Source organism: Dipodomys spectabilis, unplaced genomic scaffold (assembly GCF_019054845.1).
Source record: "Dipodomys spectabilis isolate Male_0828 unplaced genomic scaffold, ASM1905484v1 ptg000205l, whole genome shotgun sequence".
In the NCBI taxonomy this organism is placed as follows: domain Eukaryota; kingdom Metazoa; phylum Chordata; class Mammalia; order Rodentia; family Heteromyidae; genus Dipodomys; species Dipodomys spectabilis.
Genome location: NW_024870882.1, coordinates 2558523 through 2630611, shown reverse-complemented (window position 1 = coordinate 2630611; position 72089 = coordinate 2558523).

The following is a 72089-nucleotide window of genomic DNA, read 5'->3' as shown; positions in this document are numbered from 1 at the left end:
AATTGTAATACATATTAACGGAATGAAAAAGCAATGCCATCTTAAGAAATTCCCATTGCAACAAGACATTATGTCGAAAAAAGAACTTTACAACTTTGGCCGTGGGCGGGGATTGGTGGGCAGAGATGGTAAGGGGAAACAAAATAGGAGGCCAAAATGCTTGATAAGAAATGTACTCATTACCTTGCTCATGTAATTATAACCCCTCTGTACTGTATTTTCACACAAAAAAACTTATTATAAAAAACTTATATAAAAAAGAAAGTCATTTAGGGCTCTGGGAATGTGGTTTCATGGAACAGTTATTGCTTAGCATGCATGAAACCCTGGGTTCAATTACTCAGTACCACATAAACAGAAAAAGAAACACTGGAAGTGGTGTTTTGCCTCAAGTTATAGAGTGCTAGCCTTCATCAAAAAAAAAAAAAAAAAGAAGCTCAGGAACAGTTCCCTGGCCTTGAGTTCAAGCCCTAGTCCTGGCAAAAGAGTCATTTAACTAGGAAAAGCAAAATAAAGAACCCATGCTTGGAATATATAATTGCTCCTTCCAAATGATACCTATCAATAGTCCTTAATTCATGTACTTTACCTATATTAGAATACTGTGCTGAACAAAAAAAAACGTTGTGTTAATAGGTCATGGCAATTAATACCAGGGCTGTGCTTAGATATCAGTGAAGATTAATCCTGGAAATTCAAAGATTCCAGGCTCGTGAGTGGCCACTGCTAATCACAATCAGAAGGGTAGTATAAGTGAGATTTGAAAATCTTTTTGGTAAGCTATGGCACCAAAAAGGCAGAGGTTAATAGTTTTGACAGAAGGAATAACTCCAGATGGAAGGAATAAATGATAATAATAACTAAGTTATACCATAAACTGTTCTAGAGAACCATTTTTTGTTATTGAAGAACAAGTTATCAACTAGGCTTATGCCTCATTGCCCTTAGCATTCTAATAACTTAGGATAGTTTGTAATCTCTGTGTGATAAGTTGTATATCCTTCTATGCTGCTCTTTCATACCTGATCTCCTTTGCTTTCTACAAATCTGTCTTTCTCTATTTCTCTATGAACAATTTCTGATACTAAGTCCACATACGCAGACAACAGAGGATGCTAATGTAAGAGTCCCATAGCTCATGAGTCATTAATATAAGAACATGGAAAAGGAGGACATATTTATTGCTACCTCCATTTTATTGAAAAGCTGCAATGTCACATCATTTGATTCAAATTTTCATTCTTTGTCAACATAGTGTCATTAAGTGCACATAAATACAAATATGAGCTGGGTGCTGGTGACTCACACTTGTACTACTAGCTACTCAGGAGGTTGAAACCAGAGGATTGTGGTTCAAAACCAGCCTGGTCAGGAAAATCCATGAGAAACTTATCTTCAATTACCACCAGAAATCCGGAAGTGGTGCTGTAGCTAAAGTGGTAGAGCACTCAACTTGAGCTGAAGAGCTGAGGGTCAGCACCCAGGATCAGAGTTCAAGCCCCATGACCAACAGAAAAAGTTCCTCAAAAGGAACTACGAAGTCAATAGTAATCTTCTCAAGCAGAGAACATAATTCCAAAATAATTCAGTGCACCTACTTTTGCTGAGTGAAGTTATGGTTTCTTTGCTGAACATATTCTCTTCTTTTAAAAATGGTCGAATAATAGCTTTATAATAAACTTCATCTAACATGTCTTGGTTCAAAAGAGAAGTCCATACAGTTGATGTCACGTGGATTTATTACAATCTCAAAGCCAACAGGCAGGAGAATCTGTCAAACTCTTATCTGTAATTAAACACCAAAAAAGCCAGAAGTGGAGTATTGGCTCAAGCAGTAGAGTACTACTTATGGTGGCAGGAGGGCAGCAAAGACAACGGTTCAGGGACAGGGTCCAGACTCTGAGTTCAATCCCCAGAACCAGCACAAACTAAACAAACAAGCAAGCAAAAAAACCCCACATATTTCTTTGGGACCATCTTTAAAGCACTGGTTTGAAAAGTGGCTCCTTTTGCTGATCATACTCACTGGATTCTGCTTTTTGTAATCCTTATTGCTATGGTGAACTCAACAAGGCAATCATGTCAGGAGTGAAATATCTAGGCATAAGGTACCTTTAAAACTACATGTCTTTGTTTCTTTGCAGTAGAACACTTTTAAAACAACGTTATTTCCTTTTATCTATGTTGGCCTTCAAATGGCATATTGTTTCCTTTTGTAATACTCTCAACTAGAAATTTACAGACAAGTTTTATGTGAGTAAAGAACACACTCGAAAAAGTCAGGGACAGAGTTTCCTTCAAGTTTTGAATTTTTTTCTTGTACATTAAAACGAGAGCACAAATTAATTTGAACTTGTCATTTCTCTATGTTCAATTCCTCACTTGGAACCAGTTTCCACTTCCAGTAACAGTTCCTTTTAATTACTTCAAATAACAATCTATTGTACTGCTCCAGGTAAAATGAACGTTTTGTGGCTTCATTGAAATAGCACAAGTCCATCTTTGTACATGAGGTAACATGTGTTTCAGTAACAACGTAATCATGAGAAAATACGGAATTTAAATCACTTATAAAACATTATACATGTACATATGGCCACAAAAAATGATGTTAAGTGAAATGGACACCAAGATAGGATACAACTTGATTTTTCTTTATTGTTACCTAACAGGTACTATGTGATTTTTTTTGTTTCTCTTCTATTTTCAACCTCCACCGTATAACCACTGTTTTTACTGTATTTTATGTCAGTGATCTTCATCTTGCATATACCTTTTTCTAATGTGGGGAGGGGAAGGGAAATAACAAAATGCTGAAACAAGGATACAGTATGACCCATTGTAACAATGAGTTCTACAAGACACTATGTAGAAAATGAACTTTACCTTTGGGAAGGGAGTGGGATTTGAGGCGACAAGGAGGAAAGGGAAAGCAGGGGAATAACAAAAGAAGAGATAACAATGCTTGATAGATTATGTACTAATTAACTTACACATATAACTCTAACCCCTCTGTACAACATTTCTACAATAAAAAAACATGAAAAATCCATTATCCTGGAGTACATTAAGTTCAAATTTCCTACATGCTCTATAAATTAAGACCAATTTTAAGTGAGAAGAAGGTTCTCAGAAATATTTGTGTGTGTGTTGTGCATTATTTCACAAGTGTACATACGTTAACAGTAGGAGAAACAATATGAATAATAGGAGAAAAAGAAGTTCTGTGTTTAAGTATGGTTGTTCAATACAGTATAGAAGACTCTACAAATAAGACAAATTTGAAACAATAAAGCCAAGGCCAGTATGTAGATCTACGGGAGTGATATAGAGAAAACATTACTACTAAATGGAACATGAAGGATGATGCCACTCTGTTTCTCTACTAGCTCTAAATCATGGCCACTAATCATGCCAATTTGCAAAAAGTAGAATGGAAGACTAATTCTAGTTTCAAACCAAGTCAGATATAAGAGCTAGACTTAACTAGAAAAAAAATAGCCATGTTGAGAGAGCAGGAATTATTCTAGCAATGAACTGTTGGCTAAGTTCACATATCTTTTTTTATTTCTTTCCTTTTCTTTTCTTTTTTCTTTGGTATTTGTGGGGCTTGAAGTCTGGGCCTGGGCACTCTTCCTCTACTCTTCAGCTTAAGGCTAGCAGTCTACCACTTGATCCACAGTGCCACTTCCAGTTTTCTGGTTGTTAATTGGAGATAAGTGCTTCAGAAACTTTCCTACTTGTGCGGGATTTGAACTGCAATCCTCAGATCTCAGCCTCCTGAGTAGCTAGGATTATAGGTGTGAGCCACTGTCACCCGGCTTAAGATCACATTTTTAACAGTGTACACTCACTATATGTAATGTGTGTGTTCATCTATCTTTATATGAATTCTTAAGTTAATAATCTGGGCTACACTCACAAAACTGTTTCAAGTTTAAAAGTTGATACTCCTGGAAAGATAAAATCTAAGAATGTAAAGGATTCTGGGAAGTTCAGTTAACATCCAGCCTGGGAAAAAAAAGTATTTGCGACAATACCTAAACTTAACCAGCCTAAACCTGCATTGAGAGAATGACAGAAGTGATGGAATACTAGGTAAGAGCAAGACTGCTGAATAAGAGCTTGAGATTTTAGCATACATTCACGCAAGCAAGCACATACAAACAGAGGCACTTATATATGTAAACATACATATGAAACAACTCTCAGAATGTGTAGAAAAAGTTAGGAAATAATAGAAAATATGTCTTGAGTAAGACTAGAACAAGTGAAATATTTAATATTAGAAAGTCCTCAAGTGAACTTTCCCCAAAAAAGCTTGAGAATATTACAAAGGTAGGGACCAGAGATATTAAGAAATTCAAGTAATCATTATTAAAGGGATCAGATCCATGGAGGAATGAATCAGAGAACCCTGCAGGTGCATCTGAAAATGTTCTTATCCTGTGTCAAATGTTAGAACATCTTTGAAAATTGTGCATAAACAGTCAGAGCTGTCAGTCTAGTGGATAAATCATCGGAGAAGTTCAGAATTGCTAGCCTGTTTCTAGATTAAATAAACCAACAAACTATGGCAGGGAAATATAATACAAGCCTGGAATTCTAGCACTCAGACTAAGGCAGGAGATTAGAGAGTGGAATTACATAACGATACCTTTCCTGGACCAGGTAGTATAATTTTGTCTGAATAAAACAAGCCACACAACAAGAAAGGAATACACAGTTGGAAGTTTGGGCTAATTTTTTCAATATGTTTTGGTAAGTCAAGTTTCCTATTGAAATGCAGCTCATATATAATCTTCACTTGTGTTTTACATGCTCTCTTCATTACAGAACATTGCTAGATGCAAAATAGCTCATGATTCCCAATCAAAAATTTGAAAAGTGAGCATCATTCTGTTGGATTCCAAAGAAATGATGAAGGATTACAAAAGCTTAAGCCTGGAAAAATAGCAAAGTTCATCTAATGTGGAACTTTGTAGACGTGCCTGCATTAGAATTTAGATTTGAAATAAATGTTTTTGTTTGTAATTTCATATTCTCTAGGATACTACAAAATTGTATTCAAGTAGAAGATTTAATTTAGAAATTCACAAATTATTCTGGCATTCTATTTGCCTAGAATATTCTTTCAAGTGAGGTATAATTAGAAATTAGTTAATATAAAATTCCAATAGTTCATGTGTAAGATGATAATGTGAATAATCTACACAAAGTTGCCAACAAATGGATGCTATTAATTTATAAATTTAGAAAAATAGCAATTTTTTGAAACTTTGGTGTAACATAGTATGAAGAGAATAATTGTATGACATCTCTTTTCTTCTACCTATATATAACACAGGAATAAATTTCCTTATGTACCTCTTAATTACTCATACAATGAGGGAAAAGAGCTAGGTTTCGTGTTTGTTTTTATTTTGTTTTTGTTGTTTAGTTTATGCTAGGGCTTGTCCTCTGGGTCTGGGCACTGTCCCTGAGCCTGTTTTTGCTCAAGGCTACTGCTCTACCACTTGAACCTCAGTGCCACTTGTGTCTGGCTATTCCTTATTAGTTTTTGGAAATAAGAATCTAAGGAACCTTGCTACCTAGGTGGGTTTGAACCATAATCTTCAGATCTTAATATTCAGATATTCAGATCTCCTGAATATCTATGATAGATAAAATAATATATAATAAAATTAATATAAAATAATAATATAAATACTATTTGCAAGTGTTCTGATCTCAAGAATACAACTGGAGGGAAAATGATGCAGAAAAGTTTAGTGTAGTGTTCTTTGCACAATTGGGAGGGAATCACAGCAGAAGTGTAGTATTTTTTTTAACAATAGTGATAAGCTAGTCATGATGTGAATTCAGGCAATTTTAAGGTGAACCTTACAAGTTGCAAACCATTGGGCTAGGATGACTTTACAGCATAAAAACTTGGGACTGATTGTCATAGAAATAATAGCTTACTCTGATGAAACAAATGTTTAGTCTTCAGGAATTAATTATTATAGATAGGTCATAGTTTTATCTTCTACCAGAATGTGGCTATTTTTTCTATTGACTTTTAAATATGTAACATCTCATTGGAAATTTCATCTATTGCAGAATTAATTAAAATGCAAACAGATACTGTTTTAAATGTCTCTGGTATGGCATGATCAGAATTTGAAAATGATTAGTTAGTAGTCATCTGAATTTTGGAGAATACATATATTCTGTCCTCTTAACAATTATTCAGTATTAAAAGTTAGGAGTTTCGGTAGAATTAAACTGTTTTGTTTTAGTATGAGATAATGGTTTTTTCAACATAAAGGCAAGTATATTGTGAAGATATTGTATACTTTGGTAACATTCAAGTTGATGACCCTCTGATAAAGAAAGGGGGAATAGAATGGTACTTACTATATCAATACAGTGAAATTATATTTTATGTAGGTTATTTTTTAATTTAATTTTATTGTCAAGGTGATATATAGAAGGGGTTGCTGAAATTGTAAGATGGTGAATACATAACATGTCGAACTTTTTGCCCACTACCTCACTTTTCTCACAGTTTTCCTTCACCCCAATACCCTTCACAAGTTGTAATGTAAATTTCCATCATGTTGTCTTGTGAGCATTGGTATTACAGTGGTTTGTACTTTGTCCTTTGTCATGCCATGTTGTTGTTCCTCTTCCCTTCTCTAACTAAGATAAATATATATACAATGACACATGATACTGAAATCAAATACGACAGCGGACAAACCATAGGGGAAAACACAAAAGAAAAAAGAATCACAGAGTACATTAAAAACAAACACCACAAAGAAAACCTTTGTTTTCACATGTAGTTCATTTTGTTCATCATCATCGTATACATAGCTACTGAGCCATTCTGCTCATCTGCTAGGACTATCCTAGATATTTCCTACTTCATTCAAATTAGGGAGACCATGGAATCTTTTTCTTTGTGTCTTGTTTATTTTACTTAGTAAGATTTTTCCATTTCCATATGAATTGGAATTATAGAATTCCACAGTGGATATATATATATCACATCTTATCAATTAGTTCATCTACTGAGAGGCATATTGATTTAAAACACGATTGCATGTAAGTATGACTTAGGGTCGTTCAAAAATGACAGATGCCACCTCCCCAGATATTCTAAAATCATGATTTATATGAAGATAGGATTTCACGGTGGACCAAGTGTTGAGATATCTGGATGAGTCTAATGTATATCTTGCACTGAATTATGCAGGAAGGTATCCAATATCATATGGGTTAAAATGGTTGTGACAAAATATTCCCTTGGAAAAGATATAGGAGGCTGCCAGAAGTATGAAGTAGTTCAGATAATTTTGAAGGATTTAGAAATGCAACTCAAGTATGTCTCTTTAAATAATAATTATTTAATTGGAATGACAAAAGATGGGAAGGGGGAAGAAAATGCCTGAGAGCAGATCATTGTCCCAAGTTAGAGTATAAAAAGGTAATCTACAACTTCCCAGTTAAAAAGAGAGTAATATATTATGTCCCACTTAATTTAGGTACATGCAATTTACTTGGATTTTTCCTACTTTAACCCTCCAAAATAAGTGAAGTCTTATAAGAAAAATTATGTTATTTCCATTGCTTCAACCTGAACACTAACTGTAATGAGCCCTCTTTTTCTCACTTTGCACTTAGAAAATAGTCCCTAAGATGATGATGATGTGGCTGATTAGAGTCAGAGTTAGGGGCTTCTACTTGTACAATTATCCCAGAAGAGTTTAAAGCAGTTTTTCCCCAAGATATACAACTACATTTTCTTAAGCTGTACTTTGAACACACCCTCACACCTGAGCACATAATTTGAAATTATACTTCAGCATTTCCTTGGCACATTCTACTTTATGCCTTTCGCTTTTTTGCACATTCCTTTTGAGTTCATAGTTGCTCTATTTCCATTTCATCTGTACAAACTGCTAAGAACATTGTTCAACTACCACTTCTTGTTTGCACAAGACCAGTCTATGTATGAAAGTACTTTGTCCATATTAAGCAACAGGGTAGTACTCACTCTTTGAGGAGAAAAGTTCCACAGTGTAACCCTATGCCCACATTACAGGATGTAGAATTTAAAGCATTTTGAGAGAACAGTGATATTAGAATTGAAAGGCTCCTTAGGGAAATTTTCTTGAAGCTCATTAGTTTACTCAGGAGAAATATAAATATCTACAAAATTTGGAGCTAATTAGTAAGCATCCGAACTAACATTAGATCCTAGATGTTGTGTTAATACAAGTCACGATTGTATTATTGTTACATCTGAAACCTTCACAACTTGACAATGTGTATGAGAAAATGAAAGAAAGGCATTAAAGCAAAATGTCTTATCTTTTTAGGCATTCAGTCCTACTGGTGAGGGTCAAGTCTGAACTCTTCAATAAAAGCTTGAAGTTTATAAAAGCATTCCCTACATATAAGAATTTGTGTCAGGTTGATTGAAAGGGTTATTTCACCATGGAGATATCCCTAACAAGAACTAAAGTTAAATAGAGCATATGGCAGTTATGATGTGTCTATGGATAGTGGGGCATTTTCTATTCTAAAAAACAATCAATTCGAGGAGTCTTCAGTCACATCAGTAATGCTGTATGCTCAACCTAATACTTGGTGTTACATGTCCTACATTTATAATGAATAGGCTGATAAGACATCCAAACATATCTAAAGATATTTCAATATAATCCCAAACTGATGTGGATACATGGGCCACACATTGGAAATGTAGGACAAATTAGGCTTTTTTGTGCTGTAGTTCAATCTATAAACTCCTGACTAAACAAAGTCTTTAAAAATATTCACAGAATGCCTCTAAGTAAAGTTCATGACAGTTATATATGTATAATTCTTCTAAGGTCAGGATAAAGCATTGGTTCCCAACATTTAAAATCAACAGGATCTGTTGAATTTATGGATCCAGAATTTTATGGCTTCATATTCATATCCCAAAATTTTATCAATATGACTTTCACTAAAACAGTGTTCTTATTGAACTTTATGTCCCTTTACTTTTCAAATCTAAATAGCATATTTCTTTCAATATCTTCTTGCAAATTCCTTCCTTTACTTCTATAAACCTGTGCTTATTACTTTTTTATTTCCTTATTTATCTCTTTCTTCCAATCATGTCTACAGTGGTACCAACATGGCTCACACCTGTGTCAGAAATTTCCTTTTTTTTCCCCTTCAATAAGGCCCCCAATTTTATTATTCTTTTTCATATTCATGGTCGTGGATATTTTGATGATTTCTAAACAGACCCATCTTTGCATGTAAACTTTAGAACTATTAGATATTTTCCCCTAAATCCATCATTTCCACCTGTGGTCCTTATTACTAAGAGTAGCACTAACACATTTGCCAGCCAAACGTGTGGAAGTATATTAGATTTCTTCTTTCCCTTCTGCTCCCTCCCATTAGATAAGATGAATGATCAAGATTTTCTCAGTTTCTGTCCCTCAAATGATTTCTATTTTTTGGGTGGGTCCGGTCGTGGGGCGTGAACTTTGGGCCAGGGCTCTGTCCCTCAGTTCTTCAGCTCAAGACTAGCACTCTACCACTTGAGCCACAGCACCACTTCTGGCTTTTTTCTCTGTTCATGTGTTTCTGAGAAATCAAAACCAAGGCCTCATGCATGCAAAGCAAGCGCTCTACCACTGAGCCACCTTCCAAGCCCCCACTCAAATGATTACTATATACTAATTTTTATGCCCCTGACACCAGCCTGTTTCTTTTACTCAACACTGTTACCTAGTCCTAAAACAACCATTTCCAAAGTATACTTTTTCCCCATAGTCTTTTCATATTGGTTTTCTCCATCACCAAATTACTCTCTTTGTAAGCACACAGAGTGAAGAGCTCAGACACAAATTCTAGTATCATTATTTACTCACTACATTGACTGTTGGCCTTACATTTCTCATATACAAATGGATATAATCTACCAGAAATAATGAAGAATATGTGTGTTGACTTCTAGAGCAAGAAAAAAGAAAAGTGAAGAGTCCTTATATTTTCCACCTTACCTTACAAATAAGGAAAGAGTCAAATTCAGTTTGTTGGTCCAAAGTCACAAATTGTTTCCTGCAGAAATAAAAATAAATTTCACCTGCTGGCTCTAAGGTCTATGTCCTTTTAAGGTAACTACAGATACTATGTAAATAGTGGTTCTATGTAAATAGTGTCATGTTTTGTCAGATTTATTGAAGAACATTCCCTTAATATATCATTGGAAACATTGGTTATTGAATAGTATCTATATGAGAATGTTTTTGATCTAATCTCACTAAGCTGACATTTTAGTCCATCAAAATGTGGAAATAAATAATTTTATAAGAAAATAATACCACCAAGAAAAGTGTGTATACATTAGAGAGACTGCAGCAATAACATTAGGGTTTTTACTGTTGCTACCTCTTTATGTGATAGTATTTCTTGTTATTGAAACTCTCCTCTTATTATTTTTATTGTATGTAATCCAACGCTATTCATTACTATATATTCAATGTGGGAAATATAGCTTCAAAAATGTGTAAAGTTTTTTCCTTTTCAATCACAATATTGTCATTATCAGGGTACACTGTGGTCATCATCATTCTCATCAAAATTATCATTAGCATCATAAGTGCTAACTATTGAAACTCTGATATGTATCTATGATTTTGCGATCATTTGTCTTTTGATTAATAATTTTAATGTTCCCACTGTGCATGCAACCATATTAAAATTTTGAACAAATAAACAAAAAAAAATTAAACTGTAACAGATAGCTTGACTATGTGCTTATAACAAATTATAGAACAGATTTTTGAAGTATTGCAATTTCCTAACCAGTATGAATTAACTTCCTCTCCCCCCACCACTACACACAAATATTTAAGAGTTTGAACAGAATTATTTCAAGTAATATACTATAAATATTACTACAAAATCATGTGCACATCTAAAATTCCCTTAAAATTAATAAATGCTACATTCTATTGAAATATTAGTTATTTTATTCTAGGAAACCTTTGGAAAAATAGACTGTATGTCTTTGAAATAAAAAGGTAAAAAAATAGTAGCATAAAAAGTTTTAGAGGGAGTCTGTCTTCAGAAATATATTCGTATACATATATATATATATATATATTATGTGTAGAAAGACATACATTTTTAAAGATTATTTGTCATCAGAAATACATACATATATCGAAATTTATGTTTACAACTATGTACATTATAGTGAAACAAAAAACTTGAAATACAATGAAAATATAAAAAAATACATTAAACCAAGTGCCAGTGACTCACACCTATAATTCGAGCTATTCTAGGTAATGAGGTCTTAGAATTGTGTTCGAAACTAGCCCAGACAGAAAAGTACTTGTTAGATTCTTATCTCCAATTAACCACTAAAAACAGGAATTAGCTCTATGCCTCAAGTTGTAGAGTGCTGGCTTTGATCACAAAATTCCTTAGGGACAATGCCTAACCTTGCAAACAACATCAAGAACAACAACAATATATATCACATTAATTTCACAGAAGCATCTTTTTCCTGCTGTGAACATTTCTTAGAAACATGAATACATGCCCATGGAAAATGTTAGGTAAAAAGTATAGAATATTTACGTCTATGTTAAAGACATGACTATTTAGATTGTTTAAGATATTTAGGTAATTATTCGAAATTAAGAATAATGACAATATATTGGGACTGTCTTATTCTATTTTTGATAGTAATAAAATGATATTTGTAATTATTCTGTAAAATTACTCTTGCGTGGTATTTGAATTATAAGTGATAAATATTTTTAAATGATTTCCATAGGAAAGGATAATTTTAATGGTATTAATTCTTTTGTAATTTCAAAACAATTAAGAAAATTATTCCAAGGCTAGTTTGCTGTAAGACTATATTTGTTTTCTTGTTTTAGTTTTCATATGTTCGTAGAAATTAAAATTCCAAAAATTCAATGGATGTTGGCATTCAGGATCATCTTCATAGATACTAATATTGGAGTCGCTTAAGTGAAATTGTTTTATTTCATTTGTTTTTGTCACAAATAAATCAAGATGATTGTGTATTTTGTTTCTTTTCTCGTTATTGACTCTTATCCTGAGAATACTTTTTTTTGGGGGGGGGGTCCGGGCGTGGGACCTGAACTCTGGGTCTGGGCACTGTCCCTCAGCTCTTCAGCTCAAGTTTAGTGCTGTACCACTTGAGCCACAGCGCCACTTCCAGCTTTTTTCTTTTTGCTTATATGGTGCTGAGGAATCGAACCCAGGGCCTCGAGCATGCAACGCAAGCACTCTAACACTGAGCCACCTTCCCAGCCCGTGAGAATACTTTTTTTTCTAGAAAAGTAAAGAAAAGCAATTGGATTGAGCAAGTAACATATGGCTATCATAAAATGCAGATAAATAGATTTGTGTTTCCTATCATTTGCTAAAAGTTTCTTCCAGAAAAGGTTATCAATTATGTATAAGTGATGTAAAATTCCTAGATATTCCAGTTATCACATACATTTTTTGATTGGGTTATCTCTGCATAAACTCAAAAAACAGACAAAAAAACTCAAAATAAAGCGAAATCACATCTTTGTTTTAGAAGCTGTAGTTTACAAAGAATTTTTAGCCAACACCAAAAACATCTTTTTATGTGTTTTGCATTTTGAGTGAAGATTTTTTTTTTTTTTTGAGTCCGGTCTTGGGGCCTGAACTCTGGGCCTGGGCGCTGTCCCTCAGCTATTCAGCTCAAGACTAGCGCTCTACCACTTGTGCCACAGCGCCACTTCCAGCTTTTACTTTTTGCTTATGTCTTGCTGAGGAATCGAACCCATGGCCTCTGTCATACAAAGCAAGCGCTCTACCACTGAGCCAACTTCGCAGCCCCAGTGTTTGAAGAATTTTTATCTATAGTTTTATTTTTTGGCTGACATGAAATTCACATGCAATATATTATCTCCTTTCATTGTATACATTTTAGTGCTTTGGAAGTGAATTGTACGATCATAGGTTTTCCAAGCCTAATTTTCACAAACTTGCATTTCTTCAAATAGAAATGCCTTAAATTTTAGAACAGATATTAAAATAGATATAAAATTGAGTTACAGGAATTTGTCCTGCATACATCTTCTATAGGGTGTCTTTTCAAAATTTGTTTTGGGGAATTATTTCCAGGTTCTCACTCATACTGTCCAAGTGCACTGTCAATGAACTACATTCCCGGTCCATACAAGTTTTTTACTTCTCTTTAATACATACATAGAAGTGTAATGGCTAGAACATATACAATTTTCTTTGACCTTTTGAAGACTTGAAAACTTGCTTCCTAAAATGACTGCAGTATTACACAAATCATTCTGCTATGCGGAGTATATCAATTTCTCCACAAATGCATTACTATATTTTGTGTCATCTTTTTATATTATGGTCATACTAGTGAGTTTTCTTTTTCTTTTTTCTTGGATACTAAAGAGGAGCTTAATTTATATGCCCCTCCTATTGACTATTAATTTACATATGTTCTTTATAGAAATATTCTGTTGGGAAAAATTCATACAGAATTAGAAGATATAAAAGAACTTAAGATTCAGGATCATTGTAGCATTAAAATTGTAGCATTAACAAATATGTGCCCTCTATCTGTTGGAAATGTTTTCACTACTTTCATAGAATTAAGAAAGGTTATCAGTTGGTATTAGTTTATTCTTGCTTTTCTTTAGCCACTAATGCTTTCCATGTCAAATTTTTGGAAACTTTTACGATCCATTGTCATGAAATTTTACATTTATGTTTTGTAGGTTTTTACAACTCACATTTAGTTTGATAATCATTTTTAATTTTAATTTTTATTTTTATGAACATACTGTACAGAGGGGTTACAATTACATGGGCAAGAAAATGAGTACATTTCTTATCAAGCATTGCAGCCTCCTCCTTTGTTTAAGGTTCACATCCTTTCCCAGCCTCCCCCCGCCCCCACCAAATCTTCCCACACATACACCAAAGTTATAAAGTTCGTTTTCGTCCTTCTCATTGTTGCAATGGGTCCACCTGTAACCTTAAACGATTTGTTTCCCCCATCTCCTCCACAAATTATACCGACATCAAATATAGTGAAAGCAGGACTTATACCGTGGGGGAGGGACATACAAAGCAACAAAGAAATAATCTTATAAATGTGGTAGAAACAAATTCATGAAAGAAAAAAACATTTAAATACATATCTAAGGGTTCATTTTCCTAACATCACATTATCTGACCTTTTCTGCTTGACTAATACATATACTAGATATTGCAAATAAGGGAAAACATGGGACCTATGTTTCTTTGGGCTTGGCTTACTTCACTTAATATAATTTTTTCCAAGCCTTTCTATTTCCTACCAAATGGGGCAATGCCATTCATTCTGATGGAGACATAGAATTCCATTGTGTATATATACCATATTTTCTTGATCCATTCATTTACTGAGGGGCATCTGGGTAGGTTCCATATCTTAGCTATGGTAAATAATGCTGCAATAAACATAGTTGTGATGGTATATTTATGTGGTCTTGTTTGTAAACATTTGGGTAAATGCCCAAAAGTGGGATTGCTGGGTCATAGGGGAGCTCTATGTGAAGTCTTTCAGGAACTTCCATACTGCTATCCAAAGTGGTTGAACAAGTTTACACTCCCACCAAAAATGAAGTAAGGTTCCCTTCTGTCCACATCCCCTCCAGCAACTGTTGTTGTTCGAGTTCTTGATTATAGCCATTCTTACTGGGGTGAGGTGGTATCTCAATGTTGTTTTGATTTGCATTTCTTTTATGGCTAGGGAGGTTGAGCATTTCTTCATGTGTCTATTGGCCATCCTTCTTTCTTCTTCAGAGAAATTTCTCTTCAAGTCTTTAGCCCACTTATTTATTGGGCAGTTGTTTCTTTGAGGATTTGTTGTTGGGGGATTTAATTATTTGTGTTCCAAGTATATTTTAGATATGAGACCCTTTTCCGTTGAATGGTTAGTGAAGATCTTCTCCCAATCCGTGGGCTTTCTGTTGATCTTGCTAGCTATGTCCTTTGCCATGCAGAAGCTCTGCAACATCATGGAATCCCATTTGTCCAACCTTTCTTTGATTTGTTCTGTTTCCTGGTCTCTATTAAAAAAATTTCGGCTTGAGCCAAGGAGGCCTAGGGTTTCTCCTATTCCATCCTATACTGTTTTCAGAGTGTCTGCTTTGACTCCGAGGTCTTTGATCCATTTGGATTTGATTCTGGTGTAGGGTGATATATAAGGAACTAGCTTTAGTTTTCTACATGTAGTTAACCAATTTTGCTAGCACCATTTACTGAAGAGTCTGTCTTTCTTCCATTCTATTGTTTTAGCTCCCTTATCGAAGATTAGATGGTTATAGGTCTGTAGGTTTATTTCTGGGTTTTCAATTCCATTCCATTGGTCCTGAGGTCTGTTCTTATGCCAATACCAAGCTGTTTTGATTACTATGGCTTTAAGTAGAGTTTGAAATTTGGTATTGATATTCCTCCAGCAGTGTTCTTTCCATTGAGGAGCGTTTTTGCTATTCAGGGTCTTTTATTGTTCCATATGAATTTTTGGATTGCCTCTTCTATTTCCTTGAAGAATGAGGTTGGAATTTTGATAGGTATTGCGATGAATTTGTAGATAGCCTTGGGAAATATTGCCATTTTCACGATGTTAATCTTTCCAATCCAGAAGCATGGGAGGCTTTGCCATTTTTTTAGTTCTGTGTTGATTTCCTTTTTCAAGATTTTAAAGTTTTCATCATAGAGGTCCTTCACTTCTTTAGTTAAGTTAATTCCTAGGTATTTTATTTTTTGTGGGGCTATTACAAATGGAGTTGCTTTCCTAATTTCAGCCACACTTTTCTCATTGTTGGCATACAGAAAAGCCATTGATTTTTGGGGGTTAATTTTATAACCTGCTACTTTGCCAAAGTTTTGAATCAGCTTGAGTAATTTGGGAGTGGAGCCTATGGGATTCTTTAAATACAAGATCATGTCATCTGCAAAGAGGGAGAGATTTATTTCTTCTTTCCCTATTTGGATCCCCTTTATGTCTGCATCATGTGTTATTGCTGTAGCTAGGCATTCTAATACTAGATTGAAGAGAAGTGGAGAGAGTGGGCATCCTTTTCTTTTTCTTGGGTTAAGAGGAAATGGCTTTAGTTTTTCACCATTGAGTATAATGCTGGCTGTAGGTTTGTCATATACAGCCTTTATTGTATTGAAGAATGTTCCATGGATTCCTAATTTTTCCAAAACCTTCATCCTGAAGGGGTGTTGGATCTTGTCGAATGCTTTTTCTGCATCTATTGAAATAACCATGTGGTTCTTATTCTTGCTCCTGTTGATGTGATGAATAATATTAATTGATTTGCATATATTCAACCAGCTTTGCATCCCTGAAATGAATCCTGTTTGATCGCGGTGTATGATTTTTTGGATGAATTGTTGAAATCGATTGGCCAAAATTTTGTTGAGAAGTTTTGCATCAATATTCATCAAAGAAATGGGTCTATAGTGCTCTTTCTTTGATGATTCCCTGTCTGGCTTTGGGATGAGGGTTCAGATGGCTTCATAGAATGTGTTCGGTAGTGAACATTCTCTTTCAATTTCATTGAAGAGTTGGAGGAGTATTGGTGTGAGCTCTGCTTTGAAGACCTTGTAAAATTCCACTGTAAAACCATCTGGTCCTGGACTTTTCTTAGCTGGGAGGTCTCTTATTGCTGTTTCTATTTCAATGCTTGATATGAGCCTGTTAAGATGGTTTAACTCATGCATGGCAATATTTGCTAGGAAAAGGTCCATTTCTGTCAAGTTCTCAAAATTGTTAGTATAATGTTTTGAGAAGTATTCCCTTATAATGTTCTGAATCATGGTTGTTTCTGTGGTGATGTTTCCATTCTCATCTCTGAGTTTATTAATTTCGATGTGTTCTCTTCTTTTTCTGATAAGATTTGCTAAGGGTCTGTCAATTTTGTGAATTTTTTCGAAGAACCAACTCTTTGTTTTGTTGATTCTTTCTATAGTTTTTTTGGATTCTAATTCATTTAATTCTGATTTAATTTTGATTATTTCTTTCCGTCTACTGTATTGGGGTTTATCTTGTTGCTCTTTTTCAAGGAGGTTTAGATGTGTCATTAAATTGTTGGTTTCAGATCTCTCCAATTTGTTGATGTAGGAGCTCAGAGCTATAAACTTGCCTCTGAGCACTGCCTTTGTTGTGTCCCAGAGGAGCTGGTAATTTGTGTGCTAATTTTTGTTGAATAGCATGAACATTTGAATTTCCTTTCTAATCTCTTCCATTACCCACTCGTGATTCAGGAGTGTGTTGTTCAGCCTCTATGTGTTATTGGACATTCTTTGGTGGCTTTTGGTGTTGAATTATATTTCTCTTCACTTGTGGTCAGAGAGAATGCAAGGTATAACTTCAATATTTCTGAATTTAGACAAGTTTGCTTTGTGGCCTAAAATGTAGTCTATTTTAGAAAATGTTCCATGTGCTCCTGAGAAAAACGTGTATTCTGATGCTGCTGGGTGAAATATTCGGTAGATGTCTGTTAAATCTAGTTGATCTATGCAGCTGTTTAGATATACGGTTTCTCTGTTGAGTTTTTGCCGAGTTGATATATTTAGTGGGGAAAGTAGTGTTTCTTGGATAAATTTGTGTGCTCTGTTGTTTGACAAATAGATATTTAGAATTGTAATATCTTCCTGAAGGAGAGATCCCTTAATTTGTATGTAGCGACCTTCTTTATCTCTTCTCACAAATTTTAATTTGAAGTCTATTTTCTCTGATATTAGGATTGCAACTCCCGCTTGTTTATGGGGGCTGTTTGCTTGGTAGATTTTGTTCCAACCTTTAACATTGAAAATGTGTTTGTTTTTACTGGCAAGATGTGACTCCTGAAGGCAGAAGATAGAAGGATCTTGTTTTTTAATCCAACTAGATAGTCTATGTCACTTAATTGGCGAGCTAAATCCGTTAATGTTAAGAGATAGGACTGAGAGGTATTTGGGAGTTCCTGCCATGTTATCCACCTTCTTGGGGGTTACGAAAATTGGGTTCTTCCTATGGATCTTGCATTCTCAGTTTGGGTACAGTTAATTTGCCTTTGTTTTGGTCTTGTTGGTTTTCTATGTGTAGGACATCTTTAACAATCTTTTGTAGGGCTGGTTTGGTGGAGATGTATTGTTTCAATTTTTCTTTGCTATGGAAGGTTTTTATTTGGCCTTCATTTATGAAGGAGAGTTTAGCTGGGTACAGTATTCTTGGTTGATATTTGTTTGTTTTTAAGGCTTGGCATACATCATTCCAGGCTCTTCTTGCTTTGATTGTCTCTGCTGAGAAAATCTGAGGTGATTCTAATTGGTTTCCCTTTATAGGTGATTAATCTTTTCTCCTTGACAGCTTTAAGGATCTTTTCCTTGGTCTGAGTTGATCCTGTGTGGATTATAATGTGATGGTGGGATGTGCTATTCTGATGTGGTTTATTTGGAGTTCTAAAATCTTCTTGTATCTGAATAGGCCTATCTTTTTCCATGTTTGGGAAGTTCTCTGATAGGATCCTGTTAAACAAATTTCCTAGACCCTTAACTTGTGTTTCGAGGTGCTCCTCTACACCCATTATCCTTATATTAGGCCTTCTGATGGTGTCTTCCAAGTGTGGGATAGATCTATCATATTTCTTGGACTTGTCTTGGATAGTTGTATATTCTTTTTCTGTAATATATAAGCTGTCTTCAATCCCCGAGATTCGATCTTCTGCATGGTCTAACCTGCTGTCAAGACTTTCTCCTTTGTTTTTTATTTCTTTTCCTTCTAATTGGTCAGCTTTGATGACTTCAGATTCTTTGTTGAAGCTTTGTTTTAGATCTTGTATGAACTTCTTTACTTCCTTAATTTGGTGTTCAGTGGTTATTCTCAAATCACTTAATTGATTGTTTATGGTTTCCTTGGACTTCCATTCCTTCAGTTGGGTTCCATTCAGCATTCCCTTTGTGGTCTCCCAGACTTCCTTCAGCTCTTTGTTAATGGATTCCATGAATGCCTTTAGTGATCTTTGTGTATTCTCGTCCTGCTCTCTCAATTCCTGCATTACTCTTTGCTTAGCTTCCTCCCGTTCATGCCATTCCTGTAGTTTTCTTTGAGTGTTCTCAGCCTGCTCATGCCATTCCTGCATTTCTCTTTGAGTGTTCTCAAGCTGCTCATGCAAATCTTGTATCAGTTTTTGAATAGCTTCCTCATGCTCATGATATTCCTGTATAAACCTTTGGATTGCCTCCTCTCTCTCCCTATCACATTCATACAGAGTCCTTTGTAGGTTTTCAACCTTTTCCTGCATTAAACTTTTGTTTGCCTCCTCTCTCTCCCTATCACGCTCATACAGAGATCTTTGTATGTTTTCAATGTTTTCATTTATCATGTTTACCAGCATTGTTTCTAGAGCTATTTGGGAACTCTCCTCTGGATTATTCATTATCTGTTCTGTCCCCTGATTATCATGAGTGGTAGTGGAGATACCCGGACTTGCCATTTTTCTTGTGGTTTTCCAGTTTACTCTGCCCATTTGGGATGAAAATAACTCCAGTTTTGTGCTAAAACACTAGCTTAAGGTAAGCATCAACCAAAGTCTGAATTTGCACAGTCAATTGTCTGCAGATACAATCTAGTTCAACAGATACCTCTATTCAACATCAAACAACTATATATTAATTGGCTACGAACCCCAAAGAAGAATTTGGTAAACCAGAGATTATTAGGTTTAGGGAGAGTTGTGGGTAAAAAATAGGAATATAGTGATGTGGGAAGGTACAGGGAGAGTTAACTTAACTAAGTCCTAATCTCGAAACAGGAAGTAGGTTGGATAGGATGAAAGTAGAGAGAGAAAAAACAAGAAGAAAGAGAAAAAAAAAGAGACCAGAAAAAATAGAAAAATAAACATTAAAAATATGCAGTTTCGAGAACAAATTATTCAAAGAACGTGAGTATAATGAGAGAAGGGGAGGGATATAAAGGAGATGTGAAAAACTTAAAAATAAAAATACTTAAAATATTATATAGATATACAGAGGAAGTACTGCTATTAAGGAATTTTAGTCTCAGAGGTTTTGAATTGAGTAATAAATTTATGGATTAAGTGTGTACACAATGGGGAATAGGGTCTAATAGTCAACTACTGGTTTATCTCAGGATGTGCAGAACAACAATTAAGTCCCATAAAGAAGAACAAATGAGCAGAAAAGGTGAGAAGGATAAGGAAGAAAGAAAAAAAGATCAGAAATTCAGTCGAGCTAAGCAAAAAAAGAAAAAGAATTTTTTTTAAAAAAAAGCAAAAAAAAGAAAGAAAAACGTACACATGCGTGTATCCCTAAAATAAAGATTATAAGGGGGAAAAAAAGTTACTAGAAATCAATTTTTTTCAAAAAAGGTAAAAATTAAAAATTAAGAAAAGTTTTAGAAAAGAAAATTTTTTTATAAAAGGTACAAAAAGTAGAAGAAGAATAAGAAAAAATTTCTTTGATTTTTTTGGGAGGGTTGGGAAAAATCCTGTATCTCCCTTGTGTCTGTAATCAGCCTCTGGTTGGAGTCTCTGGTCAGCTTGTGGTCCTGTGGTTTGGTTGGTTTCTTAAGTCAGTTTGTTTGGACAGGCAGAAAAATGCTCTGCTTTACCCAGGATTTTGCGATCCTCCTCCCAAGTTAGTTCAATGGGAGGGGGTCTGCTTTGAGTAACACAAAAGAGGGAGATTACTTTTTCCTCAAGTTTGGAGATGCTGTGATGAAGCTAGGTTCTGGGTAGAGTTGAGGCCTTTCAGCAAAGAGTAGCTTTTCCCGGTGGCTGGTTTGTGAGAAACTCACAGAGCCCAGCTTGGAGCCACTGTCAGGGTTTCTGTTTACTGATTTTCAATTGATTGTCAAGGCTGCTAAAGGGAGGGGCAGCGTCTGGCTCTGAATACCCAGTGAAGAAAGCCACTCCTAGGGCTGGCCCCGGAGCTGGGTGACTTTTCCCTGGGTAGAGCTGAGTCTGGCAGGTCACGCTGTTAAGTTCTTCTGACCTGATAAATGACTCCTTTTATTCCAAGGCCTGAGTTGGAGCTAGAAGCTCCACCGAGCTTTGTTGGTATCCAAGATGGAGATCTCTGGTACTGGGGAAGGGAGAGGTGGCCTTCCCTCCTCTGCTCCCTGAGAAGGAGTGAGGATGTCAGGCTTCTACTCGTGCCGAGTCTTGGTTCCTGGGTCGTCTCCAGTCTGCAAACTGCAGGATGAAGATGTCTGCTCCTTGTCGGTTCTTGCTGGTGTTGAGTAGAATCCGCTTGCCCGCCGTGTCTCTCTGTTTCAGGTATGGCAGTACAACTGCCGCTGCCGCTGCTGCCATCGCAGTGGCAGCTGCTGGCAAGAGCTCAGATCTGTCTCCTTGCCTGAATTTTCCCTCTCTGGCCTTACTCTTTGTCCTGTGATGGCACACTTGGTGTGATTCTCTGGCTTAGGACTGTTCACTGGAACTCAAAACTGCTCTCTATGCGAGAGCTTATTTAGCCTCCAGCTTCTCCTCCTCCATCTTCCCCGAACTCCTGATAAACATTTTTTTTCTTTTAAATTTTTGTATAAAGTTTGAGGTAGTAGTCTAAGATCGTTCTTTAAAACTAGAGAGGCAATAGTGCCAAACACCCATTTAAGATTCTATTTTTATTTCATTAAGTCATGGCATCCTTTTCAAAATCTATTTACAATAAAACTAAAAATTCATTTTTGATAATTATTTTACTTTCTTATATGTGTCGGTTCTTTCACTAATAAACATGATAATATGATTCAAATTTAGTATGAGGGCTCAAGCTCCACCATTTTACAAGATTGTTCTAACTGACCTGTAATCCTTGAGTTTGCATACAAGTTTATTGAGCAGGTGGACCAATATACTACAGATATCTAAATGTTTGATAGTCACTCATATTTTGCACCTTGTGAAAACACAAGACCCCAGATATTATATAGGGAAAAATGTCTTTAGAGAATGCTTAAAACAACTAAAATGAATTTAGGAATGAGTTAAGATTTAGATAACACTGCAGCATAATAAAGTTGAATGATAACGACTTGATCTGTACTACAGAGGAGAGCGAGAGGGGATAGAATGATGGACCACCTAGGAGCCGTATGTCATTGTTATCGTGTTTCAAAAGCAGAAAGACTTCAGAGAAGAGAAGCAGGAAAATAATCAAAGTGTCCTTAATCAAGTTTCTTTTTAATCCACCTAATAGTGTGGACTGAGAGTCAGAGAAGATGGGAAAAATAAAGTAGAAAATAAAGCATTGTATAGATCTCTTACAATGTAAATAAATTGTAATAGGAATATGATTATTAATTTCTAAAGAAATAAAGGAAATAAACTCTAAAGGCAAAAAGAATGAAGATAGAAAAGAAGCAAAGTAAAACCTTTATCAATAACAAACCCAAGAATTTGGAAGTGAAAAAACAGTGGAAATCTTCTAAATAACAATAAAATAACAATAAAAATTGTTAACATGGATAGAAAATGGATCACATTCTATCATATATAATTTTGAAAAAAACATACTAGGAATGAAAATTTAAAAGTCATAATTTAAAACACTATTTCCATTATAACTACACAGTATAGTTCAGTGGTAAAATCTTGACATAGCATATGTGAAATAATGGTGTGATTTCCCAAGAATTACGAAGTACACACAAAGCACACACACACATAAACCACATAAACACACACACACACACACACACACACACACACACACCACATACACACATTTGTAATATTGATATCATAATATTAATTAGAGGAAATTATCACAAATAATAAAAATAAGTTAATATATGAAATCATGATATTGCTCGTACTATTTAAACGTTTAGTAGAAATCAAATAGTCACAATATACTTGGATTCTTATAGTCTAAGTAATGTGAAAATTAAGAAATAGAAGACATGAGAACCTTTGCAAATAAGTTTTAAATAATAAACATTTTGAAAAATGTATCCTTTAATTTTGACAAAAGATAAATGTTACAGGTGTTTTAACCTCAAGATTTACAATATGATAACCAGGTGCTCTATATCTCGCTACGGGAGGTTATATCTCTAAACATTTCACTCTGGATATTCTTATGATAAGGTCTCATAGTTTCTCAGGCTCTCCTGAATTACAAACCCTATTTTCGCTTCCTACCATAGGTAGAAAATGGAAGCCACAAATCACCATGACAAGCTCAAACTTTTTTTTAATTCAAGTACAAATATTTACAAAAAAGTGACAAAGAAATGAAGCCTTTCTTAATATAGTATGTGCTTCTTGAAAATACAGTAATTATTTGTTACCTGGAAAAATATGTTTAGAACTATAAGAAAATCAATTTATTTAAATTCATCAACCATATAAAAATTAAGAAAATAATTTTAAATATTCATATGTTAAATATTTTAAAAGCAACATATATATGTCTGAATAATTTACATGTGTAAAAATCATGCAAAATTAAATTAATCCTACAACTCTGAAAAAAGAATTATCCTAAGGAAACAAGAAAATAAGTAATCAAGATCAAAATTTGAAATATAGAAAATAAAATGAAGTTGACTTAAATAACTGTAAGCCCTTTTTATATCAATTTTATAATAAAAATGCATGAACAAAGAAAGCAAAAATACATTTGATAAATAGCAACAGCAAAAGCATCAGTAATTGTTTGAGTATATAAAAAAAATCGATCTAGGGGATAACAATGTTCCTTCCAAAAGAAATGTACACATTACCTTATTTATGTATCTGTAACCCCTCTGTACATTACCTTTACAATAAAATTATATTGAAATTAAAAATAAAACAAATAATAGAGCAATTAAGAATTCTTAGAAGCCATTAGTTAAAAACTTTATAAAAAAACTGCCCCAAGTACCCAAGGAATATACTTTGATTATACTATTTAAGTACTTAAACTTCAGCAGAAAACTAAAATGTTTAACAACTGTTACAAATAAAGTAATAAATCAGAATACATTACTATAATAATCATTGAATGGATTTTTAGTGGCAGTCAAATATGTAAGAAATGAGGTAATATGCCATTCGTTTGCACTTAATAAGTGAGAAAGAAAGTTCTAGGTCTTTTAAAATATATCATAAGTTTAATGAAGAAACTAGTCTGTCACATCGTATGATAAACAGATAAAGATGATATTAGAGCAAAGAATAGATTGTACTAAGTTTTGGGATGTTAATGTATGCACTTATTTTGGTTCGGGAAAATTGTGAGGATTTCAAATTGGGATATTATTCTTGCTAGGCTGGCATTAATTCAGTGGCTAATTTTAGGATAAGGGTTCCCTTTCCACAAGAATATGTACCTGATCTGTCCTTTTATCTTTCCCATCATCAATGGCGTAAGAGTTGCACACCAACTTGTCTAGCTTCCTGTTTCCTGCAGTCCTTCCAACCTTAGTCTCTAGATAGTGCAGGATGGTGGAAATGATCCAATGCACCCAACTATAGATTGAGAAGGAACTCCACTAAAATTTGTCCTAGTTTCTGTTCTCAAGCCTCCTAAGTAATTAAGAGTACAGATTGGAGCCCCTGGTGCCAAACAGTAACAGTATTTTCAAAGCAATTAGACATTTATATAACAGGCTTGTGATTACCTCAGGAAAAGAATAAAAGAGCAATGAAGCATAGAGGAGAGACAGAATTTTATCTAGCTACACAGAGAGTGAATCAGTTTAGCTAGCTACTCGGGAAGCAGAGATCTGAAGACCACTGTTCAAAGCCAGTCCAATCATGAAAAAACATGTGATTATCTCAAAAAAAACCAGAAGTGCAGCAGTGGCTCAAGTGGTAGACCACTACCTTGGGCACAGATGCTTAGAGGAGGAATGATGAATGCATGCATGAGCACATGAACATACACGTGTGTGTACAGGCACGTGTGTGCACACACACAAATGAGTATTTCAATGCAGAGTTCTTCATTTTTTTACCTTGCTGTACTTTATTTCCCTGTATTAGTTCACAAATTAACAAAATCAGCTAAGCACCTTTTTACATACAACTCATCATGTTTCTCTCAAGTCTACTCTCTTTTTGGCAACTTGCTCTTATTTGACCCACAAGTAAATTATTCAAGAGATCAATTCATACCCCTCAACTCTGTAATGTTAGATGATTGTTTAAGTTCTTCCTAGCAATGTAATTTTGTGAAATCATGCATCAAGCAGCATATTTCTTTCATGAAATGGGAAACCTCTGGAAAAAAATAAACTATAAGTTTTACTCCTCCTGGCAAGCATCTGGAAATTTATTACCTTCATATAATCCATGATATGTCTGTGTATGCCAAAAACAGCTGTGAATATAAAAAGACCCTTCTAAGCACATAGAATTCATATACCATTAATAGGTATGAAGTTTTTTTTTATTATTCTGAAAATACCATACAGAGGAGTTACAATTACATGGGCAAGATAATGAGTACATGTCTTATCAAGCATTGTTGCCTCCTCCTTTGTTTCCCCTTCCTATCCCTTTCCATCTCACCCCACCTGCCCCCCCCCCACGTTATGCCCTGCCTTGCGAAAATTTTAAAGTTCATTTTTCGACATAACATCGTGTACATCTCATTGTTACAGTGGGTCCAACTCTATCCCTGTTTAAACAATTTGTTTTTTCCCTTCCCCTCAACAAATTATACCAACATAAAATACAATGAAAACAGGAGTTATAATGTGGAGGAGGGATATACAAAGCAACAAAATTTCGTCTTATAAATATGTTAGAAACAATTGCATGAAAGAAAAAATATTTGAGTGCTTTTCTTGGGTTACATTTCACCTAACGTCAATGAATCTTACCTTTTCTGCTTGTCTCAGACATATACTATTTATTACCAATAAGGGAAACCATGGGGCCTATGTGTACTTGGGCCTGGCTTTCTTCACTTAATATTATTTTTTCCAAGACTTTCATATTCCTAACAATGGAGCAATGTCATTCTTTCTGATGGAGGCAAAGAATTCCATTGTGTATATATACCACGATTTCTTGATCCATTCATCTACTCAGGGGCATCTGGGTTGGTTCCAAACTTAGCTATGATAAATAATGTTGCAATAAACCTAGTTGTGCTGGGAGGTTTAGTGTGGTCTTCCTTGTGATCATTTGTGTAAATGCCCATAAGTGGGATTGCTGGGTCATAGGGGAGCTCTATGTGAAGTCTTTTGTGGAACCTCCATACCACTTTCCAAAGTGGTTGAACAAGTTTCCACTACCACCAACAATGCAGTAGGGTTCCCCTATCCACATCTCCTCCTGCATCTGTTGTTGTTAGAGTTCTTGATTATAGCCATTCTAACTGGGGTGAGGTGGTATCTCAATGTTGTTTTGATTTGCATTTTTTAAAGCTAGGGAGGTTGAGCATTTCTTCATGTGTCTATTGGCAATCTTTCTTTCCTCTTCAGAGAAGTTTCTCTTTGAGACTTTAGCCAACTTATTTATTGGGCAGTTGATTCTTTTAGGATTTGTTGTTGGGGGATTTAATTTTTTGGAGTTCCAGATATATTTTAGACATGAGACCCTTGTCCATTGTATTGCTAGTGAAGATCTTCTCCCAATTTGTGGACTTTCTATGGATCTTGCTAGCTATGTCCTTTGCCATGTAGAAGCTCTGCAATTTCATTTGTCAACCTTTTTATGATTTGTTGTGTTTCTGGGTCTCAATTAAGAAAGTTTCGGCCTGTACCAAGGAGATCTAGGTTTTCTCCTATTCCATCCTGTAAGGTTTTCAGAGTGTCTTCATGACTCCGAGGTCTTTGATCCATTTGGAGTTGATTCTGGTGCAGGGTGATATATAAGGATCTAGCTTTAGTTTTCTACAAGTAGTTAACCAATTTTGAGAGCACCATTTACGGAAGAGGCTGTTTCTTCCATTCTATTTTTTTTTTTTTTTAGCTCCCTTATCAAAGATTAGATGGCTGTAGGTCTTTAGGTTCATTTCTGGGTTTTCAATTCAATTCCATTTGTCCTGAATTCTGTTCTCTTGCCAGTACCAAGCTGTTTTGATTACTATGGCTTTGTAGAAGAGTTTGAAATTTGGTACTGAATTTCCTCCATCACTGTTCTTTCTGTTAAGGATCGTTTTTGCTATTCGGGGTCTTTTATTGTTCCATATGAATTTTTGGTGTGCCTTTCCTATTTCCTTGAAGAACGAGGTTGGAATATTGATAGGTATCGCATTCAATTTGTAGATAGCGTTGGGAAATATTGCCATTATCACGATTTGATCTTTCCAATCTAGGAACAGGTTAGTTTTTGCCACTTTCTAAGTTTGTTTTGATTTCGTTTTTCAGGTATTTAAAGTTTTCATCATAGAGGTCCTTCACTCCTTTGGTTAAGTTCATTCCCAGGTATTTTATTTTTTGTGGGGCTATTACAAATGGAGTTGCTTTCCTAATTTCAGCCACAATTTATTCATTGTTGGCATACAGAAAAGCCATTGATTTTTGAGGCTTAATTTCATACCCTGCTATTTTGTCCAACTTTTGAGTCACCTTGAGTAGCTTGGGAGCAGAGTCTGTAAATACAAGATCATGTCATCTACAAAGAGGGAAAGTTTTACTTCTTCTTTCCCTATTGGGTTCCTCTTTATGTTTGCATCTTGTCTTATTGCTGTAGATAGGCATTCTAATACTAGATTGAAGTGCAGTAGAGAGAGTGGGCATCCTTGTCTCATTCCAGAGTTTAGAGGAAATAGCTTTTGTTTTTCACCATTGAGTACAATGCTTTCTATAGTTTTGTCATACACAGCCTTTATTGTATTGAGGAATGTTCCATAAATTCCTAATTTTTCAAGAACCTTCACCATAAAGAGGTGTTGGATCTTGTCAAAGGCTTTTTCTGCATCTATTGTGATAACCATGTGGTTCTTATCCTTGCTCTTGTTGATGTGAGGAATTATGTTAATTGATTTTCGCATATTGAAGCAGCTTCGCATCCCTGAAATGAATCCAGTTTGATCATGGTGTATGATTTTTTGGATGAATTGTAGAGGTTGATTAGCCAAAATTTTGTTGAGAGGCTTTGCATCAATGTTCATCAAAGAAATGGGTCTATAGTGCTCTTTCTTTGATGAGGGTTTTGGGATGAGGGTTATGATGGCTTCATAGAATGTGTTCGGTAGTGAACTTTCTCTTTCAATTTCACTGAAGAGTTGGAGGAGTATTGATGTGAGCTCTGCTTTGAAGGGCTTGTAGAATTCTGCTGTAAACCATCTGTTCCTGGGCTTTTCTTAGATGGGAGGTCTCTTACTGCTGTTTCTATTTCAATGCTTGATATGGGCCTGTTAAGATGGTTTAACTCATCTTGGTTTAGTTTCGGCATGTCAATATTTGCCAGGAAAAAAATAGGTCCATTTCTGCCAAGTTCTCAAACATATTAGCATAATGATTTGAGCAGTATTCCTTTATAATGTTCTGAATCTTGGTTGGTTCTGTAGTGATGTTTCCATTCTCATCTCTGAGTTTATTAATTTGGGTGTGTTCTCTTCTTTTTCTGATAAGATTTGCTAAGGGTCTGTCAATTTTTTCGAAGAACCAACTCTTTGTTTTGTTGATTCTTTCTATAGTGTTTTTGGATTCTAATTCATTTAATTCTGATTTAATTTTAATTATTTCTTTCCATCAATTGGATTCGGGTTTATCTTGATGCACTTTTCCAAGGAATGTCAGATCTCATTAAATTGTTGGTTTCAGGTCTCTTCAATTTGTTAATATAGGAACTGAGAGCTATAAACTTGCCTCTGAATCGTGCCTTTGCTTTGTCCCAGAGGAGCTGACAATCTCTGTGCTAGATTTTGTTGAATATCATGAACATTTGAACGTTGTTTCTAAGCTCTTCCATGACCCACTGGTGTTTCAACACTGTGTTTTTTAGCCTCCATGTGTTACTGGACTTTCCTTGGTAGTTTTTTTTGTTGAGTTCTAATTTTATTCCATTTTGGTCTGAGAGAATGCAAGATATGAATTTAATGTTACTGAATTTTGACAAGTTTGATTTGTGACCTAAAATGAGGTGTTTTTTGGAAAATGTTCTATGTGCTGCTGAGTAAAAAGTGTACTCTGATGTTGCTGGATGAATATTCGTGGATGTCTGCTAAATCAGTTGATGTATGCACTTGTTTAGATCGGTGGTTTCTCTGTTGAGTTTTTGCCGAGTTGATCTATTTATTGGGGATTGTGGTGTGTTAAAGTCCCCAACAATTAATGTCTTTGGATCTATGTGAGATTTAAAGTAGTATTTCTTGGATAAATTTAGGTGCACAATTGTTTGGCAAATATTTAGAATTTTAATATCCTCCTGAAAGAGAGATCCCTTAATTAGTATGTAGTAACCTTCTTTATCTCTTCTCAATAATGTTAATTTGAAGTCTATTTTATCTGATTTTAGGATTGCAACTCCTGCCTGTTCATGGGGGCCTTTTGCTTGGTAGATTTTGTTCCAGCCTTTCACTTTCAAAATGTGTTTGATTTTTATGGGCAAGTTGTGATTCCTGAAGGCACAAGATAGAAGAATCTTGCATTTAAAACCAACTGGACAGTTTATGCCGCTTAATTGGAGAATTACATCCCTTAATATTGAGAGAGAGGACTGAGAGGTATTTGGGTATTCCTACCATTTTATCCAACTTCTTGGGTGTTACGCTTACTGGATTCTTCCTATGCTTCTTGGATTCTGTTTGGGTGTGTTTTCTTGGCCTTTATTGTGGTCTTGTTGGTTTTCTATGTTTAGGACATCTTTAAGTATCTTTTGTAGAGCTGATTTGGTGGAGATATATTGTTTGTTTTTCTTTGCTATGGAAGATTTTTATTTGACCTTCAATTATGAAGGAGAGTTTAGCTGGGTACACTATTCTTGGTTGATAGTTGTCTTTAGGGCATGGCATACATCATTCCAGGCTGTTCTTGTTTTAATTGTCTCTGTTGAGAAATCTGAGGTGATTCTACTTGGTTTTCCTTTATAGGTGACTGAACTTTTCTCCTTGACAGCTTTAAGGATCTTTTCCTTGTTCTGAATTGATCTTTTGCGGATTATAATTGGAAGTTGGGATGTCCTGTTCCTGCCTGGTCTTTTTGGAGTTCTAAAAGCTTCTTATATCTGAATATGCCTATCTTTTTGCGTGTTGGGAAGTTCTCTGCTGGGATCCTGTTGAACAAATTTTCTAGACCATTAACTTCTGTCTCTATGTGCTCCTCTACACCCATTTCCCTCAAATAAGGCCTTCAGATGGTGTCTTCCAAGTGTTGAATAGATCTATCATATTTCTTGAATTTGTCTTGGATAGTTGTATGTTCTTTCTCTATAATACCTAGGCTGTCTTCAATGACAGAGATTCAATCTTCTGCATGGTCTAACCTACTGTCAAGACTTTCTACTTTATTTTTCATTTCTTTTCCTTCTAATTAGTCAGTTGTTATGGCTTCAAATTCTTTGTTGGAGCTTTGTTTTAGATCTTGTATGAAATTCTTTACTTCCTTAATTTGGTGTTCAGTGTTTATTCTCAAATCACTTTGTTGATTGGTTATGGTTTGCTTAGACTCCCATTCCTTCTGTTGGGCTCCATTGAGCATCCCCTTTGTGGTCTCCCTGACCCCTTTCAGTTGTCTGTTTATGGATTCCACGAATGCCTCTATTGATCTTTGTCTATGCTCATCCCGCTCTTGCAATTCTTGTATTACTCTTTGGATTTCTCACGTTCATGCAACTTCTGTAGTTCTCTTTGACTGATCTCAGCCTGCTCACACAATTCCTTTATTTCTCTTTGAGTGTTCTCAACCTGTGCACACAATTCCAGTATCAATATTTGAGTAGTTTTCTCAAGCCCATGAGCTTCCTGTTTTGATCTTTGGTTTGCCTCCTCTCTCTCCCTATCACGCTCACACTGAGTCCTTTGCAGGGTTTCAATCTTTTCATTCATCATTTTTACCAGTAGTGTTTGTAGAACTTTTTGGGAACTCTCCTCTGGATTATTCATCTGTTCTATCAACTGATTATCTTGAGTGGGAATTGAGATACCCGGACTTGCCATTTTTCTTGTGCTTTTCTTGCTTATTCTGCCCATTTGGGATGAAAGTAATTCCAGTTTTGTGCTAGAACACCATTTTAAGGCAAGCATCAACCAAAGTCCTGTAATTGCATAGTCAAATGTCTGCAGATACAATCTAGTTCAACAGATACAGTCTATTCAACATTAAACAACTATGTATTAATGGGCTAAGAATACCAAAGAAGAATTTGACAAGCCAGAAATTATTATGTTTATTGGAGAAAGGTGGGGAAAATAGGGTTAGAGGGATGTGGAAAGGTAAAAGGAGAGTGAAATTAACCAAGTCCTAATCTCACAGAGGGAAATGGATTGGAAAGAATGATAGGAGAGAGAGAAGAAAACAAAATTTAAAAAAAGAGACAAAAAAAAATGGAAAGACAAATATTTAAATTTAAAAAGTGAACCTCTTAAAAGTAATGAAAATTTAAAGAAGTAATATTGAGAGAAAATGGAAAAACAAAAATTTATATTTAAAAAGTGAAACACTTATGAATTATGTAAGTTTATAGATGATATTGAGAGAAGAAAATGATAAAATGAGAGGAAGGGAGGGATACAAAGGAGACATGAAAAAATAAAAAATAAAAATACTTCAAATATTTTATAGATATAAATTGATAATACTGCTATTAAGGAATTGAATCCTAAGAGGTTTTGAATTGAGTAATACATTTTTGCAATAAGTATGTACACAATGGGGGATAAGTTGTTATAATCAATGACAGATATATATGAGGATGAACAGAACAACAAATAATTCATGCAAAAAGAACAAAAGATGAAAAAGTAAAACTAATGTGAAAGAAAAAACAAAAAAGACCAACAGGTCAGTAGAGATTTTTTTTTAAAAAAAACAAGCCCACACACACACATAACACCTAAAATAAAAGTTATAAGAGGAAGAAAAAATGATTAATAAAAACAACTTTTATAATTCAAAAGTAAAAAATTTTAAATGATACAAAAAAAGACTTCTTTGATTTTGTTTTTGGGGGGTTGATGGGAAGATCCTGTATCTCCCTTGTGTCAGTAACAAGTCTCTTGGTGGAGTCTCTGGTTTGCTTGTGGTGTTTGGTTTTCTGTGGCTTGATTGGTTTCTTAAGTCAGTTTGTTTGGACAGGCAGAAAAAATTCTGTTGGTTTACCCAGAAGTTTGTGATAGTCCTCCCAGGCTACTTCAGTGGGAGGGAGATCAGCTTTGAGTATCACAAAAGAGGGAGATGGCTGTTTCCTCTAGTTTGGAGTTGCTGTGATAAGGCTGGGTTCTGCATAAAGTTGAGGCCTTTCAGCAAACAGTAGCTTTTCCCTGAGGGGCTAGCTTCTGAGACATTCACAGAGCCCAGCCTGGAGCCATTCTCAGGGTTTATGTTTACTGAGTTTCAATTGATTGTCAGGGCTGCTGTAGGTAGGGTCAGCCTCTGGTTCTGTTTACCCAGTGAAGAAAACCACACCTTCCTTGGTGTAGCTTTCTCTGCCTCTTTGTGGTGACTTTCCCATAGGTGGCATTGAGAATGGCAGGTCAGGGTAGGCACTTGTGACTCGCTAAATGACTCTTTTGTTTTCATCAAAGGACTGAGTTGGAGCTAGCTGCTTAGCCAGGTCTTTGTCTACATCAAAGATGGATATCTCCGATGTTGGGGGAGGGGTGGCCTTCCCTCCTCTGCTCCCTTTGAGAAGGAGTGAGGATGTCAGTTTTGTACTCAAGCTGGAGTGTTGGTTCCAGGGTAGCCTCTGGTCTGCTATCTGCAGGGTGAAGCTATCTGCTACTTGTCAGTTCTTGCTGGTGTTGAGTAAAATCTGCTCGCCCGCTGCATCTGGCACATTTGTCCCAGACTCTCTGGGTTGTAGGTATGGCGGCTATGGATGCCACCAGAGCCGCCACAGCTGCCTCAGCCATCGCTGGTGGAAAATGTTCAGATCTGTCTCCTTAACTGGATTTTCCCTCTCTGGCCAAACTCTCTGTACTGAGATGGCACACTTGGTGTGACTAGTACTGTTCACTGGAACACTAGAACTGCTTTCTATGCGAGAGCTTGTTTAGTCACCAGATTCTCCTCTGCCATCTTCTCGAAATTCCTGAAGGTGTTTAAATATTACTGGAATTGTTTTGGAATAAATAATGTTCACCTTGACTATCTTGAGAAAGAAGAATTGGTTTCTCAGCACTATAGGTAAGAACTTGAGTGAAAGAAACAAAGGAAAAATGAGGAACAACTCAACACATACATTCAAAAGAACCAAAACAACCCAAGAAAACACAAATTAACCCAGTGCTCAAGAACCTGTAGGAAATGCAAAGATTTTTTTTAAAAAAGCTATGATAAGCTTATGAAAATCCTGACTACATGGGAGTCTACTGTTGTGAGGATAGTGGTTAAAGCTCAGACTGGACAGAAAGATCTGTACACAATGCCAGGCACTTGTTATTCTAAATTCCAGGAAGAATAACATGAAATAGACTGAGCCCATGATCATACACAAGTAGGAAGCAAGATTCTATCTGAAAGTTAATCAGGATAATTTAGGGCTGGGGACATGCCAAAGTGGTAAGAACATCCATTTAGGAGACACAAGACACTCAATTCAAATTCTAATAATTTGGGTATTAAAGAAAAAAAGCTATGACTTTAAATAATGGGAATAATTGCAAGATTTGAATATTTGAGTGGAGAACAATCCATTTGAGTAGAGATAGAGTTTACCCATGTTGCAATGCTTTCTACTTAAGTGATAATATTATGTGGTACTTCAGACATAACAGAGTTACCTTGCAAATGAGCATGGATGTGCATTTGGGTGAAGGAAATACTCTACTTACACAGGTGTAAATTAAATACTTTTTGGGGGTAGATTTTAGTTCTTCTACTAAGAGCCTGGGTGATATCTCTGAGTCTTTTCTCTCAAGACTATCACTCTACTACTTTGAGCCACAGTTCCAATTCTGATTTTCTGTTGGTTGTTTGGAGATAAGAGGCTCATGGACATTCCTGCCCAGGATGGCTTCAAACCATGATCGTCAGATCTCAGCCTCCTGAGTAACCAGGATTCCAGGGCCTGAGTCGTCCATGTTTTTAATAATTTAGTAAGTTGTACAGTTATAGAAGTTATAATTTATCATTATAACCTTCATAATATATGTGTGTATATTTATATCAATGAATACATATATAAATATTTTAACATATTTTTGTATGTATAGTAGATTTATGAAATCATCCTTCATTATAAAATAACATGGAAACAAGTTTAATGAGGAGCAAAGCAAAAGGAATTGTCACGTTTCTTGTTGTTGAATGAAATATGAATTGTGAAAATCAGTTTGAGAAAACCATTTAACAAAATGGATAATGGCTATTTATTCAATTCCCTTTATTTGCCCATATTGTGCATCCTCACACATGAGTGTCAAAGTCAAACCACACTTTTTTGCCTTTGTATTTAAATCACATGTTATAATTTATTGGATAGATGAAGTAATAAAATAAAGATTAAAATAATAGTAAGTGAGACTATGAGATAGAGCTGAAAATTATTTTAAATACGATAATAGGTAATTAAATTCCAGAACTCTTACTTTTAATCTCTTGTCATATACTTCATTCCCACATTAGGAAAGTACATAGAAGGTTCTCACTAAATTATGTATAAAATTATGAAAAAATGTATTAAAAGAATATGGGCATATTGGGGCTGGGAAAGTGGCTCAGTGGTAGAGCTTTTGCCTTGCATGCATTAGGCCCTGGGTTTGATTCTTCAGCACCACATAAGAAAAAGAAGAAAGCCAGAAGTGGCGCTGTGGTAGAACTCTAGCCTTGAGCAGAAAAGCTGAGGGACAGTGCCAGAGGGGTCCAGAGTTCAGGCCCCTCGACCAGAGAGAAACAACAACAACAAAGAATATGGGCACAGTGTGGTTTTAGCAGATTGAGACCTGTAGCGGGTAGTGTGTTTTTGAGGACTTGAAAAACGTTGTGATGGAGATGAAGGAAGGGATTTGCTTATTCTGGAAAATTGGCTAGAGGATTGCTCCCAGAAAAATAGTGATGAATTCTTCCAAAAGGTTAGAGTAAAATCACTCTCACAATCATGTTCACTACTGCACTATTCACTGTAGAGAATTTATGGAAACAGCCCAGATGCGCTTTAGCAGAGGGATGGTTGGAGAAAGTGTTGCACATATACACAATTGGATTGCACACATCCATTATAAAGACTGTTACAGCATTTGCAAAGAAATGGATAGATCTAAAATTATATTAATAAACAAAGTCACAGCCAGACACAAAAAGGACACATATTTAGCAGCCAGAATTTTATGCTAGTTAAACAACAATATTAATCGAAGCATGCTATTTGCGAAGGAGTATTTAACAGGTGTAATTTCTTATAAAATTGAACTTTTAATCCAACAAAATGAATACCAGGAGACTATCACTTGGAAAATGTGAGGGGAAGTCAAAGGGAAGAAATAAAGAGACTTATGGAAGTAGAGAGTGAAGTCATAATATTCAATGCAGATAGTATGAAACTAGAAAAAAGGAAAGTGGGTTGAGGTTTGGAAGGATGTTAGAAAATTATGTAAAAATCCATTGTACTTACAAATTGATTCGTTAAATGGAAAACCATTCGTACAACTATTTAATAAAAATATAATTAAAAACAATGGAGACATCTGATCTTAAACCATCAGTCAATATGATAATTCTTCTCAGAAATTTTCTTTGCAGGCATTTTCCTCATAATGACAGAAACGTGAACAGCGCAATGAATATCAATACATCACTTTGTATATCCTAAATAGACACAATATAAAAATCACAGTAAAAATATTAGAATATACACATGATAAAATAACAGGTAGAAAGTGTCACGACCACCTCGACCAGCAAGGAAGACGCAACACCGACCTCTTCTCTCCGCAGTTTGTTCAGGACCTTTGATCAATCTTCTGACTGACCCAGGGAAAATCCCACACAGCCTTAAGTACCCGCTGGGTAGCCAACCCTGATACGCCACGTGAGATACATCAATAGGTCCAGGTGCATGGAAGCAAGCCAGATTCTATGCCTAAGGCATATAAGGAGTTGTTTACCACAGAGAGCACTAGCCATCTGGAAGGTGGAGGGCGGAAGCTGACACCATCTTCAAGGTGCGGCTGCACGCAGCTCTCTACAGTTCCCCCTTTTTTATTTTGCAACAGGCAAGAGTAGAGGTCTGATCTCTATAGAAGAAATTTGGGACATTGTACTGATCCTCACTCAGGTGTTATCCACCCGATGATTACCAGACCTGTCCGATACCCTTTTTCACAGAGGTGGGAGTTAGGGCATCAACCCACATGCAATCAGACATGCTCTTCTTGGGGCCCACGACCTCGGTGGACCTCAAGTGCAGTGCTCAAGCCTCGCATCCTGTGCTCAAAAAGGGCTAGTAGCAAGCCATACATGGGGGGACTGTCCTGCTTCAATGGCTGTAAAGGCTTGGATAATCATTTCTGCACTGCGACGCTGAGAACCTCTAATTTGGCAAATGCACCACACACATACCAAGGAGGCTAATACCAGGAGGCCTGTCAGGGCTCCCACACCCGCCCAATCCTTAAGATGATTCATGGCAGCGGAGACCCATGAAGATAACCCCTCCGCCAATCTGGCATCCACTCGGGTCGAGTTCACCGTGACGATGGCAACCCTGAGCTGTTCCATCATGCTGTCGAACTCCCCAGTTCAATTACCTAAAAGATAACTAGACAACTGTTTAGACAAATTTGCAGCGTTTTTTGAATAGGTTTTTTCCTGGGCCTGAGCTCTGGGCCTGAGCGCTGTCCCTCAGCTCTTCAGCTCAAGGCTAGAGCTCTACCACCTGAGCCATAGCACCATTTCTGGCTTTTTTTTCCTGCTTATGTGGTGCTGAGGATTCGAACCCAGGGCTTCATGCATGCAAGGCAAGTGCTCTACCACTGAGCCACCTTCCCACCCCCCCTTCCCAGCCCCACTGAGCCACTTTCCCAGCCCCCCATGCTCTTCCCCTTTTCACTGCCTGCCCCCTCCAATCTTCCTTCCTGCAGCATTTCCAGGGTGGCCCGACCATTCTCCACCGACACACCTCAGCGCTGGTCCTCAAGACAGCCTCCCATCAGTTTCCATATTGGTCCCACTCCGCTCTTAAGTGTTCCCTGCTCAGAGGCAAAATCTAGGTCCCTCCCTAGTTTCTCCCAAGAGGCCACCGTGAGGCTTCTGGAGACAGCGAACCACGGGGCAACGGTGTCACATTCATCCAAAAATCTCTCTAAAGTACTCTTCTTTATTTTTAACTTCTTTGAGTGCAGTAGCTCATTGAGAGCCAAAAAAATTGGGTGCGAAGAAGAAGCGCCCAAGTTTTAAAAATCTTAACCTGGTAAACAATCTTTTACTTTTACTTTTGGCTATTCTACCGACTAGCCCCGGGTTCTCACTCTCTCTTTATCTACAGAGAAGAGCAAAAATCCCCCCCCCCTCTTGTCGCGGATTCCCCCTTTTACCTGGGAACTTACCCCCCATTCTTGTCGCAGATTCCCCCTTTTCCTGGGAAATTACCGGTGCACCACCCTGACCGCAGAGAGTTCTGAGTCCTCGTTAGGTTATGGCTGAATCCCTGTATGGGCCACCAACTGTCACGACCACCTCGACCAGCAAGGAAGACGCAACACCGAGCTCTTCTCTCCGCAGTTTATTCAGGACCTTTGAGCAATCTTCTGACTGACCCCGGGGAGAATCCCACACAGCCTTAAGTACCTGCTGGGTAGCCAACCCAGATATGCCATGTGAGAGCCATCAATAGGTCCAGGTGCGCGGAAGCAAGCCAGATTCTATGCCTTAGCCATATAAGGAGTTGTTTACCACAGAGAGCACTCGCCATCAGTAAGGCGGAGGGCGGAAGCCGGTGCCATCTTCAAGGTGCGGCTGCACGCAGCTCTCTACAAGAAAGTATCAAACTCTGATTGCTTTCCAAGTACTTTACCTTTGGTATCTAATTTAATCCTCACAATAATCCCATAAAATGGAACTACTTCTATTTTTAATTGTAAGATGATGATATTTAAGTCTTCAGAGTTGGAATTACTAGTACAACATTGCACACACGGTAAATGTTAGCCTGAGTTCCATTCCCACCATATGAAATAACCTCATTCTATTTTATAACTAAATACCAGCACCCAGTCTACTAATTCTAGGAAAATTTCCCAAAATTATTGTGCACACTCTAATAATATTTCACTTTATCTTTGTTAGAAAATAGGTAACTAAGGCAGACACTGGTGGCTCATGCTTATAATGCTAGCTACTCTGAAGGCTGAGATCTGAGGATTGTGGTTCAAAGCCAGCTAGGGCAGGACAGACTGTGAGACTCATCTCTAATAAACCACTAGTAAACTGGAAGTGGCACTGTGGTCCAAGTGGCAGAGCGCTCGCCTTGAGTGGAAGAGCGCAGGGAGAGCACCCAAGCCCAGAGTTCAAGCCCCATGACCAACAACAACAAAAAAAGAAAATAAATAACTGTAATATGAAAACTCCAAGTTCATAATCAATTTATACCTCACTGGTGAAAGGAACTGATAAACTATAACATTCTTGATTTCTAGCTCATAATAGTAGAAATCATATTTTATCCCTTCACTCAACACTGCACTGCCTGGGGAACCCATCTCTGGTTACCACAGTCTAACTGAAAGAATGACCTGCCCAATTCCTGATGGAAACAGACTGCAGGTCTTTTGGAGCAATCATTTCCACATTGTAGCTCACCTATATTGTTTACCACTAGAAGTATTTTGATTGCTTTTTATACCCAACATTTTGAGAGAAATGTACTATTTTAAAATTTTATCAAAGAAAAATATATAAAAATCACTTTTGACCCCAGATAAATATTTTACCTTTCATATACCCAAAAATGCAATCTGACCTATCATTAATGTTAGGAACGAGAGGTTGAAAATCATAGACACCAAGGCCTAATTATGAATTAAAGACTTTCCAACTTGTGAATACAATTGGTTTAAAAAGACATCAATACTACTGCATTTTTAAGTCCCTATGATAATGATTATGATTAACACTTAAAAATAACTCATTTTCTTGGGAGTAGGACACAAAACACAAGGTTAAACCTAATCAATTTGAAAGACGTTTATTTATACTAAAAGTTCACTCATAACTATAAAGATTCTAAAACTAACTGAAGTACAGAGGAAATAATTTAACTGCATCATCTACATTCAATGGACTGTTAATAGAAAACCAAGTTATACTAATAATTAGCTTACCCAATTCACTTACAGTCTTTTATTCTATTCCATTTGCTTTCATAAAAACTGGGTTTTCATAAAATGAAGCATAAAAAAGCTTTTATACCCACTTACATTTTCAAATCATAGCAATATTTATTTCAGAAATGTTAGCTCTACAGTCAATGAACTGAAATAATACTAAAATATTCAAAGGGTTTTCAGAAATTGCAAGACTTGCTCTGGGATGTTATGTATATTGGAAAAGATATTCATAAAGCCTTATTTGGTAAAGTTGTCATAGTTACTTCCACAAAAGAGCCATTAGTAAAGATCCCTGTGCATGTACAAAACACCTTCAAATGCATCGACAATCTGGACATGACACATGCTTTTTGTTCATTTTTGAAAGGAATATCTAACAACCATATCCACAATACTTATTTTCAATAAATAAAATGGGATATTCAAAGGTAATATGGGTTTGATTATCTCTTAATGAGAATAGATATAATATTGCAAAGAAAGTAATTTTCAACAGAAATCCGGAAAGAGTTTATCCAACTTGTGTTTCACAAGAATAACCAGAGAGTAATACCTGTTTGGTCAAGTCAGTCCAAATCACTCCATGAGTGTATCTTAAAAGTAAATCCAATTTATTGTGAAGGAGAAAAGATTAATCACCTATAAAGGGAAACCAATTAGAATCACCTCAGATTCCTCAGCAGAGACAATCAAAGCAAGAAGAGCCTGGAATGATGTATGCCATGCCCTAAAAACAAACAACTATCAACCAAGAATACTGTACCCAACTAAACTTTCCTTCATAACTGAAGGCCAAATAAAAACCTTCCATAGCAAAAAAAAATTGAAACAATACATCTCCACAAAACCAGCCCTACAAAAGATCTTTAAATATATCCTACACATAGAAAACCAACAAGACCACAATAAAGACCAAGAAACTGTACCCAAACGGAGAATCCAAGAACCACAGGAAGAACCCAGTTTTCGCAGCCTCCAAGAAGGTGGAAAACATGGCAGGAATTCCCAAATACCTCTCAATCCTTTCTATTAGCGTTAACGGACTGAACTATCCAATTACGAGACATAGTCTGCCTAGTTGGATTAAAAAACAAGACCCCTCTATCTGCTGCCTTCAGGAGTCACATCTTGCCCGTAAAAACAAACACATTTTCAATGTTAAAGGTTGGAACAAAATCTACCAAGCAAACGGCCCCCATAAACAGGCAGGAGTTGCAATCCTAATATCACATAAAATAGACTTCAAATTAAAATTTGTGAGAAGAGATAAAGAAGGTCGCTACATACAAATTAAGGGATCTCTCTTTCAGGAGGATATTACAATTCTAAATATCTACTTGCCAAAAAATGGTGCACCGACATTTATCCAAGAAACACTACTTTCCCTCAAATCCCATATAAATCCAAAGACATTAATTATTGTGGATTTTAACACACCACTCGCCCCACTAGATAGATCAACTTGGCAAAAACTCAACAGAGAAACTGCAGATCTAAACAGCAGCATAGATCAACTAGATTTAACAGATATCTACCGAACATTTCACCTAGCAGCATCAGAATACACGTTTTTCTCAGGAGCACATGGCACATTTTCTATAATAGACCACATTTTAGGCCACAAAGCAAACTTGCCTAAATTAAGAAACACTGAACTTATTCCTTGCATTCTCTCTGACCACAAGGGAATAAAATTAGAACTCAACACCAAAAGCCACCAAAGAAAATCTAGTATCACATAGAGGCTGAACAACACACTGCTGAATCACGAGTGGGTCATGGAAGAGATTAGAAAGGAAATTCAAATATTCATGCTATTCAACAAAAATGAACACACAAATTACCAGCACCCATGGGACACAGCAAAAGCAGTACTCATTGGCAACTTTATAGCTCTGAGCTCCTACATCAACAAATTGGAGAGATCTGAAACCAACAATTTAATGACACATCTAAACCTCCTTGAAAAAAACCAGCAAGATAAACCTCAATCCAGTAGACCGAAAGAAATAATTAAAATTAAATCAGAATTAAATGAAAGAATCCAAAAAAACTATAGAAAGAATCAACAAAACAAAGAGTTGGTTCTTCGAAAAACTTAACAAAATTGACAGACCCTTAGCAAATCTTATCAGAAGAAGAAGAGAACACACCCAAATGAATAAATTCAGAGATGAGAATGGAAACATCACCACGGAAACAACCAAGATTCAAAACATTATAAGGGAATACTTCTCAAAACTTTATGCTAATAAGTTTGAGAACTTGATAGAAATGGAACTTTTCCTAGCAAATATTGACATGCCAAAACTAAACCAAACAAATATGAGTTAAACCAGCTTAACAGGCCCATATCAAGCATTGAAATAGAAACAGCAATAAGAGGGCTGGGAGTTGGCTCAGTGGTAGAGCGCTTGCCTTGCATGCCTGAGGCCCTGGGTTCGATTCCTCAGCACCACATCAGCAAAAAGAAAAAGCCGGAAGTGGTGCTATGGCTCAAGTGGTAGAGCGCTAGACTTGAGCTGAAGAGCTGAGGGACAGCGCCCAGGCCCAGAGGTCAGGTCCCACAACCGGACTCAAAAAAAAAAAAAAAAGAAAAAAAGAAACAGCAATAAGAGACCTTCCAGCTAAGAAAAGTCCAGGACCAGATGGTTTTACAGCGGAATTCTACAAGACCTTCAAAGCAGAGCTCACACTAATACTCCTCCAACTCTTCAATGAAATTGAAAGAGAAAGTTCACTACCGAATACATTCTATGAAGCCATCATAACCCTCATCCCAAAACCAGACAGGGAATCATCAAAGAAAGAGCACTATAGACCCATTTCTTTGGTGAATATTCATGCAAAACTTCTAAACCAAATTTTGTCCAACCGACTTCAACAATTCACCCAAAAAATCATACACCATGATCAAACAGGATTCATTTCAGGGATGCAAACTGGTTCCATATACGCAAATCAATTAATATTATTCATCACATCAACAGGAGCAAGAATAAGAACCACATGTTTATCTCAATAGATGCAGAAAAAGCATTCGACAAGATCCAACACCCCTTTATGATGAAGGATTTGGAAAAATTAGGAATGCATGGAACATTCCTCAATACAATAAAGGCTGTATATGACAAACCTACAGCCAGCATTATACTTAATGGTGAAAAACTAAAGCCATTTCCTCTTAATTCAGGAACAGGACAAGGATGTCCACTCTCTCCATTTCTCTTCAATCTAGTATTAGAATGCCTAGCTACAGCAATAAGACAAGATGGAGACATAAAGTGGATCCAAATAGGGAAAGAAGAAATAAAACTCTCCTTCTTTCCAGACGACATGATCTTGTATTTAAAGAATCCCAAAGATACCACTCCCAAATTACTAAGGCTGATTCAAAACTTTGGCAAAGTAGCAGGGTATAAAATTAACCTCCCAAAATCAATGGCTTTTCTGTAGGCCAACAATGAGAAAAGTGTGGCTGAATTTAGGAAAGCAACTTCATTTGTAATAGCCCCACAAAAAATAAAATACCTAGGAATTAACTTAACCAAAGGATTGAAGGACCTCTATGATGAAAACTTTAAAATCTTGAAAAAGGAAATCAACACAGAACTTAAAAAATCAAAACCTCCCATGCTCCTGGATTGGAAAGACTAACATCGTGAAAATGGCAATACTTCCCAAGGCTATCTACAAATTCAACGCAATACCTATCAAAATTCCAAACTCATTCATCAAGGAAATGGAAGAGGCAACCCAAAAATTCATATGGAACAATAAAAGACCACGAATAGCAAAAACGCTCTTCAATGGAATGATCACTGCTGGAGGAATATCAATACCAAATTTCAAACTCTACTATAAAGCCATAGTAATCAAAACAGCTTGGTACTGGCATAAGAACAGACCTCAGGAACAATGGAATAGAATTGAAAACCCAGAAATGAAACTACAGACCTACAGCTATCTAACCTTCGATAAGGGAGCTAAAACAATAGTATGGAACAAACACAGCCTCTTCAGTAAATGGTGCTGGCAAAATTGTTTAACTACATGTAGAAAACTAAAGCTAGATCCTTATATATCACCCTGCACCAGAATCAACTCCAAATCGATAAAAGACATCGAAGTCAAAGCAGACACTCTGAAAACATTACAGGATGGAATAGGAGAAACCCTAGGTCTCCTTGGCTCAGGCCGAAATTTCTGAATAGAGACCAGGAAGCACAACAAATCAAAGAAAGGTTGGACAAATGGGATTGCATAAAGTTGCACAGCTTCTGCATGGCAAAGGACATACCTAGCAAGATCAATAGAAAGCCCAGGGTTTGGGAGAAGATCTTCACTAGCCAAACAACAGAAAAGGGTCTCATATCTCAAATATACTTGGAACTCAAAAAATTAAATCCTCCAACAACAAATCCTCAAAGAAACAACTGCCCAATAAGTAAGTGGACAAAAGACTTAAAGAGAAACTTTTCTGAAGAAGAAAGAAGGATGGCCAATAGACACATGAAGAATTGCTCAACATCCCTAGCCATAAAAGAAATGCAAATCAAAACAACATTGAGATACCACCTCACACCAGTTAGAATGGCAAAAATCAAGAACTCTAACAACAGCAGATGCTGGAGGGGATGTGGACAGGACGGAACCTTACTTCATTGTTGGTGGGAATGTAAACTTGTTCAACCACTTTGGAAAGCAGTATGGAGGTTCCTCAAAAGACTTCACATAGAACTCCCCTATGACTCAGCAATCCCACTTTTGGGCATTTACCCAAATGTTTACAAACAAGACCACACTAAAGCTACCAGCACAACAATGTTTATTGCAGCATTATTTACCATAGCTAAGATATGGAACCAACCCAGATGCCCCTCAGTAGATGAATGGATCAAGAAAATGTGGTATATATACACAATGGAATTCTATGCCTCCATCAGAAAGAATGACATTGCCCCATTTGTTAGGAAATGGAAATACTTGGAAAAAATTTTATTAAGTGAAGTAAGCCAGGCCCAAAGAAACATAGGTCCCATGGTTTCCCTTATTTGCAATATCTAGTATATGTATGAGTCAAGCGGAAAAGGTCAGATAATGTGATGTCAGGAAAATGAACCCTTAGATATGTATTTTAATGTGTTGTTTTCTTTCATGCATGTGTTTCTAACACATTTATAAAATTATCTCTTTGTTGCTTTGTATGTCCCTCCCCCACAGTATAACCCCTGCTTTCACTATATTTGATGTCAGTATAACTTGTGGAGGAGATGGGGAAAATCCAGTTGTTTAAGGATACAGGTGGACCTGTTGCAACAATGAGAAGTACAAGTTGTCATGTCCAAAACGAGCTTTACAACGTCGGTGCGGGGCGGGGGGAGGCAAGGGGGGGAAGGAGAAGGATTAGGATTGGGGGGGAAGGCGGAGGCTGGGAAGGGATGTGAAGGGTAAACCAAAGGAGGAGGCTGCAATGCTTGGTAAGAAATGTACGCATTATCCTGCCCATGTAATTGTAACCCCTCTGTACAGTATGTTCACAAATAAAATAAAATTAAATTTAAAAAAAATGTTAAGTAAAGCTGAACTTTTTTGGGTTGCAGGAATTCAGGAAAATCTGGGATAATGGAACTACAGTGTATTTCATAATATCAGGATTTGTGATCAATGGGTATAATAATCCTCTTATGGAAGAAGATAAGTTCAGAGATAAGAGTGAGAAAATCTGTAGGGTTTGGGAAAACCTGCAATTTATTTTGAGGATTACAGTGAAATTTCAGTTAGGATTGCACAAAATGAGCATTTTTCATAAATTTTAGAATTGGGATACGGTTAGTGGCAAGGATATGGTTAGGATTCCAGCCATAGTTAGGGTTAGAATGAAGGAGAAAAAAAATGAGGGTCAAATTGAACGTAAATTTTAATATAAGCCTGGTAAGAATTAGAATGAATGTGAACTAAAGTATTGCTATTAATATCAGAATCTACTTGCAATATTCAATATACCAGTAAAGATTAAGTTTAGGGTTAGAAAATGACTAAGATATTGGGAAAAAAATTGAAACCTATGTTTGGAAGGCTTATTTGAATCAACTTAGGATGAATGAAAACTAGTGTGACACTAACTAGTTAGTGTTAGTAATGACATATAATTTGGATTAAAATTAGGGTCAGTATTTTGTTCTGCTTATGATCAGTGTTATGAGTAGGAAAGTTTTACTATAAAATTGAGTTTTCACTAACAATTAGAAACAAAAATGTGAGCGTGAATGGTAACTAGAGCATTATCATTATATTTATTTCTCAGTGATCATTCTTGTAATGATTAATGAGAGTTTTCCAGCGAGTTTTAGGTTGAGAGTTAGCTTTAAGTAAAGGACTACATGATATGTAAATCTGAAATTGTTTTAGGATACAGTGGTTCAGGAAAAGGTAGGATTAATGGAAACTACAGTATTTTTCCTGGTAAGAGAATTTTAGGACAAGTAATATAATGGTTCATGTTAGGGACCAAGATCACTTCAGAGGTAGAGTCAGGAAATTTGTTGGAATTAGGGCAAATTGAAACTCATTTCCAGAGTGCAAACTGGAATATTCATTACAATGAATAAAAACTAGAGTATTTTTTTTTGGGGGGGTCCGGTCGTGGGGCCTGAACTCGGCCTGGGCGCTGTCCCTCAGCTCTTCAGCTCAAGGCTAGTGCTGTACCACTTGAGCCACAGCGCCACTTCCGGCTTTTTTTCTTTTTGCTTATGTGGTGCTGAGGAATTGAACCCAGGGCCTTGAGCATGCAAGGCAAGAGCTCTACCACTGAGCCACCTTCCCAGCCCTAGAGTATTTTTAATATTAATTTTGGACTATTAGGTTTCAGTTCCAGCTGGGCTCAGTGTTAGCATCAGGGAAATGGAAAATTTATGGTCAAACTGAAAGCAAATCTGTGAATAACAATTCAAGATCGAATTAGGATGAATATGAAATAGGAAACTGCTAATAATATTAGGATTAGGGTATGATTAATGTGAGGGTTAGCCTGAATGTTGTGTTAGAAAAATGGCACGATATTGAGTAAAACTATAAATTATTTTAAGAAAGATGAGTTGAATCAAAGACAGGATGTATAAATTTAATGTACTTTTGTTGCTTTTAGAATCCAAAGGCAATTTGTTCTAGGGTTAGGGTTACTTTTCTAATTAATGAACTAATGAATTAAAGGCACAATACTTTCATTCTTACAAACAAAGACAGTCACAATTTGGGGAAAAAACAATTTTCTAAATGAAAATGTGTCTTAAAACATTTTCCAACCAGGATTAAATAATAGTGAACAGGGTGTCATTCATTAAAATTAGGTAAGTTGATGATAAAACTTTCAAAAATATAGAAAAACACATAAATTGGAACTCATATATGTTATTGGGAAAACAGATACTTGCTCTTCCTGGGAAATTGTGTGTGTGTGTGTGTGTGTGTGTGTGTGTGTGTGTGTGTGTGTGTGTGTGTGTGTGTGTGTATGCACCCACCACAGGTCTTCAAATGAGGCCTGGGCCCTGTTGTCAGCTTATTCTGTGGAAGTATGGCACTAAACCACATAGCCATAGGCTTTCTTCTGACTTTTTAGTAGTTATTTTGAGATACATATCTCATGGATTTTCCTGTCTGGACTTAATCTTCAGATCTCCAGCAATCCTTGCGTTAGTGTTACTGTGGGTGCTACCACAAAGTGACAGTTCATTAAACTGGGAGCAATATGGAAGTATTCGTGCAAGATATGAAGTAACCAGTTCATTAATGTGAGAGTAACAGGATCACATTAGATTGCCTTCAAACACATTATTTCTGATGAGTTTAACTGAAGCCCAAAGCAAAATCCAAACCTATTAGCCACACTGTATGAAGTATCACATATTCATGATTTAGAATATGTACAGCGAATTAAATCCTGAATCAAAAGACTTTGTTGCCTTAGCACCAAAGAAATAGAGTGTCATTGAAATGAAGTCCAGACTGGAGGCCTGTAGCGAGCAGGAGAGCATCTGCTTAGTGTGTGTCTAACCCCCAGGACCGTAAAGAATTAGGAGAGAAAGTGTAAGAGAAAGAGGAAAGGAAAGGAGGAGGAAGGGGTAAGAGAGGAGGAAGGGCAAAACAGGAGGGAGAAGAGGATCGAACAGGGAGAAAGTAGAGGTAGGAGAGAAGGAAGAGGGAAACAGGACCCTGGAGAAGAGGAGCAGGAAAGGGGGCAGGAAGAGGAAAATAAATGCAATATAACAACAAGAGTTGTTGGAAAACATTTTGCATAAGCGATCTGCATATGCATGGCAGGATTATTTTCTACTCAGAGAAAAAGCTAGCACAGTGACAATATGGGTAATACCTGTTGCTCAGTCATTTTATTCTCTTTCTTCAGTGAGGAGTTCAGAAGAAATGCTGAGATCGGTGTTTTACAGATATACTTCAGGAATTCTTTTTCATGAATCAAAAAATGGAAAGAACTAAATGCAACTTCCCTTAATTAAAAAAGAATAGAAGCTATATTTATTTGTATTACTATGCATGAAGAAATCCTGGAGATTTCTGGTTAATTCAGATGGCCCCGTGCAAAAATATAGGACAAAAGCGAAGTAAAAATGTTTTTAAAGTATAATAGGTTATCATTGATGAAAAGTTTTACTGGAAATTTTTCGTTTTTCTTTTTGTTTTGTTTTTGCTTTGCCAGTTGTTTATTGCTCCAAGGCTGTGCCCTGGAGCCCTTTCCAAGTCACCACGTGAAACTCCATTTCTGTATTCCCTGTGGGTGTGGGTGCTTCCTCAGGCCACCCGTTGAGATGTGTGGCAAACTCCTTTACAGTGGATGTGCAGTGAGTGGATGTGTATGCATGCTCCCCAGCATTGCCAGATGAGCCCTGCCCACCCTTCCCACCTAACTTCCCAGTCTCAGTTGCTACATTTCACCCAGGAGCTGGCAGCCATGGGTCTGTAGTTGAGGCCACTGCTGCCCTGTCCTCCTCCAGCTGTGCTGGTACTGGTCTTCTGTGCTCCTGAGTGCCTGGCCCATCCTACGGAGACTCTGTTCTGGGGTCACTCCCTGCCCCCATGAGTGCGGGGTGGGGGGACACCATGTTTGTACACTGCACAGTCCATGAGTAAAGTAAGGCTGGGCATGAAGTCTGCCCCCTGGGGGCCAGGCAGCCCAGCCTTGGTTCACCTCATCAGTCTTTAAGGGGGTCTGGGTACTGGAGCCATGTGTTGGCCCCTCTACCAGCTTGCTTGTGACAGCTGCAGCAGCTCAGCAACCTGGAGCCCCTTCAGCATCTCTGTGGACCTCCATTTTCTGGTCCTTGTGGACTCAGTACAGGGCCAACCCTACATATGTCAATCAGTGCCAGAGAAGCCTGGACTTGCAGCACACCAGCTGCAGCACCGGGGGAATGAATCCCCTCTTTCTTTGCTGTGTAGCCTCCTCTGTCGCCCTTCTGGCCCACATGGGCCCAGCTCTGGGTGCCATTCTAGAGATACTCCATTTGGAGCCAATGGGCTCACCCCCTACCCTTGTTGTTCTTCAAAGCAGGAGAAAGGGTTTGTCCTTGGAAATGTAGGCTGCACAGATGGTAGCCAGGACTTGGCTTCTGCCCTGCCTTCCCCCCTAGCTTTGGCACCTGAGTCTGGGTTGCTTGGTTTGGTTACTAATGGAACCTTGTTGGCTACAGCCCACTGCAAAAGTCCTGCACCTGCAGCAGCAGCAATGCGGTGTCCTGGGTCACCACATGGACCTCTGATGGGTCTACTTGGGCGGGGTGTGGTTTTCATTTCAGGACTCCCATTAGGAAGTGCCACTCCCCTTCGTGGTACTGCAAGCAAGAGGTGCCACATAAAATTTCTACTTTCTAACATTTTCCTTCACTGAGATAAACAGAACTTGGAGATTTAAATAAGTTTTATAAAAACAAAATATATAACCTATATCACTTCAACGTTTTAAACCATTGCAATATTTTTTATCCAGTAGGAATTCTGTCTGTAATTACTTTTTTTACATTTGAATGTAACTAATGTAATGTATTTTGTGTGTATTTTACTATTCTAGTATAATTTCATTTGCACTACTTACATACAATTTTTATTCAAATTCTGAGATTTAATCACGTGTTTATGGATAAGAGTTTTGTTGTACTTTTATTTCAGTATTCCATTACGGCCTTATGAATACAAACAATAAAATCCATTCTTGCTAGTATAAAGTTCAATGATTTTGGACTAGAGAATCAAGGATATAGCATTACATATCATACAGTAATGTGTATCACTTTGTTTAATACTGCTCCATAAAATAATTAATAATTCAAGTGGGAGCCACTTCATCTGGCATGCTGGTCTGTGTGGTGAAGTAGGATCCTAGTGGCAGCCTGCCCATATTGGGCCATTGTGGGCACCTCGCATGGGACTGTGGGAGAAGATCAGGGTGCACCTGCTGTTCAGCTAGGGCAGCAACACAGCAGCTGCTGTGTGAATGACAGTGTCACTGACTCACATCTAACACATGCCTGCCCCCTGGGCTTGGGCCCTGAGGATCAGCCCCTGGGAGCACACGCACACCGTGGGGCAAGGGACGCCTACCTAGGAAGGTGTGCAGACCAAACAGAAGCCACTCTGCAGATTGGCTGGTACAATAATTTTCTTCTTAGAGCAGGGGACAATTCTGCTCTGCTGTGGGGAGAAAACAAGAAAGACAGACCCAGGCGGGTGAAGCCATCAATTTGTACTCAAGCTGGCAAGGAAACTTTCCTCCATGCACTCTCCAGCAGGCACAGGAAGCCCTTCCATGCTCCTTGTCCATGGAGTAGCAGCCAGGGACACTGACGTCTGGTACTCCTGGCTGCTCTTTTGGGTTTCTTTGTTAATTTATACAGACAGCCTCTCCCTCAGACAGCAGAGTTACTCTGGGTTTTGTAAAACGTTCTGCATCTGAGCATTCCCAATGTTTTGTTTTTGCATTGTTTCTTTTTTTTTTAATTTAATTTAATTTTATTTGAGAACACACTGTACAGAGGGGTTACGGCGGAAGAGAATCTGGAATCTGAACAAGCTTTTGCATTGTTTCTTGTAAATGCTTTGTGAAATTTGTGTTTTAGGTGTTGAGGTGCGAGAGAAGGAGCCAGATTATGAACATAGTTTCCTACCAGTCTTTCATTTAAAAATGAAAACAGATTCTCTATAAAAATGCCTATCAGGAAATAAATTTGAGAGGGAAAAAAGGCTGCTTTCTCATAAGATCAAAATATGCTAGTTTTATATGCATATTTTATGCACTCCAAATACAATTAAGTAACACATTATCTAGGAACAATTGTCCAGAGCTAAGAGTTAAGTGTCTGGGAGCTAGAGGCAGGGTGTTTGTGAGTTTTATACAAAGGGAGGGAAGAAAATTAAAATTCATAAATGACTTTGTAGAATCAAGGTGGCAATACAAAAGGAGTGTCACAATAAACTTTGCTATTCGTGGTCTTTTATTGTTACATATGAATTTTTGGTTGCTTCTTCTATTATATATATATATATATATGCATATATATATATATATATATATATATATATTCTATTATATATTGGTAGGTGTCACGTTGAATTTGGATATAGCCTTTGGCACTATTGCCATTTTCATGATGTTAATCCTCCCAATCCAGGAGAATGGGGAGTTTCCCACTTCCATAACTCTGCTTTAATTTTCTTTTTCAGGTTTTTAAAGTTCCCATCATAGAGGTCCTTCAGCTCTTAAGTTAACTCCTAAGTATTTTATTTTTTGTGTGGCTAGTAAAAAGGGGTTGCTTTCTTAACTTCAGCTGCACTCTTATCGTTATTGGAATACAGGAAAGCCTTTATTTTCTGAGGGTTAATTTTATACTCTGCTAGTTTGCCAAAGTTTCTGATCAGCTCAAGTAACTTGGGAATGGAGTCCATGGGTTTCATTATATACAAGACCATGTCATCTGCAAAGAGGGAGAGTTTTACTTCATCTTTTGCTATTTGGATCCCTTTAAGATTGCATCTTATCTTATTGCCCCAGCTAGCATTCTAATTCTAAGTTGAAAAGGAGTGGAGAGAGCAGACATCCTTATCTCATTCCTGAATTTATAAGAAATGGGTTTAACTTCTCACCATTAAGTATAATGTTGGCTGTAGTTTTATCAATTCTTAGCAGAAAGAATAGCACTAGAGCAATATTGTTCCAAATTTCAAACGCTACTAAAAAGCCATAGTAATAAGAACAGCTTGGTTTTGGCACAAGAACAGACCTGAGGACCAATGGAGTAGGACGGAAGACTCAGAAATGAACCCCCTCACCAATAGTCACCTAATCTTTGTTAAGGGAGCTAAAAAAAAAGAGAAGAGAATGGAAGAAAGACAGCCTTTTGAGGAAATAGTGTGGGCAAAATTGGTTAAACACCTGTTAAACTAAAGCTGGATCCATATATAACACCCTACACAAGAATCAACTCCAAATGGATGAAGACCTCAAAATAAAAGAGGACAACATGAAAACATTACATGAAGGAATAGAATAAACTAAGACTTTTTAGCACATACAGAAATTTTCTTAATAGAGAGCTAGAAATAAAGAGTAAAGAAAAATCAGTTAAGAAATTCATTCCTTAATTCATCTCTTTAGGAAACAAGTAATTTACTATTACAAGATGAGATGGAATTATAAATTCCAAGTGCTGATGCAGTCTGTATTTAATAAACATATTACAATAGTCAATAAAAAGAAATCAAAGAAAGGTTGGACAAATGGAATTGCATGAAACATGAGAGCTTCTGCAAGGCAAGGGTCATAGATAGCAATATCAATAGAAAGCACACGTTCTGGGAGAAGATCTTCAAGAGGTATAAAACGGACAAGGTCTTATATCGAAAATGTACTTAGGACTCTAAAAATTAAATCCCCCAACAGCAAATCTTCAAAGAAACAACTGCTCGATAATTAAGTGGGCTAAAAACTTAAAGAGAGACTTCTCTGAAGAGTAAATAAAAATGGCCACTAGACACATGAGAAATGCCACAAAAGAAATGCAAATCAAGACAACATTGCGATTGCACCTTACTCTAGTTAGAATGGCTATAATCAAGAAATTTGGTAACATGTTGGAAGGGATGTGGCTAAAATGGAACCCTATTTCATTGATGATGGGAGTGTAACCTTGTTTAACCACTTTGGAAAGCAGGATGTAAGGTCTTCAAAAGACTCCATGTAAAGTTCCCTTATGTCCCAGCAATCCCACTTTTGGACATTTAGGCATTTACCCAAATGATCACAAACAAGGTCATAACGAAGTTGACTGTGCAACCATGTTTATTGCTGCATTATTCACCATAGCTAAGAGCTAAGATATAGAACCAACCTCGATGCTCCTCAGTTCATGAATGGATCAAGAAAATGTGATACACACACACACACACACACACACACACACACACACACACACACACACACACACACAAACACACACTGGAATTCTATTCCTCCATTAGAAAGAATGAAATTTTCTGAAATTGTCACATTTGTTAGGAAATGGAAAGACTTGGTAAATATTATATTAAGTGAAGTAAGCCAGGCCCAAAGAAACATACGTCCCATGGTTTCCCTGGTTTGCAAGGACTGGGACATGTCTAGGACAAGCAGAGAAGGTCAAAAGCTATGGACATATAACCATATAAGATGACATTAAGTGAAAGGCACCCCAAGTCCGATACACAAGTGATTTTTTCTTTCTTGTTTTTGTTTTTAATATACTTATAATGCACTATGTGATTCTTTTGTAGGTTCATCCTCCCATGGTATAATCCCTGTTTTCAGTGTATTTGATTCCAGTGTTCTGTATTTTTATATACATTTTTGTAATTTGGGGAGTGGAAAGATTATAGCAGAATGCTGAAATGGGGATGCAGGTTGACCCATTGGGAAGATGAAATGTACAGGACAATGTGTCGAAAATGAATTTACAATGTCGGGTAGGGGTAAAGGAGGGAGGAGTTGGAGAGTTGGAGAGGGAAAGGATAGTAGGGGAAAAACAAAGGAGGAGGTAACAATGCTCAATAGGAAATGTACTCATTACCCTACTCATGTAACTGCAAACCCTCTGTATAGTATTTTTACAATAAACAATATAAAACTCTCTTTCTGGTATAGATTTCCAGTGCTGTCTTCGGTATTGCATTTTTTGCCTTTTCTGGCTGTGGTTAGGTTCATCTGCATAGTGGATCAGTAATCTTCAATGCTTCTTGATCCTGAAGTGGGACTTGGATTATCCAGTGATGGTTGGAGCTAGGCCAAGGACAGGACAAAACCACTTCCAGGGCATGGCTTCTTCATTTGCCCCTATGCAACTAGGATTGCAAGCAGAATTTCTCTGAATTTGACTCCAAAAAACAATCACTGAACCAAAAGGCAAGGTCACCAAACACCTCCCCTCTTCCCCCCATTCCCTTCTTTCTTCCTCTTTGGGAAAGTACAAAATAATTTTACAGGTTTTGCAGGTTTTGGCAAACACACAAATTGCCCACCACCTCCACTTTTAAACTAGGTTCAAAGTCACTAAGTCATGTAAACGGATAATGCCACACTCATTATTCTGGACAACAACTTCAGGTTGTTTGATCCTTTAATTTGTTGTTTGTGGTGGCGGTGGTAGGAGGGCCTGAACTCTGGGTCTGGTTGCTGTACCTGCTGAGCTTTTCAGCTCAAGGCTAGTGTTCCTACCACTTGAGCCACAGAGCCATTCCCACATTTTTCTGCTTATATGGTGCTGAGGAATTGAACCCAGGACCTCATGCATTCAGGAAATCACTCTACCACTGAGTCTCCTTCCCAGACTTAATGCTTCAATTCTTTAAATTTTATTTTCGTCAGTCCTGGGGTTTAATCTCAGGGTGTTAACATATCCCTGAGTTCTTCAGCTCAAGTGGAGCCCTTTACCAGTTGAGTCACAGTGTCAATTCCTGCTTTCAGATAAGCGTCTTTCAGACATTCCTGCCAGGGTTTGCTTTGATCAGTGAATTTTTAAATTATATTTCTTCTATGTATTTATTGGAATATTGCAGTCTATCTTGAATTAAAGTTTTCTGTAAAACTTTGTCTTCAAGTATTCCAATAGTATTAAATATTACATTTACAATCTATTCTGTAGCAATACATTTTGAAATTATTATGTTAAGATGAAAATCTTGTTGTTTGTAGAAAAATCCCATTAAAGTCCAAATGGGACATATGCTCATTTCAGCAGCTTTGAGTCTCCTTCTTATTTATTTATTTATGAAAATACCATACAGAGGGGTAACAATTACAAGGGCAAGATAATGAGTACATTACTCATCAAGCATTGTTGCCTCCTCCTTTGTTTCCCCTTCCCATCTGTTCTCATCTGCCCCTGGCCGTGCTCTCCAGACACCCCTTTGCCCATCCCCCACCCTCGCCGGCCAAGTTGTAAAGTTCGTTTTTCTTTTATTTTTTATTTGTTTATTTTTTTATAGTGAGAATACCAAACAGACAAGTTACAATTACATGGGCAAGATAACGAGTACATTTCTTATCAAGCATTGTTGCCACCTCTTTGTTTCTCCTTCCCATCCTTTCCATACTACCCCCCATCCCCACCCGATCCTCCCCCCACCCCCCCATCAAAGTTGTAAAGTTCGTTTTTCGTCCTAACAACTTGTATATCTCATTGTTGCAATGAGTCCACCTGTATCCCTAGTTAAAAGATTAGGTTTTTCCCTTCCCCTCCACAAATTATACCAACATCAAATACCATGAAATCAGGGGCTATACTATGGGGGAGGGACATACAATGCAATATAGAAATCATCTTATAAATATGTTAGAAAAAATCGCAAGAAAAAAAATTGAATCCTTATTGTGTGGTTCATTCTACCTAACATCAACTTGTCTGACCTTTTCTGCTTGTCTCAGACATATACTAGATAAGGCAAATACGGGAAACAATGGGACCTATGTTTCTTTGGGGCTGGTTTACTTCACTTAATATAAATTTTTCCAAGTCTTTCCATTTCCTAACAAGTGGGGCAATGTCATTTTTTCTGATGGAGGCATAGAATTCTCTTGTATATATATATATATATATATATATATATATATATATATATATATATACATATATATATATGTATATATACACATATATATACATATACATATGTATATATACACATATATATACATATACATATATATATACATATATATATCAAATTTTATTGATCCATGCATCTACTTAGGGGCATCTGGGTTGGTTCCATATCTTAGCTTTGGTAAATAATGGTTCAATAAACATATTTGTGCTGGTAGCTTTAATATGATCTTCTTTGTGACCATTTGGGTAAAGGCCCAAAAGTCGGATTGCTTGGTCATAGGGGAGCTCTATGTGGAATCTCTTGAGGAACCTCCATACTACTTTCCAAAATGGTTGAATAAGTTCACATGCCCACCAACAATGCAATAAATTTTCCTTATGCCCACATCCCCTCTAGCATCTGTTGTTATTAGACTTCTTGATTATAGCCATTCTAACTGGGGTGAGGTGGTATCTCAAAGTTGTTTGCTTTACATTTTTTTTTTTTTTTGGTCGGCTGTGGGGCTTGAACTCTGGGCCTGTGCGCTGTCCTTCTGCTCTTCAGCTCAAGGTGATAGCTCTACCACTTGAGCTACAGCTCCACTTCCGGTTTTCTGGTGGTTTATTGGAGATAGTTGTCTCACGGTATCTCCTGTCCGGGCTGGCTTTGAACCGCGATCCTCAGATCTCAACCTCCTGAGTAGCTAGGATTACAGGCGTGAGCCACCAGAGCCCGGCTTGATTTACATTTCTTTTATGACTAGGGAGGTTGAGCATTTCTTCATGTATCTATTGGCCATCCTTCTTTCATTTCCAGAGAAGTTTCTCTTTAAGTCTTTAGCCCACTTACTTATTGGGCAGTTGTTTTATTGAGGATTTGTTGTTGGAGGATTTAATTTTTTTGAGTTCCAGGTATATTTTAGATATGAGACCCTTGTCTGTTGTATGGTAGTGAAGAGCTTCTCCCAATCAATGGGCTTTCAATTGATCTTGCTAACTATGTCATTTGCTATGCAGAAGCTCTGCAATTTCATGCAATTCAATTTGTCCAACATTTCTTTGATTTGTTGTAATTTGGGTCTCTATTAAGAAAATTTCAGCCTGTGCAAAAGAGACCTACAGTTTCTCCTATTCCATTCTTTAATGTTTTCAGAGTGTCTGTTTGATTCCGAGGTCTTTGATCCATTTGGAGTTCATTCTGGTGCAGGATGATATATAAAGATCTAGCTTCAGTTTTCGACAAGTAGTTAACCAATTTTGCCAGAATCATTTACTGAAGAGGTTGTGATTCTTCCATTCTAATTTTTTAGCTCCCTTATCAAACATTAGATGTCTATAGGTCTATAGGCTCATTTCTGTGTTTTCATTTCTATTCCATTGGTCTTATGGTCTGTTCTTGTGCCAGTACCAAGCTGTTTTGATTACTCTGGCTTTGTAGTTGAATTTGAATTTGGTATTGATATTCCTCCAGGTCTGTTTTTTCTGTTAAATATTGTTTTTGCTATTCGGGGTCTTTTATTGTTCCATATGAATTTTTGGGTTGCCTCTTCTTTTTACTAAAAGAACGAGGCTGGAATATTGATAGGTATCATATTGAATTTATAGATAGCCTTGGGAAGTATTGCCATTTTCACGATGTTGATCTTTCCAATCCAGGGGCATGGGAGTTTTCGCCACTTTCTAAGTTCTGTTTTGATTTCCTTTTTCAGATTTTAAAGTTTTCATCATAGAGGCCCTTCTTTTCTTTGTTAAGTCCTAGGTATTTTATTTTTTGTGGGGCTATTACGAATGGAGTTGCTTTCCTGATTTCAGCCATACTTTTCTCATTGTTGGCATACAGAAAAGCCATTGTTTTTTGAGGGTTAATTTTATTCCTTGCTACTTTGTCAAAGTTTTGAGTCAGCTTGAATAATTTGGGAGTGGAGTCCGTGGGATTCTTTAAATCCAAGTTCATGTCATCTGCAAAGAGGGAGAACTTCTTCTTTCCCTATTTGGATTCCCTTTTATATTTGAATCTTATCTTATTGCTGTACCTAGCCATTCTAATACTAGTTTGAAGAGAAGTGGAGTGAGTAGACATCCATATCTCATTCCTTAGTTAAGAGGAAATACCTTTTTTTACCAGTAAAATGCTGGATGTAGGTTTGTCAAATATATCCTTTATTGTATTGAGGAATGTTCCCTGAATTCCTAATTTTTCCAGAACCTTCATCATAAAGGGGTGTTGGATCTTGTCAAATCCTTTTTCTGCATCTATTGAGGTAACCATGTGGTTCTTATCCGTGCTCTTGTTGATGTGAGTTATTGTTTTAATTGAATTGCATATATTGAAGCAGCTTTATATCCATGAAATGAATCCTGTTTGATCTTGATGTATGATTTTTTGGATGAATTGTGAAAGTCGATTGACCAAAATTTTGTTGAGAAGTTTTGCATCAATGTTCATCAAAGAAATGGATCTCTAGTTCTCTTTCTTTGATGAGTCCGTGCTTGGTTTGGGGATGAGGTTTATGATGACTTCATAGAATGAGTTCGGTAGTGAACTTTCTCTTTCAATTTCATTGAAGACTTGGAGGAGTATTGACGTGAGCTCTGCTTTGAAGGCCTTGTAGATTTCCGCTGTAAAACTATCTAGTCCCGGGCTTTTCTTAGATGGGAGGTCTCTTAGAGGAGAGGTCTCTTATTGCTATTTCTATTTCATTGCTTAATATGGGCCAATTAAGATGGTTTAACTCATCCTGGTTTAGTTTCGGCATGTCTATATTTACTAGGAAACGGTACATTTTTGACAAGTTCTCAAACTTACTAGTATAAAGGTTTGCGAAGTATTCCTTATAATGTACTGAATCTTGGTTGAGTCTGTCATCTCTGAGTTTATTTATTTGAGTGTGTTCTCTTGTTCTTCTAATAAGATTTGTTAAGGGTCTGTCAATTTGTTAATTTTTCAAAGAACCAACTCTGTTTTGTTGATTCTTTCTATGATTTTTTGGATTCTAATTCATTTAGTTTTGATTTAATTTTAATTATTTCTTTCCATCTACTGGATTGGGGTTTATCCTGCTGCTCTTTTTCAAGGAGACTCAGATGTCTCATTAAATTGTTGGTTTCAGGTCACTCCAATTTGCCTCTGAGTACTGCATTTGCTCTGTCCCAGAAGAGCTGGTGATTTGAGTGTTCATTTTTGTTGAATATTATAAACATTTGAATTTCCTTTCTGATCTCTTCCATGACCCATTGGTGATTCAACAGTGTGTTGCTCAGCCTCCATGTGTTACAGGACTTTCACTAGTGGCTTTTGGTGTTGAGTCCTAATTTTATTCCCTTGTGGGAGAATGCAAGGTATAACTTCAAAGTTTTTAGATTTGGACAAGTTTACTTTGTGACCTAAATGTGGTCTCTTTTGGAAAAAGTTCCCTGTGTACTGAGAAAAACGTGCATTCTGATGCTGCTGGGTGAAATATTTGGTAGATGTCTGTTAAATATAGGTGATCTATGCATTTTTTTATATCCGTGGTTTCTCTTTTGATTTTTTGCCGAGTTGAAAAATCTAGTGGAGAGAGTGTGTTAATGTCCCCAACAATTAATATCTTTGCATCTATGGGAGATGTGAGAAAAAGTAGAGTTTTTGGGGTTTTTTTTTTTATTTTCTTTTCCTTCTAATAGGTCGGATTTGATGGCTTCAAATTCTTTGTTGGAAAAATTTTTTTAGCTCTTATATGAATCTCTTTACTTCCTTAATTTTGTGTTCAGTGTCTATTCTCAAATCACTTAGTTGATTGGTTATGGTTTCCTTGGACTCTCATTCTTTCTGTTGGGCTCCATTCAACATTTGCCTTCGGGTCTCCCTTACTTCTTTCAGCTGTCTTTTAATGGATTCCATGAATGCCTCTATGTGGTATGAAAGTAACACCAGTTTTGTGCTAGAACACTATTTTAAGGCAAGCATCAACCAACGTCCTGTAGTTGCATAGACAAAAGTCGGCAGATACAATCTATTTCAACAGATACTATCTATTCAATGTAAAACAACAATGTATTAATGGGCTAAGAACAGCAAAGTAGAATTTGGCAAACCAGAAATTATTAGTTTTAGGGAGAAAAGTGGGGAAAAATAGGATTAGAGAGATGTGGAAAGGTAAAAGGAGAGTGAAAATAACCAAGTCCTAATATCAAAGAGGAAAATGGATTGGACAAAATGATAGGAGAAAAAGAAGAGAAAATAAAAGAGGCAAGAAAAAATGGAAAAACAAAAATTTAAATTTAAAAAGTGAAACACAAAAATGATGCAAGTTTAAAGAAGAATATTCAGAGAAGAAAAGGAATAGGATGAGAGGAGGGGAGGAGTAGAAAGGAGATGTGAAGAACTAAAAATTCTTATAATAAAAATAAAAAAAATTATAATATTATATAGGTATTATGAGATAATACTGTTATTAAGGAATTTAAGCCTAAGAGTTTTTGAAATAAGTAATAAATTTCTGGATTAAGTGTGTAAACAATGTGGAATAAGGTCTAATAATCAATGAAGGGTATATCTGAGGATGAGCAGAGCAGCAATAAAGTCACCTAAAAAAGAATGAAGAGAAGAAAAAGTGAGAACAATGAGAAAGAAAGAAAGGAAAAGGATCCAAATTTAGTAGAGATAAAATAACAATACAAATGTGCACACACATATACACTTAAAATAAAAATTATAAGAGGAAAAAAAGATTAATAGAAAACAATTTTTTAAAAAAATTACAAGTTAATGAAAATGTAAAAAGAAAGTGTTCTTTGGGGGGTGGGGGGGGGGGGTTGAATGGGAAGATCCTGTATCTCCCTTGTGTCCGTAACTAGTCTCTTGGTGGAGTCTCCAGTCTGCTTGTGGTGTTTGGTTTTCCTATGTCTTTATTGGTTTCTTAAGTTAGTTTGTTTGGCAGGCAGAAAAATGGTCTGCTTTACCCAGAATTTTGTGATCCTCCTCCTAGGCTAGTTCAGTGGGAGGGAGATCTGCTTTGTTTCTCACTAAAGAGGGAGTTGGCAGTTTCCTCTTGTTTGGAGATGCTGTGATGAGGCTAGGTTCTGGGTAGAGTTGAGGCCTTTCAGCAAACACTAGCTTTTCCTTGAGGGGCTAGCTTCTGAGACACTCACAGAGCCCAGCATGGAGACTTTCTCAGGGTTTATGTTTACTGAATTTCAATTGATTGTCTAAACTGCTATAAGGAGGGGAAGCCTCTGGCTCTGTTTACCCAGTGAAGAAAGACATTCCTCTGGGGGCTGAGTTTTCACGGCCTGGGCTGGGTGACTTTCTCTTGGGTGGAGCTGAGCCTGGCAAGTCAGGTCAGGTTCCTGTGACCTGCTAAATGACTCTTTTTTTTTTTCTTCCAAGTCCTGGGTTGGAGCTATAATCTCAGCCAGGCCTTTCCCAGTATCAAAGATGGAGATCTCAGGTAGTGGCACAGTGGGGAGGAGGAGGGGGAGGGGTGACATTGCCTCCTCTGCTCCCTGAGAAGGTGTTATTATGTCTTGGTTCCTGGGTTATCTCTGGTCTGTGATCTGCAGGATAAAGATACCTGCACCTTGTCAGTTCTTGCTGGTGTTGGGTAGAATCCAATCACTCTCTATGTCTGGCACATTTGTCCAGACTCTCTGTGTTGTAGGTATGGCAGCAAGGCCACTGCTACCGCCTCCGCCACCGCAGCCACAGCTACCGGCAAGTGCTCAGATCTGTTTCCTTGCCTGGATTTTCTCTTTCTGGCAAAAGTCTCTGTCCTGGGATGGCACACTTGGTGTAATTCTCCCACCTAGGACTGTTCACTGTTACACTAAAACTGCTTTCTAGGTGAGAGCTTGTTTAGCCTCCAGGTTCTCCTCTGCCATCTTCCTGGAACTACTCTTCTTTTTTTCTCTCCAGTATATTTTCTTGTTTTTGAACAAGTGTCATGGACTGTCCAACCATTCAAAAGGGAGCTTATTCCATTAATTTAATAAAAAAGGAATGCAGCCTGCCTGCATCTCAAACCAACTTTGAGTATAATGTTAATCTGATAATTCACATTATTGAATTTTCAAAGTTGTATTGATAATGTTTTCTTAAACTATTCATTAAAGAGGTTCCAAATAGCAAGAATAAAAAAAAATGTTTTGCTTTCTAAGAATGTTTTAAAAGCTAGTAATTCAAGAAAACACAGTCTATTCTTCCAAGATTCCATGGTGAAGAATTTCTCTTTTATCATAACCCTTACCACTGACCCCCTCCATTCAAACTTGTAGCTTTATTCAGTTTTCTTATTCCTGCTTTCATTTTGGTACTAGCATGAAAAATCTCCTTCTAGTATTTGACAATGAAATTCCATTTGTTGTTAGAGAGTTCAATACATATTGCCAAATGCAGATTCAAGGGCATATCATACAGCATAAACTATTGAGTATCATTAACGTGATCTATGCAAATATTCCATCAATTAATATAAATACCACATAAATGTGCATCTTCATATAATTTTTAAATGCAATGTAGTTACATATCATATCTCATAAAATAATTCAGACAACTGGTAGAAGAGACTAAGCTCAAAATTTTGCATTGTTCCCAATACTATTTGTAAAATTTTCTTTCTCAGTAATTTTCACTGCAGAGCCTTCTTTTCCTAGGAATAAGTTATAAGTCATGTCCTTGGATTTTAGTCAACTTTGAGTAAGCTGTTTTCTTTCCACCACCAGTTAGTCCCTCGCGTTAAATACCTGAGGAATAACTTGTTCCGTTATGTCTGCAAGAGGAGTATCCAAGTCAACTGTCTGTGCCCCCTCTTCCCTTGCTTTTTTTGGGGGAATGGGGTAACAGAGACAGGGGAGACAGAGGTGTCAGGGTTCAGGTGGCTGGAACCATGGTGTTTTGAATTATGGGTAGCAGAAATAGTAGTAGAGAGTAGGATACCAGGTAAAGGTTAACTGTGATTGTAATTGCTGAGTTCCAGTGTAAGGAAATTGGTTAGCTGCAACAGCTTTGCAGGGGTTGGGGTAGCTAACACAGGTATCCAGAACTGTTTAACAGGGACAAGGAAGCAAATACAAAGTGAAAGAGTAAAAGTTGCGAGGGATTGTGGGGCACAATCAGGGTAACAAGGTCATGGGTGTACAAAGTGGGTAGCCAGTACTATGGGAGTAGCAATTGGCATGGTGTCCTGATGTGGTGCATAGCTCTGGGTTTGCCTGTCTAGTTTTGGCTGTTAGATCTTTAGGGAAACTACCTCTAGCAGCTCATTATCAGCTTGTTGTATTCAGGCACGTGCCATCTATAAATGTCGACTCCAAGTAGATCGCATTCTTTGACACCAGCTATAGGATCTTTGCTCTAAGCATCCTGAGAGACCACACTCCACAATGCTACAGAACAGGCTCCACATAATGAGCTGCAATCACCTCATACTTCTCTTGCTGCTCCTCTCCAGTGTCAATTAACATGGTAGCAAGGGATCTGAGATGTGCTCAGCAGCAGTGCTCTGAGAAGCTACCAATTCTTACCATCGCAATTGGGGATGCGATGGTAATGGGCAAGAGCACTTGCTGACGTTCTTCCAACTTCTCTCTGTGGCTCTGCACAACCAGATTGTTATACCTCAGGTGGATTACTTTGATGTCCAGGTAGCATCAAACTTGCTCTATCTTCTCTCTCTAGGTGCTTTTCTGTTTCAGCTGCCTCTCCATTTCCCTCCAGGTACTCGCTTCATCTCCACATCTTTTGAATTGTGCTTCATATCAACCCGTGGCTTTCACACCAAGCCCTTCCATTTTCTCATCTAACTCTCTAGCTGTGAATCTGGTACAACAAGTTAATTTCTGTATCTGTTTATCAAGATTTGAGTCGGAATCCAAGATGGTACTATCTAACTGAGAACATGGGGAGTGTCTTAAATACTCCCCTGCCATTCACTGCTCATTGAGAAAGATGCAAATGTGTACTTGTCAGTCTCTCCTCCTCCATTTCTGGTTCAGAAGAATAAAGTAAATTCACAATGGAGCTACCAGACAGCTGCTATGTCAGCAAGTGATGAAACCAAAGATATTTTAGTGAGGGGATACTTACCAAGTGTAGTAGGATAAATACACATATTTGTAGGGTATTACTAAGAGCTTTCATCAAACTGGTTATTTTATGCCCAAAATGGCAGACCAGTGTTAATCTGTCCCTGAGAGCTTCCTCTTCTGAAGGCCCTGAGGACTCCTACATACAACTCAGACCTAATGACATGGGTGAATAAAAATGTAGGTGAGTATGGATTAGTATTTTGAAGGTGTGGTAAGGTGTTGTCTTGTCATGACCACCATGGAATCAATGTCCTTTCTCTGATCTTCATCATATCTCTTTATTTGGCATAACTGGCAGATTTCTTAGTGTGTCATTTTCTCCTGTTAGTTCAGTGCACAAGTTAAAACATTAAGCATGCCAAACCATGGGTTTCCATTGTCCTAGTAGATGTTTTGCCTTCTAGGACCTTCCTTCCAGGTAACTCTCTGTTTAGCATATTGCACAATGCCCCAATCAATGATATCATTTTGAGCCTAGGAGAAAATCTCCATTTGTAAAGCAGTACACATAAGAAGGAGATGATGCCCCACACTCAAATGCTCCAGGAGAACAGAGTGTAAGGGTGTCTACATAGTTGGGAAATAGGATTCTGAGGGGTGGAAAGGGATGAGTTTAGATAGCAAACCTAGAAGTAATTATAAGTTTCTCAATTTCTAACCTTTTTTCCTTCTGCCCCTCAGATCAAATTCAGGAAGTGGTGGAATGTTTATGGTCACAAAAAGGAGTTTTTAATCCCAGGCCCAAACTCTAGGTGTTCTTCTTACATCTTCCCACCTGCTCCTGATGTAAATTGTCAGAAGGGCAAAGGGAAAGGGAGCCCCTTGCTCAGGAATATAAATGGAGCATACAAGTAACTGCAGTCTCTGGCTTTCTATTTTGAAGGAAAAATAAAAGGAAGTTTGAGTTTTTACGAAATCAGTTTCTAGGCTCCATGGTTCCTTCAGAACTTCTTTCTCTCCTTCTATGTTTTGAGAGCCACAGTTAGTACAGTGCTTCTGTCTCTTAGGGACAATCCTTCTGTTCATACCATGCTTAAAGTAGACAATAGGTGGAAGCTGCCATTTAAAAAAAAAAGCATGAAATAGCACACAGTGAGTGCTTTCCCTGAATTCCTGGACCTAACAAGTTCCCAATTCTGAAGAGAACATGATTATGGGTGAGTACTAAAAACATCCACTGAATGGTGTGCTTGGAACATTTTTCCCAAGGCAGGTTCTGTCCAGGTTATTAGGATGGCTGAGATCTACTGGATCAATGAACTTACAGATCATGCAAAACAGAAAATTCTAAGAGATTGACATCCCAAAAAGAAAGTGGACCAAGAAGAGAAAACTTATTATTGCTGAAAAAGGAGGAAGACTTAACTAGGAGAATGTTCTTCTAAATACAGATATGGGTATAATTATAACAAAGATCTAAGTTGTGGCTCATCAGTAGAAACTATCAAGTCAAACCTCACTAAAGCTAAAAATAAACCTTATAAAATAAAAAAAAAAAAACTATTTGGATTTCAGTACTAACATCTGTTTTAAGGAGTGTGATTGTGGTGTGTGTGTGTGTGTGTGTGTGTGTGTGTGTGTATGTGTGTGTGCGTGTGTGTGCGTGTGTGTGCGTGTGTGTGTGTGCATGTGTGTGTGTGTGTGTGTGGTGTCTGAGATTATTTACGGGACAACATTTGTTCTTAAAAATCATCATATTGTCAATATCCTTTAGGTTTCCCACTCATGTCTGGTGGCATTCTAGCTCTACCAGCTGAAACACAAAATTCTCGCTTTCTTCTGGTTAAATGGAGATAAACGTGTAATAGATATGTCAACTGGGTTGGTTTCAAACTATGATCTTCAGATCTTACTCTCTGGAGTAGGTAAGGTATAAGAGTGAGCCATTATGCTCAGTCCAGTATTTCCAGTGACTTACATAATCTTTCTGAATCTCAATTACTTCCTGTGTACAAAGTGAAAAGAATTACTTTGTGGATCTTAGAATCAGGTGGGAGTTATGACTGGGTATAGGAAGTATACGTGTTTGGGATGTGTGTACAGAGCCTGACAATCTCATAAAACTACTGATGTTTATATTGAAATGTATTCCAGGAATTGGAAACAAGAGAGATTTTTCTGTTCTAGTTTATCCATTTATGGCATTGAGGGAGACAAAGATAGTCAAGGAGAACAGGGAAACAAATGCAGCACTTGTACACTGTAGATATTGTGTTCACAACGAGCTATACGACTGTGGACAGGGACAGGAGAGATGGGATTGTCAAACAAGAAATGAACTCATTACCTGACTTACAAAATGGTTATCTGTATAACAATTTTAAAAATACAATAACAATTTTAAAAATCTGGGTTGATGATTCTCTCCTCCAATTTTTGTAGGTGCCCTTAAGACTCAGGCCCACCGATGGAGTTTTTGAAGGTCAATTTATATGTTAATTAATATAAAGCCATAATCTCTTAAGAAATGTTATAACAAGTAGTTCATTCTTAGTACTGGTTTCTCTTTGAGTAGCAATTCTATATGTTGTGGGCAGAGCTAATGTTTTACTTTCTGGTTTTAGTATTTGTTAGGTGTTGAAATCCCGCTTAAAGTTTTGCAACAGAGTTCTGCTGTATTTTGGCACCCTGCCCCTAACTAAAATGGTATTCAACCTTTGAAATTCATGTACTTGAGTATGAGTTTTATTTATTTAATTTGATGATGATGGTGAACTGTCGCTATCCTTCAGCTCTTCAGCTCCATACTAGTGCTCTACCACTTGAACCAAAGTACCTCTTCTAACTATTTCTGCTTAGGTGATGCTGGGGAATCAAACCTAGGGTCTCATGTATTCCAGATAAGCTGTCTACCACTGATCCACCTTCTCTGCCCCCATAAGTGGTATTTTTTTGCAAGGGTCTATCAAGCAAATCTATTGAGAAAATGTATTCATTCGCCATTAGACATAATCAAAATTATGAATTATCTGATATTTTAATGAATAAAACTGTTATCATTGTTACTAGGAATTATTTGTCTCCCCATGCTGTAAACATGGAGGAGGTATTTTAAACTAAAACTACAAAAGTAATTTTAAGGTCTTGGTGCTAACAAATCTGTCCATGTATTATTACACTAAAGAGAGAATTCAAAATGGTTTTTCTTCATAAATACAGAGATTAAAGGACTTATAATACATATTTCAAAATGCAAATTAAAGGGAAAATCAGTCAGGAGGTAAATTTTATATTGAATGTTAATTTTGAAGAGGAAAATAAGATCTTAGATGGCAGACTAAAGACAAAACACAATCAGAACCCTTTATGCTGAATTATAAAAAAGAGGCTTTAATTGAAAAATTGAGCTGGAATATGCACATCAGGCAAAGGCAAGCAATCAGAGCATACCACCAACAAAGATACGCCATAATGTATATCTCAGAAAAAGGAAACAAGTACAGACCCTGGCTCAACATCCTTATCCTTGATTTCAATGATACACATATTCCCCCCTACACACCGACGCACTCACACACACACACACACACACACACACACACACACACACACACACAGACACTCGAATGTATGCAACAACTCAACCTACTCACTTCCATTCAACATGAGTCAAAGATCTTCCTGTAATATTTGAAACTTTAAAAGTTTCAAGTCTTGTAAGTAATTGATAACAGATGCATAAGCAATTATTTTCTGAATAGACTCTACTATAGAAATGAGAGTTCATGATGGTTATAACTACTTAAACATCTTTGAATCTCGAAAGAATTAAACAAGAGACAATCCGAATTTTGGAACTATATTTCTACCAGCTATTCTTCAAAGGCTTAATAAGAGGTTACAAAATCCAAAATTAAATACCAAATTAATACAACTAATACTTGTGTAAACAAAGTGAAAGACACTGATTAGTGACCTATGCTGCCTCCATTTCTAAGCCGGCTGCACATTGTGGAACCTTGATTCTGCTGGGCCAGGCCCACAGTTGTCTTCCCCAGAGCAGTGGCCCTGCTGAGGTTGGCAATGGGAGCTGTGTGGAGAGGATGGGAGGCCTAAGGGGAGGCTGAGCTGGAGTTGGGGATGGGGGTAGTAGGGAGAATACAGGAGGTCCTGGCAGAGGCTGGTGAAGGGAGGAAGGAGGCAGTAAGCCAATGGCTCAGGAAGCAGCAGCCCCAAAGGCAGCTGGGTTCTGGGGAGTGTCTGTGAGGTGTGGAGTTAGGCCCCTGGGGCCTCGTGGCTGGGTGAGGAGAGGAAGGAGTCTCAAATCCCACCCAAACAAGCAATGAGAAATGAGACAACCAGTGGCTGAAGAATTTCAAGAAAAAAGGCAGGGACTTGTAGGTAAACACTGGGGGTGTGGAGGGCCGCAGTGCTGAGCCAGTGTGCCTCCTGGGGCCCTTGAAGTGATATAGGGCCACCTCTGCTGTGCACTAGGCCTCACTCTTGCCTTGAAGCAGGCACCAGGAATCGCAGGAACAGCCTCAGCCTGCCCCACAGAGCTGGCTTGCCATGAGTGTGGGGGACTGGGCAGCTGCTGGGAGGTTATGTGCAGCAGGGCAGAGGAAGAATGTCTGGTGGGCACTGCTCCACCCTAGTCAGCCACAGGGCCACTGGAGAAGTTCTGGCTCTGGATCAGGACCAGGGACTGCCCCCCAGACAAGTGGCCTCTGGGGACTTGCTTGGTGGCTGCTATGTGTGGGCTTGGAAATTCCTTAACATGGCCAAGGAGTCTCCACGGATAGGCATATTTGCTCCTGTGCCTCTCCCATCTTCTGGATTCCCACTGTCCTCCTGCCTCGTGCCATGTCCAACTACAGGAGTAAACTTCTCCAGCCTCTAAGAGGGCATCCTGGAGATGTTCACAGGGCTTCCCACGTCTGGTTCACCGTGCATGCAGGGCTCAGAGGGTGCCATCCTCCAGGCAAAGTGTACCCCCATTTAAGCTCGGAAGAGGAGAAAGCTTCATTGTCCCAGATACAGCTGCCCTTGGAGTTTTCTGTGTATACTAGTCTTGTGCTGAGATAATGATCCCCAAAGACCACCAAGCCATTTCCGAAGCGAGCCCACGAGGGTCATTTATTGCAAACTCGAGCCTGGACCCACAACTGTCAGCATCACAGTGGGTCAGAGTTGAGAGCTCTGAACCTTCAGTTAACAGGGTTTTTATAGGGCATAGGGCTGAGGTAAGTGGGTTCATAGCTTGTCAGTTACATGATTGGTTGACATTTAATGAGTTAATATTGTAACAATCTTATTGGCTAACATGTGCAGGCTTAGCAGTAAGAAGCAAATTATTTTAACTATGGAATCTTAAGAAACATCTGTAGCTTTAGGTACCTTCCTGTCATCTGCTTATGGCTATTGCTAGGAGAGTTACGGGAAGAATGTTATTGGGACATTTCATGGTTTTTCCAGGAATCTGAATCCTAAATTTCAGTAAAATCTTTACAATGGATACTTTCAGTAAATGCCTTCACAATGGATTCTTTCAGTATAGGGCTTCAAAATGGACTAAGTCCAGAATGGCTATACTTTGGCTAAGGTCTCTCACTAGGGGTGTGTGTGTGTGTGTGTGTGTGTGTGTGTGTGTGTGTGTGTGTGTGTGTGTGTGTGTGTGTGTGTGTGTGTGTGTGTGTTTGGTGTGAGAGAGTCAGACACAACTGATGTTTGGTGTAAACACTTCTTCCTTTCAGCATTGAGTTTTCGTATCTTATGTTTGGTCCTCCTCCCGAATTCTGACTTCTAAATTTCTTCTTCTATATAGTTTTATCCTTATATCTTCTTAATTTTCAGATTCCTAATATCTGTTTGTGAACTTCAGAATTTGCTTCATAAAGAGGGTGCCTTTCTTCTAACTTTTATGAAGCCCTTTGCTCTATTTAAATGGAGCATGTGCTGTGTTAGTGGTTTTACTTAGCCCAGACTGTTGTGGCCCAGGCTGTGACTTAGTTCTGAGATTAGTTTAGGCTAATATGAGATACTATCATTTCAGTCTATCTAGTGAAAAAAGTTCAGCATCTTTATTGAAACAATTTCCTGGCTGTGAAACAAACAAAAAATCCAGTGGCATAAATATACAATCTGTTGATTTTTGTTAAGTGTGCACCACAGCAATGAAAAAACTCTTCTTACTAAAGTGAGTATTTAGAATATGAAAAAATCAATTATTATAGAAATTAAAAACTGATCAAATACCAAAAGAAAAACAAAGACACTGATCAGGAATGCAGTACAAATGTAAGTGTTTAATAAATAAATGAAATGTTTGAGATTCTTATCCACATAGGAAATACAAAGGAAAATAAATAGGAAAGTCACTGAAACCCCATCCTACACACAAGAACAGCTATCACCACTCGAATAAATAAACATCTGGAGAGGTTGAAATAAATCAGGAACTGTATTTGGTTTTGTGATAATTGTAAACTAGTGCAACCCATATGGAGATCATAATGGAAGTTTAGAAAATACCAAAAAGACACATGTGTTGATGACCTTTACTGCAACATTAATACATAAAGAAGGAATATAAATCAACATCAACATCCATGTGCATGGCAGCAAGAAAGAAAGCGGTGTAATCAACCTACATGCACAAAAATAAGGGAATAAAGGAAATATGCTATTCATAACTATAAACATGTTCTGGTATATAAGAGAAGTAAATTTCTCCAATATCACTGCTAAATATTTTTGGATATATACCTAATCCTAATTTCACAGGTTTTGTGGATTAGTGTTTTGCTTTAAAAGGGACCTCCATATTCATTTTTAGAGGAGTTACAATAGGTTGAAGATATCCTATAATATGTGAATATTAGAAGAATTTTAAATATATCAATGAACACAAAAAGGACCATCATATACAGTTTGTAACTTGATCCAATTTTAAGAAGGCAACAGTTGGGGGACAAGACAATTTTAGAAGCTTAATAACAAAAACACAGACATGGAACATTTAAAAAAAATGTGCAACTGATTTGTGCTAATACTAACAAAATATTTTCCTCAAGTTTTAAAAATGAAACAATTAAAATAATACTTAATAATATCAAATAAGTAGGCCATGGAAGAAAATATACCATAGATATATGTTTCCCCATAATTTGTTTTAATTTATAACAAATGGATTCAAAGAAAATGTGATTACATGTCTGAAGATGATAACACATTCAAGTATCATTGATTGAATCCAGCAAAGGAAAGTAACAGAGAAGTAGAGAGTAAGAACAACCTGGGGCATAGATGAAGGTACTCAGTAGAAGGTTGTGAGGAAAAAATGTGTTCGATTTTGCTCATCAACATTGAGCTAGGACAGCTACTTGACAGAGCACTTGTAATGTAGTCAGAACAGTGGAGTTACTAATTTAGGCAGTAATTTATTACTTTTATTCCCTAATCTTATGATGTGATTCCCAAACGATGTGAGTGATCCTAGATTTTCTGAGCCCTTCTTAACCCAAAATTTCTAATTCCTTCCCCTGCCAATAATTCTTTTGCTATTCTCATTTCTCCTTGTTTCTGAACTCAACTCCTGTTACCTTTTGGTTTATGGGAAAAAGCTTGAGAAATGTGAGGATGGTCTGGAATCTGAGGAACATCCAGTCCAGCTTGGAGGATCTGGTAAAAGACCTCCACCTGGAACTCAGAATCAGATATTAAATGACCTCTTTGGAAATAGAGAAACTCAATCCCTCAGGTGGGATTATCATTCCTTGACTTTCTCTGAAGAGGTGTGGTACTAGGGCATAATTCAGAGAATGAGCTTTAGCAACACTCACCACAGCTTTGTCAGGAGGAATAGGTTCAAAACTAAAAGTGACCTCATTTCTCACAGGGCCAGTCAGAAACCAAGAGATCACATATTCCTCCTCATCAGACACCTTTCTGGGAGGAACAGAGTCTGGGCAAAGTCTACAATGGAGATAAAGTGAGACTAGGCCTAAGGAGTACACAAAAAAATGACCCTCTCTTTGAAAGTGAGTTGTGCAGTGAGACATGACAACTACCTTTATATATGAAAATTCACTAGGTGAGTTATCTCACTGCCACTATGCGGAAGGTCAGTTTCCTCAAAGAAGTTGTTAAATGTTGTGTCTACCAGTTTACTCTCCAGGCTGTTGTCTCTTCCACCTCTTCCCATGCAAAGAATGCATTGCTTCTTTCAGGCAATCAACTAATTGTCCTGAATCCTAAGCAGGAATATTGTAGGATATACTTTGGCTAACTTTTTGCATTGGAGGTTAGCCAAAGGCCCAGGCTTTGCACATGCCAAGAGGTAGAGAAGGTGAGTATAAGCTCAGATTGGTACTGAAGAACAATCATATTGAAAAAAAATCAGTAAATGAAATTAATGTTTGAGTAATTTAGGGTGCATAGCCACTAAATTTATGTAATTATTAGTAACAAATATACAATCATGGATTAGGA